Source organism: Silene latifolia, chromosome 8 (assembly GCF_048544455.1).
Source record: "Silene latifolia isolate original U9 population chromosome 8, ASM4854445v1, whole genome shotgun sequence".
Lineage (NCBI taxonomy): Eukaryota > Viridiplantae > Streptophyta > Magnoliopsida > Caryophyllales > Caryophyllaceae > Silene > Silene latifolia.
This window is the reverse complement of record NC_133533.1, coordinates 36,977,854-37,042,150: the sequence shown is the minus strand read 5'-3', so window position 1 is coordinate 37,042,150 and position 64,297 is coordinate 36,977,854. Positions and strand designations below refer to the sequence as shown.

General features: G+C 35.7%; 2 protein-coding genes across 2 annotated transcripts; one reads left to right on the top strand and one right to left on the bottom strand.

The window, feature by feature from the left end:
• Window positions 1-11,395: 11,395 nt before the first annotated feature.
• LOC141595037 (uncharacterized) lies at window positions 11,396-15,210 on the bottom strand. The gene is made up of 3 exons (XM_074415010.1): window positions 13,950-15,210; window positions 13,785-13,815; window positions 11,396-12,929 (listed from the first exon to the last, which is right to left on the bottom strand). The coding sequence occupies exons 1-3, from the start codon at window positions 15,208-15,210 to the stop codon at window positions 11,396-11,398; spliced, it is 2,826 nt and encodes a 941-aa protein (XP_074271111.1).
• An 11,393-nt stretch (window positions 15,211-26,603) lies between these two features.
• LOC141595036 (indole-3-acetic acid-amido synthetase GH3.3-like) lies at window positions 26,604-43,399 on the top strand. The gene is made up of 4 exons (XM_074415009.1): window positions 26,604-26,703; window positions 28,070-28,166; window positions 30,150-30,968; window positions 42,850-43,399. Exons 1-4 carry the CDS (start codon window positions 26,604-26,606, stop codon window positions 43,397-43,399), a joined length of 1,566 nt encoding a protein of 521 aa, XP_074271110.1.
• Window positions 43,400-64,297: the final 20,898 nt, after the last annotated feature.

The following is a 64,297-nucleotide window of genomic DNA, read 5'->3' as shown; positions in this document are numbered from 1 at the left end:
CGATCTCAATATGTTTCGTTCTATCATGGAACACCGGATTCTTTGCTATGTAGATAGCAGCTTGATTGTCACAATATAAGTCCATCTCCCTAGTATGAAACACGCCTAAGGAAGCTAGAAATGACCTGACCCATATTAATTCGCTCGTCGCAGCTGCCATGGCTCTATATTCCGCTTCTGCCGTTGATTTAGCTACTGTAACTTGCTTCTTTGCCCTCCATGATATGGGTGATTGTCCTAGCGAAACAAAGTAACCACTTATCGACCTTCTTGTCAATGGACAACTCGCGTAATCCGAGTCACAATACCCTCTAACTCGTAAATCTGACTCTTTCTTCATCGTTATACCCTTGCTCGGATTTCGCTTTATATACCTGACAACCCTTAAAGCAGCTTCCCAATGTTCTTTCCTCAGCTCATTGACAAATTGCGATAGTATATGTGTAACGCCCCGTAATTTCGGACCGTTAATATATTTCGAAAATAATGTAGTAATCAAATAAAATTTGATATTAATGTATTTAAAGTAAAAATAATTCAAAGAAATATAATTTTATTATATTTTGAGGTAAAGTATTTATTTTGATAGTTTCGAGATGTTTAAAAATAGTTTAAACCGTGTAAAATCTTTTATTTCGAAATAAGGGCATATCGGGGGGAAAATGACAATTCTTTTGAACATTGGGTAAACGAATTTGGAAATGGGTCGTATGAATACTCAATTTTCTTGTAATCTCGTGTTTAAGAACTATGGTCTTGTCGGAATTTGCATTTGACCTACGGTTTTAATTATTATCGAAACGAGCCAAAACCGACTCGTAAAATCCCGACTAAACCCGCACCTTTCCTCCTTTCCTCTCCCTTTCACGCGGCACCTCCCCCTTCCCCTTCATTTTTCTGATTTTCCTTATCTTCTTCAACCTTCTAACATTTCCCAAAACACCATTTTTCTACATTTCAAGCTAAAAATCACCATAACTTTCTCATTTCTTATCGGTTTTTCGCATAATTTATATTTCCGGAATCCTCTCGTCGAGATCTACAACCTGGTATAATTTAATTTCAGTTTTCTTGAAGTTGTTTTAAGACGAATTTTGGCAAAATTCGGTATTTATACTTATTTATTGTGTTTTTATTGTTTATTTAGGTGAAGAATTGGAAGACGAGTTTGGGGACTCGTATATTGTGGAAGATAGCGGCTAGTGTATATTAGGGTTTGGTATTCAAGGTGCTAATTGCTCAATTTCTAGCTTAAGGTAACATATTTCGAGTTACTCGACGAAAAATCGTCACAATCTTTGATTTTTGTATGTTTTTGTGATTTTTAATTAAGTAGTTAATTTCACATGTTAAAATGATTGCATGCATGTTTAATCTATGTATTTTTGTTAGTTTTAGTTAACATGTTAGTATTGGGAACGATTAATTATGGTTCAGACGGTCTTATACTGAACAAAAATGGAGAAATGGAGGTGTGGGGGTGGCGGCAGCAGGCACGGCTGGCCCACGGCTGGCCCGGGTCAGTCCGTTGCTTGTTTCGCGGATTTTCATGCATCACTTGTAGTTTCGGGTTATTAATGATATGTTTAGTAAAGGTAACATGTGGGTAGTCTTAGGAAACAAATAAAGTTAGTAGTAAAATAATTTTGATGATGAAGTATGCTTATTATGGTAGTAGACACATGATAGGATAAATTAAAATGAAATTGTAATGAATAGGCTCAAAATGAATTTTATAGCAATAATTGCAATGTTTTGATGATTGTCTTAAAACCGAGCCTTAATCCCTTTGATCGATTCGATGTCGACAATTGAGTAATTGGTCACCGCAATTTAACCCGCACTGCCGTAGGTGGGGTTCGGGTAAAAATTCGGTTGGATGAAATTTTATATGAATTGGATAATCGGCCTTTTTCTTGTTTTAGGCCATTTATTATATTTCTATTTCACATGTGTAGTTAGTTGATTTAAGTAGCTTCTTATATTGTAGAAACGGCCCTAGATTCCCTGAAGCCTTTAACATGGTTAATATTGTTAGAATTGGAAATTAGTATTGAGTACTTATTGAGGATATTGTTGGATTGTCTGCTGAATAGACATTTATATAGCCTTTCACATGATAGAATGTTAGCATTTATGTTGGTAAGTTGGACTCTCTGCCCTCTTATGGTTAAGTGGGTGTCTTACTTCTCTTGTGTGGTGTGGGCTAAAGTATTCAAGCTGGGACTAGGTCCTAGGTGAGTATTTCGGCCTTCATCATAGATAGGTCTTTATAGTCTTTGACGAGTATATGTTCACCGCTTGATAGCCTTTGTGTTTCGACTAGTGGATTTATATCCAAGTTGGGGCATGACCTCGTTACTTATTTTGATAGTAAGTGGTCAGCTTAAGTACTAGCCAACCCTTTGGTGGACTCCTTAGGGTACTCACTTTGTTTTAGAAAAATTGTGGGTCTTGGGTGCGGTGGTGTGTATCCGCATGTCTAGGGTCTGCAGATTTTAGGCTAGGGTTGTGTTGTGTCTTGGCCATGTTTTATTAATATTAACCGCCGAGCCAAGATACCGGTTCGATTACCTTCCCTACCTCGTGGTATAGACTCGAGTTACAGAGTGACTATTGACGGTGCTAAGAACCTATGCCTGTCTTTGATATATTGCCCTTTCTTGTATGGTAATTTTATGAATTGTAATAGGTGAGATGTAAGCCGGTTACAATTGATAAAGTTTGGATTACTGCTTGTTATATGTTTCACATGATAGTTTAGTTTGGTAAGTTAGGACTCATATGTTAGAATAATTGATAATTGAATTATTTATCATGTTGTTTACATGTTTCATTACATGTTACATTAAATATGACGTTTCGTGGCTGGGAGGACTCGAAGTTACTCCCCACTGAATTGTGGCTTTCGTGTTTGTATAAAATGCGATTGACAGGTACTTGATGCTTAGTTGGGGTTCACGGACGAGCTAGTGAGCAAGAGAACCTTGGACCTAGTTTGGCTATTCTTATAGTAAACCTTTTAACTTTTGGTTTTGTATATAATTTGAAGGGACATATGTCTCCCTTTTCTATTTTGGGTTTGTATCATTACATTTTCTTATCGTTAGCTATGGCATGTAAATTAGTTCGTTAGCATTGCAGGTTTTGGCACCCGTCTCTTGGGAATGTTGGAAATGTTTGTGATTGGTTTAGAAAAATTTTTGAAATTACAGATTTTGTCTAGTTGAACCAATTACAAACACATCCTGTCAGTTTTTCTGTAGAATTTACGCGTTTATTTATCGCTAATTTTTAAGGGTGTCACAGTTGGTATCAGAGCTTGTTGCTCCCGACGCACGTTTGTGCACCCCACTTAAAATCACTTGACCTTTAAATAATAAACTTGAGAGTTGGGTAGGATGGGTAGATTTAGGATTTTATGTGGTAGTCTGTTTGTGTTTGCTAATTGTTAGGTACTAATTAATTTTCTCTTTTTTAAGATGGCTCCGCCAAGAAGAGACATTGATGATGCTATCTTACTAGTTCTTACTCAAATTCTCCAAAACCAACAAAATCAGCAGAATCAACAAGCTCCTCCTCCTCCGCCTGCTGAGGGTACTCCAGGCACCTATACTTGGGTGGCTAACCAATTAACCCGAATCAACACTCCCACTTATGGTGGAGAGATTGATCCAGCTGCTCTTACAGGGTGGTTTCGGGAGTTGGAGAAAAGCTTTACACTGTATGATGTTAAGGAGGAACATAAAGTGAAGGTAGCCTCTCACTTCCTAGTACGAGAAGCAGATCGATGGTGGTCCATAACTGGGCCTACCGTTTCAGCTGAACCGGGATTTGACTGGGTACGTTTCAAGGAGTTAGTGGAGGCCCGTTTCTATCCGCAAGAACTGAAACAGCAGAAGTTGAAGGGATTCATGGAGTTGAAGCAAGGAAGCCTTCCAGTTCAGACCTTCACCGACAGATTCAATGAGTTGGCTCATTATGCCACTAGATTGGTGAAGGATGACAACGAAAAAGCCTTCTTTTATCTTGAAAAACTCTCTCCTAAGATCAAAAGTATGGTCCACCGAGACTCCACTAGCTTTGTTTCAATTTACAACGATGCTTTGTGGGCCGAGAATTCATTGAAAGAGATTGATAATGAAGCTCGTGCAACTAGTTCTAGTCTTGGCAAGAGGCCTTTATATCCCTCTTCCAGGCCCTTTACTCCTTCACCTAGGTTCATCTCATCTCCCTCTGACCCAACCAAGAGAAGATTTTTTTCTAATGTTCAAGTTAACCGGGGTGGTCAATCTTCAGCTTTTCATGACAATAAGGGTACTAAAGACCGAGTGTGCTATAACTGCAAGAAACCAGCACACCCTGGTAAGTGCTTTGTTGATCCTATCATATGCTTCTCTTGTAACAAACCGGGCCACAAGGCCAATGTTTGCCCGGAGAGGAAGGTGACGGCTCCTATTACTCCTGTCGCCCCAGTGAGGCCAGTGAGGCCGAAGGGTCGGATTTTTGTCATGAGCCGAGCAGAAGCTGAGGCACACCCTGATATCATTACTGGTACATTTTCTATTTTTGATGTTCCCTGTTTGATACTATTTGATACGGGTGCCTCTTTATCTTTTATTTCAATAAAACTCTCCAATAAATTATCACTTGAATCATCACAAGAAGAAAGCACATCTATATCCTTACCCTCTGGTGATGTCTTTTCCTGTTCTAAAATCTATCCGGAAGTCCCTATTTCTATTATGGGATCTATATTTCCAGCAAATCTTTTCCAATTTCCGCTTGAAGAATTTGATGTCATTTTGGGCATGGATTGGTTACATACTTATCATGCTCGATTTGAATGTCGAGACCAGAAAATAATTCTTACAAGCCCTTCAGGTCACCGTGTGTCTTATCAAATGGTTAAAAGACAAACCGGTACTAAATTAATTTCTGCTATGAAGTTTATCAATGCGATGAAAAAGGGTCATCAAGCCTTTTTGTGTATGGTGACTCCTTCTGATTCTTCCTCTCTGCCTCTTAAAGAGAACATTCCTGTAGTATGTGAATTTCCCGATGTTTTTCCTGATGAGCTACCGGGAATTCCTCCTGAAAGGGAGGTTGAATTTGCTATTGATCTTATTCCTGGTACCGGCCCTATTGCTAAAGCTCCTTATAGGTCGGGCACCGTCCGAATGAAAGAGTCAAGACTCATTTGGATGATTTGATTGCCAAAGGTTTTATTCAACCTAGCTCTTCACCTTGGGGTGCTCCTATTCTCTTTGTAAGGAAGAAGGATGGATCTATGCGATTATGCATATATTATCGTGAACTTAACCAAGTTACTATCAAGAATAAATATCCTCTTCCTAGAATTGATGATCTTTTCGATCAACTCCGTGGTGCTTCTACTTTTTCTAAAATTGATCTTCGTTCGGGCTATCATCAAATTCCAGTCCGAGAAGCGATATTCTTAAAACCGCTTTCAAAAGACGAGATATGGTCATTTCGAGTTTACGGTGATGCCATTCGGTTTGACCAATGCTCCAGCAGTATTCATGGATCAGATGAACCGTACTTTCAGAGAACACCTTGACAAATGCGTTGTGGTGTTCATTGATGACATCTTGATCTATTCTAAATCTGAAGAAGAACATGCCAAACACCTTCGTGCTATTTTAGAGATTTTGCGCCGTGAAAAATGGTATGCTAAATTCTCTAAATGTGAATTCTGGATACCTAAAGTGACCTTCCTTGGGCACGTCATTTCAAAAGAGGGTGTTATGGTAGATCCTGCCAAAATTGAAGCCGTTGTTGATTGGAAAAGTCCAACCAATGTTTCTGAAATCCGTAGTTTCCTTGGCTTGGCGGGTTACTATCGGCGATTTGTAAAGGATTTCTCAAAGATTGCTAGGCCGATGACTCGATTCTTTGAAAAAAGAGTCTAAGTTTGTGTGGTCCGAGGAGTGTGAAAATGCCTTCCAGAATTGAAAAAGAGGTTGACTACCGCTCCGGTGTTGACCTTACGAAGAAGGAGTGGACTTTGATGTATACCGTGATGCTTCTAAGCATGGTATAGGTTGTGTCTTGATGCAAAAAGGAAAAGTCATTGCGTATGCCTCTCGTGACTTAGAGTTCATGAAGTTAACTACCCGACTCATGATCTTGAATTAGCTGCGGTGGTGCATGCTTTAAAGATTTGGAGACACTACCTCATTGGAGTCCATTGCAACATCTACACCGACCACAAAAGCCTGAAATATCTCTTTACTCAAAAAGAGCTGAACATGAGACAAAGAAGATGGTTAGAATTGGTGAATGACTATGATGCCGATCTAATTTATCACGAAGGAAAAGCTAATGTGGTGGCTGATGCTCTTAGCAGAAAATCCTGTCATTCTTTGAATTCTTTTCGGGACTTGCCTCCTGAACTTGCTTTAGAACTTCAAAAGTTAGGAGTAAGCCTTGTAAAAAGGGGCTCTCATCATCTTGATGCCATGTCAGCTGAACCTGACTTCTACCGTGAGATCCGTGCTTGCCTTCCTGATGATCCTACTTTCAAATCCATTCGAGCCAAAATTCAACTTGGGCAAGCTAAGGATTGTAAGATTGATGATGATGGGTATCTTCGTTATCATGGTAGAATCTATGTTCCGAAAGTCAAATTACCGATTTGAGAAAGAGAATTCTTGATGAAGCACACCTCTCTCCTTACTCCGTTCATCCGGGAGGTACCAAAATGTACAAAGATTTGAGATTACAATTCTGGTGGCCTAGGATGAAGATTGAAGTTATGGAGTATGTCAGTAAATGCCTCACCTGCCAGAGAGTAAAGATAGAGTATCAAAAGCCCGGGGGTTTGCTTCAACCCTTGGATGTTCCCCTTTGGAAATGGGAGTCTATTTCCATGGATTTCGTGATGGCTTTACCCAGGACTTCCACTGGGAAGAATGCTGTTTGGGTGGTTGTGGACCGATTGACTAAGTGTGCTCGGTTTATTCCCATCAAAGAGACCTGGAGTTTAGAAGTTCTAGCTCGTGTCTATGTGGATGAAGTAGTGCGCTATCATGGGGTTCCTAAAGATATAGTTTCAGATCGAGACCCTCGATTTTGTTCTCGTTTCTGGACTGCATTACAAGAGGCCTTGGGTAGTAAACTATTGATGAGCACTGCTTTTCATGCCGCCACAGATGGTCAGACAGAGAGAACAATTCAAACTTTAGAGGATCTTCTTCGTACCTGTGCTTTAGATTTCCAAACTTCTTGGGAGAAATGTTTACCTCTGGTTGAGTTTTCTTACAATAACAGCTATCAAGCTTCCATTAAAATGGCACCATATGAAGCTCTGTATGGTAGAAAATGCCGTACTCCAGTCTGTTGGGATCAAACCCAAAATGTTCCAATGTTAGGACCTGATTTGGTGACCGAGTCCATTGAACAAGTTAAGATCATTCGGGAGCGGATGAAAGCCGCTCAGGACCGTCAAAAATCATATGCTGATGTCCGTCGTCGACCACTTTCCTTTGAGGTTGATGATCAAGTATTCCTTAAAGTGTCACCTATGAAAGGGGTGAAACGGTTTGGCGTTAAAGGGAAGCTGAGCCCTAAATATATTGGACCTTTTCAGGTGATTGAAAAGATTGGTCCTGCTGCTTACCGTTTAGAATTGCCCCCAAATCTGAGCAAGGTTCACAATGTCTTCCATGTTTCTCAATTGAGGAAGTACATTAGTGACCCTAGTCATATCATTCAAGAAGAGATTCTTGAATTGGAGCCTAACTTGGTGGTTGAAGAAAGGCCAATTCGGATTCTTGAAAAAGCCAACAAGCAACTTAGGAGCAAAGTTGTACCTCTAGTCCGTGTTCTTTGGCGTTGTGGAAATGTCGAAGAAGAGACTTGGGAAATTGAAGCTTCTATGTTAGCTAAATATCCTGAATTATTCTCGTAAGGTATTCCTTTTCTTACTCTTTTTCCGCGTTACTAAGCCGTATTTAATCATAATTAGTAAAGATATTATTCTTACTATAGAACTTTAAACTAAAAGTTTGAAAATGCTTTTATGATTTGCAATGGTTTTAACATTAGTGAATGTTAAATCTCGTTGTTGGCGACGTCCCAATAATGGGTTTTCTCATTTATTGGTGTAGAAATATTTTTATATCTTGATATGAATGTGGATGTTCTTGCCTGATCAACGAGAGTATCACCGTTTCATTGAAAAGATACCTATATTTTCTTATAATTATAATTTCTCCTTCTAAGTTTCGAGGGCGAAACTTTTTAAAAGGAGGGGTGATTGTAACGCCCCGTAATTTCGGACCGTTAATATATTTCGAAAATAATTTAGTAATCAAATAAAATTTGATATTAATGTATTTAAAGTAAAAATAATTCAAAGAAATATAATTTTATTATATTTTGAGGTAAAGTATTTATTTTGATAGTTTCGAGATGTTTAAAAATAGTTTAAACCGTGTAAAATCTTTTATTTCGAAATAAGGGCATATCGGGGGGAAAATGACAATTCTTTTGAACATTGGGTAAACGAATTTGGAAATGGGTCGTATGAATACTCAATTTTCTTGTAATCTCGTGTTTAAGAACTTTGGTCTTGTCGGAATTTGCATTTGACCTACGGTTTTAATTATTATCGAAAGGAGCCAAAACCGACTCGTAAAATCCCGACTAAACCCGCACCTTTCCTCCTTTCCTCTCCCTTTCACGCGGCACCTCCCCCTTCCCCTTCATTTTTCTGATTTTCCTTATCTTCTTCAACCTTCTAACATTTCCCAAAACACCATTTTTCTACATTTCAAGCTAAAAATCACCATAACTTTCTCATTTCTTATCGGTTTTTCGCATAATTTATATTTCCGGAATCCTCTCGTCGAGATCTACAACCTGGTATAATTTAATTTCAGTTTTCTTGAAGTTGTTTTAAGACGAATTTTGGCAAAATTCGGTATTTATACTTATTTATTGTGTTTTTATTGTTTATTTAGGTGAAGAATTGGAAGACGAGTTTGGGGACTCGTATATTGTGGAAGATAGCGGCTAGTGTATATTAGGGTTTGGTATTCAAGGTGTTAATTGCTCAATTTCTAGCTTAAGGTAACATATTTCGAGTTACTCGACGAAAAATCGTCACAATCTTTGATTTTTGTATGTTTTTGTGATTTTTAATTAAGTAGTTAATTTCACATGTTAAAATGATTGCATGCATGTTTAATCCATGTATTTTTGTTAGTTTTAGTTAACATGTTAGTATTGGGAACGATTAATTATGGTTCAGACGGTCTTATACTGAACAAAAATGGAGAAATGGAGGTGTGGGGGTGGCGGCAGCAGGCACGGCTGGCCCACGGCTGGCCCGGGTCAGTCCGTTGCTTGTTTCGCGGATTGTCATGCATCACTTGTAGTTTCGGGTTATTAATGATATGTTTAGTAAAGGTAACATGTGGGTAGTCTTAGGAAACAAATAAAGTTAGTAGTAAAATAATTTTGATGATGAAGTATGCTTATTATGGTAGTAGACACATGATAGGATAAATTAAAATGAAATTGTAATGAATAGGCTCAAAACGAATTTTATAGCAATAATTGCAATGTTTTGATGATTGTGCCGAAAACTGAGCCTTAATCCCTTTGACTGATTCGATGTCAGTCAATTGAGTAATTGGTCAGCCGCAATTTAACCCGTACCTGTCGCAGGGCTGGGGTTGCGGGTAAAAATTCGGTTGGATGAAATTTTATATGAATTGGATAATCGGCCTTTTTCTTGTTTTAGGCCATTTATTATATTTCTATTTCACATGTGTAGTTAGTTGATTTAAGTAGCTTCTTATATTGTAGAAACGGCCCTAGATTCCCTGAAGCCTTTAACATGGTTAATATTGTTAGAATTGGAAATTAGTATTGAGTACTTATTGAGGATATTGTTGGATTGTCTGCTGAATAGACATTTATATAGCCTTTCACATGATAGAATGTTAGCATTTATGTTGGTAAGTTGGACTCTCTGCCCTCTTATGGTTAAGTGGGTGTCTTACTTGTCTTGTGTGGTGTGGGCTAAAGTATTCAAGCTGGGACTAGCTGGGACTAGGTCCTAGGTGAGTATTTCGGCCTTCATCATAGATAGGTCTTTATAGTCTTTGACGAGTATATGTTCACTGCTTGATAGCCTTTGTGTTCCTGACTAGTGGATTTATATCCAAGTTGGGGCATGACCTCGTTACTTATTTTGATAGTAAGTGGTCAGCTTAAGTACTAGCCAACCCTTTGGTGGACTCCTTAGGGTACTCACTTTGTTTTAGAAAAATTGTGGGTCTTGGGTGCGGTGGTGTGTATCCGCATGTCTAGGTCTCTTGAGATTTTAGGCTAGGGTTGTGTTGTGTCTTGGCCATGTTTTATTAATATTAACCGCTGAGCCAAGATACCGGTTCGATTACCTTCCCTACCTCGTGGTATAGACTCGAGTTACAGAGTGACTATTGACGGTGCTAAGAACCTATGCCTGTCTTTGATATATTGCCCTTTCTTGTATGGTAATTTTATGAATTGTAATAGGTGAGATGTAAGCCGGTTACAATTGATAAAGTTTGGATTACTGCTTGTTATATGTTTCACATGATAGTTTAGTTTGGTAAGTTAGGACTTATATGTTAGAATAATTGATAATTGAATTATTTATCATGTTGTTTACATGTTTCATTACATGTTACATTAAATATGACGTTTCGTGGCTGGGAGGACTCGAAGTTACTCCCCACTGAATTGTGGCTTTCGTGTTTGTATAAAATGCGATTAACAGGTACTTGATGCTTAGTTGGGGTTCACGGACGAGCTAGTGAGCAAGAGAACCTTGGACCTAGTTTGGCTATTCTTATAGTAAACCTTTTAACTTTTGGTTTTGTATACTTCCTCCCATCCAGACCAAAGGTTACAGTTCCTTTTTGGCACTATTTATGGTCGTAGGGAATCTTTGATATTATTCTTAATCTATAAGACAAAATATAGTCATGTGAGATCTTGTTTGATTTATCGTCATGAATGCTATAAGAATATCAAATTTTTATAATTTTTAATAATGTGTAACTAAAGATATGCACGTTACAAAACGTGCCTCGACAAGTGTGATAAAGCAACTGTAACCTTTGGTCTGGATGGGAGGAAGTATAATTTGAAGGGACATATGTCTCCCTTTTCTATTTTGGGTTTGTATCATTACATTTTCTTATCGTTAGCTATGGCATGTAAATTAGTTCGTTAGCATTGCAGGTTTTGGCACCCGCCTCTTGGGAATGTTGGAAATGTTTGTGATTGGTTTAGAAAAATTTTTGAAATTACAGATTTTGTCTAGTTGAACCAATTACAAACACATCCTGTCAGTTTTTCTGTAGAATTTACGCGTTTATTTATCGCTAATTTTTAAGGGTGTCACAATATGGACTGTGTAGACTAGGTCTGGCCGTGTGATGGTCAAGTTTACTAATCTACCAACTAGTCGTCGGTACTTCATAATGTCCTTCAAAACATATCCCTTGGCTAAGGACAAATTGTGCCTCTGTCTAATTGGCGTGTACACGGTCTTTGCCCCCGTCATTCCCATCTCTTCTATAATATTTAATGCATACTTCCTTTGGTTAAAAAACAAACCATCTTTGCCATGAGCCACCTCTATTCCCAGAAAATATTTCAACCTTCCCAAATCTTTGATTCCAAAACTTTTATCTAAGAAACCTTTGAATTTATCACATGCCTCTTTATTGTTACTCACAACAATCATATCATCCACATAAATAAGTACTCCAATGAAAACTCCATCTCGATTCAAAGTGAACAAGGAATAATCTGCCATCGATTGAATAAACCCGTAATTCTTAAGTGAAAGAGTTAATTTTGCAAACCAATTACGTGAGGCTTGTTTTAAACCGTAAATGGATTTAAGTAATTTGCATACCTTATTCTCTTCACCCTTTTCGAATCCTTGTGGAATTTTCATGTATACTTCTTCTTCGAGATCTCCATGTAGAAACGCATTATTCACATCAAGCTGTTCGATATTCCATCCCTTCGACACAGCTACCGCCAACATGCATCTCACGCTCGTCATTTTTGCCACCGGCGCATATGTTTCATGGAAATAAACCCCTTCAACTTGTGTGAATCCCTGCGCTACTAATCGAGCTTTGTAACGTTCCACCGTACCGTCCGCCTTGTATTTGATTTTGTACACCCATTTGCATCCTATGGGTTTCTTTCCATTTGGTAATGTCACAACCTTCCAAGTCTTGTTTTTCTCCAATGCTTCAATTTCTTTACTCATGGCTTCTCTCCACTTACCATCCTTGGCTGCTTCATGATAATAAGTTGGCTCTCGCCCTTTGTCAATTGTGGCTAGAAAAGCTTTGTGAGTGTTTGAGAAACAGTTGGTTATAACATAATTATCTAGAGGATAACGGGTACCTGACCGAGAAGACTTTGGTTGGCCGAGATGAGCTTTCGAATTCGGGGCAATTACTCTTGTGGATGTACAGTGATTGTCCTTCTTCCATGCGGGTTCAAATTTTTCTCGCGCTCCTCGACCCATCACCTTCTCCTCGGTTTGCGTGCCTGTCGCACCTGACATAGCAGCTCCCTGTACTCCCTCATTCTCTTCTCTGTTAATGTCATCATTTCCTGTACCCGTTTCTGTTTCCTGTCCCTCTTCCTTGCCTGTCTCGTTAATTTCCGATTCATCACTCCCCCTTACAACGTGATCTAGGTCGAGGTCACTGTTGTAATTGGTATTTAATTGATTGGTTTTTGTATTTGTGTTGAGTTCAAGTTGTGATGAAGGTTCAGTCGTGGAAACAGAATAGGGATATAAATTTTCATAAAATATGACATCTCGTGAAACAAATACCCGTCTTTCTCGCAAATCATAAACTTTCCACCCTTTTTTGCTATGAGGATACCCAATAAAAATACACAGTGTACCTCTTTCACTAAATTTATCTCGGGTTCGATCTTTATTATGAGCATAACACAAGCATCCTAAAACTCTTAAATTATCGAGTTTGGGTTGCTTGTGGTATAACAACTCATATGGGGTTTTTCCATTAAACAAAGGTGTGGGTGTTCGGTTTATTAAATAAGCAGCAGTCATTATGCATTCTCCCCAAAATTGTAAAGGCAAATTTCCTTGGAAACGTAGTGCCCTTGCTTTCTCAAGTATGTGTCGATGTTTTCGCTCGACCCTACCATTTTGTTGGGGTGTCCCTACATTACTTGTCCGAAACAATATTCCATTTTCTTCGTAATAAGCTAGCATCGGTCCGGACAACAATTCCGACCCATTGTCACTTTGTATTATTTTGACACCTTTTTCGAATTGATTCTTAACCATTTGACAAAAAACTTTCAAGTAGTCTCCTGCCTCACTTTTATCTTTCATCAAATACACCCATACTCCCTGACTATGGTCATCGACTATGGTGAGAAAATAATGTGCACGGGTCAAGCTAGGTACTTTGTACGGTCCCCAAAGATCACAGTGTATAAGGCCAAATAAAACATCACACTTACTATCATTGGATTTAAAAGGAGTCCGGGATTGTTTTGCCCGACAACAAGAATCACACAAATTATCCGAATTCCAAACCAAATTTCGTCCAAGCAAATTTGAAAAACGAGAAAAAACATTCTTTGAAGGATGTCCTACCCTTCTGTGACACAGCCTGCTCTCCTTATCAACCATCATTTGCCTTACGATTTCATCCTTTTAAATTTGAAAGTAATATACCCTCTTCTATGCTCACCTCGTCCAATCATCATCTTCGTAGTCCGGTCCTGCATTTCACAATGATCCAGATAAAAGGTTATTAAACAATTGTTCTCATGAATTAGTTGTTGGACAGAAATAAGGTTACATGTAAGGGAGGGTACAAATAACACGTCTTTCAAGACAAAATTTTTGTTCAGACGAACTTCTCTATGGGTAGTGGCTTCAACCCGTCTACCATCAGGTAGACTAACTGTAGAAAATTCCTCCTCCCATACGTTTTCCAAGCATTCTCGCTTTCCCGTCACGTGATGTGATGCTCCGCTGTCAATTAACCACTCAAGATTTACAGATAATTGCATACCTTGAATTTTATGGTTTCCATCAGGACTGGTATTCAACAGTATCTTCAATCTGTCTATTTCTTCAGACGTGAATGGGATATTCATCTTCCCTTGATCCTCTGTTTTGCCGGTCCCTGTTATTGCATTTGCCTGATGGTGTCCACGGCCCCTTCCTCGGCCACGGTTTCCGCCTCCTCGACCTCTTCGACCACGGCCGCGCTCTCGTGCTTTCACCTCTTCATACCCATGTTTGGCATAACAATTTTCTTCCGTATGGTAATATTTCAAACAATGAGTACATCGTGGTGGTGGTGGTCGATCGGACTCTTCTTCATCGTCTCTTGGATATTTTCCTCGATCTTTTCCATTAATTTTAACAGTCATCGCAGCATCATTGCGCTCTTCCTTCACTTGGGTGAGGGAGTTATGGCGCTCTTCCCTGAGTACCAATGCATAAACCCGATTCAATGGAGCAATCGGATCTTCCATGAGCAAATTGGCTCTGATTTGACCATATAATTTCGCATCTAGCCCCATTAGAAATTGGTGCACTTTTTCTTCTTCTTTCTCCTTTGCTATGGAAACGGCTGCCCCGCAAGTACAGTCTTTTATCTTACTGTATTTTGCTAATTCATCCCAAATAATTTTAAGCCTGGTATAGTACTCGACTATAGTCTCCTTCCCTTGCTTGCATTCATTTAACTCGCTCTTGAGTTGATGGACTCTCGGAGCGTTTCCAGCCGAATATCGTCCTTGTAACTCCTCCCAGATTTCTTCTATTGACTGAGTAAACGTGATACTCGGATGTAATTTCGGGTCTATTACGTTCCGAAGCCATGCTCGTAACATCGCGTTGCATTGACGCCATGCTACCAACTCAAGATCATCGTCATCTCCACTGCTCGTTGGTTTCTTTACCGTCTCCTCAATAAAACCTAGTTTATTCTTTGCATCCAATCCATTTTTTACTGCATCTGCCCACATATCATAGTTTGTGCCGTCAAAAATTATTTGTGTGACGTTCAAACTAGGGCTATCGGATGGATGAAGATACAATGGGGACGACATGGGAATTGTCTTTGGACCGCTCCCTCCTCCTTTCAATTTATCACCACTCATGATTTTGTTTGATTTTTGTGAAAAAATAATTTGGATCTTTTAGGCTCGAGATACCATGTTAAATTCAACAACGGGTCTGGGCCGCACCCAAACGGAGGAGAAAGAGTCCACATACAACAGGCCCAAGAGGGTTCCACTCTAAAACCAATTGGCGATAGAGGGAGTAGCCCCTTGCCTTATAAAGTGGTAATTCTTCTCCTCTTTTATCAATGTGGGACAACTCTCACATGTGGAACTTTGGGTTTCTTCACACTCCCTCTTACACGTGAGGCCCACTTTTCACACAGACTGGACAAATTCATTCAACTGAGCAACTTTGCTCGTCCAGCTGGAAACATGGCCCAGTATTAACTCAGATCGGACAAATTCAACTGAGCAACTTTGCTCGTCCGTCTCTGCAAACTTTGGCCCATGAAACCCAGGTCTTTTAGCCATGGGCTCTGATACCATGTGAAAACCTATAAGATGAAGAAAGGTGATATTTCTCATTAATAATAAACGTAATACAAGCCAATGCATATATACAACTGCATAAGGATCTCCTACTTATCTTCATTCCTAATTCTACTCCTATTTGTTAGCAACTAATCTTTTCTATCCATAACATAAGGATTACATATCACACAAAATATACACATGCTAATAATATTAAGGAATATCCTTAATATTATTCTTTACAGCTGTCACCGAGGGACAAAAAGCTACCAGCTTCCTTAGGGTTTGAGTATATCGATCCCCCATGGTAAAGTTCATCTTCTCCTGAAAAATTGTCAGGTAAACTCGGTAAATAAATTGACTTGATTTATCCGTCTTTCAGCGGGAATTCGAAGAATATACACAAAATGTCAACGACCCAAATTGTTTTAACAAAATCACCTTGTAAGTTGTAACATGGAAATAATGTTAGTAATCCCTTTAGTTAGTCAATCTATAAAACCAAATCACCCATATACAATATGGTGGTACGTACTACAATCAACAAACCCATGAACTAAAAGCATCCAATTAAAAAAGGGCTACTCTAATTGATCATTCAGTAACAGAAATTAAGCAAGTTAATTACCAGAATCAAACCATAACAACTATCATCATATAGTAACGTATAAACATAACATAGTGTATAAAAAACAACAAAATAAATAACATACCAAACTACTCGTTGAAGCAAAGATCGGAGACATGCTGCAAAGTAAAGAAAAACCTCAAAGAGGTAAAAAAGTTGGAAACTTGTTGAGTGAAAAGCCAACATACCTTTTATTTTGTGTGTATGCTAGTCTCCGTTGTAAGCTAACGCCTTAAAACCCCACTATAGAAATATGGTTGTACTAACGCGGACTCCTATATATCAATTTCTGATTGAATCAACAAATCAGTGTCGGCTTCAATTTCCACTAATCTTCAATAAATAAATCAAGTAATCGATTACAAATTTAAAAAGTTCAAGAAGTTTTCTTACCAACACTCCTATGAGAAGAACATGCCATAATTTTGATTGGGGGAATCATCAGATGCCAATAGATAGAAACGTCGTTTTATTGGATTGTTGTCCAATACATATAATGAATTGGTAATGAAAATGTAATAATGGGGTAATTAATTCAGGCTTTTAATTATGAGCTTCAGTTATTTTTGTGTGGAAGCTCTACGGTGAGTCAGTAAGGAAGACGAATGAGTGTAGAAATTATGTGTGTCTTTTTTAAGGGAGTTAGAGCATCTACATTGAAGAGGATTGACCATCCTCTTAGATGAGAGAGAGTATTAAGAGGATGTCCTCTTCAATGTGGAACCAATATTGAGCATCCTCTTTGAAGGAGGAAGAGGAAGACTTCCTCTATTTTTAGAGGAAGTTCAACCCTTGGCCCTTGTGCCAACTTTCAATACTAACCTATAAAAATATTGTATGTGGGCATTATTTTATTTGATTTTAAATAGAAAAGTTAATTAAAATATAAAAGAGGAAATGGAGAGGATCCTCTTTGATGTGGGAGAAAAAATAGAAGAAGAGAAGGAGGAGGATGTAGATAGTGGAAAATGAGTTGGATGAAAGAGAAGGTGATGTGTCAAAAAGATAGAAGGAGATAGAAAAAATAAGAGGATGATAACATACTCTTCAATGTGCATGCTCTTAATGTTACTGTAAGTTGTAACAGATAAGTCGGCAGCAAATGATACTTTTTTTAATTAATTAATAGGCGATAGGTGGCAGGTATTTTAGGGGTGACACGTGACATCTCAATGGAGGCTTAAGAAGCCTTTTTATGTTATTATATAGATAGAAGGGTGAAAATATGCCATGTATGAATGTTAAGTGGACAAAATTTTATAAATACTTTAAATGTTTAATTATGAGATAAAACCATTCACTGTCATTATAAATTATAAAAGTTTGTTTTTTCTAAATTTGTCATTGTAAATATTTTTGTTCTGTTATTGCCACTCAAGAACATATATCATTATACTAATTCTCATTTCTCAACCTTTTAACCTGTTATTCCATGTCATTTCTGTTTTCATTCGTTTTTAAAGAAAATAAAATAAAAGACAAATTAATGAAGAATATTTAGTACTTGTATTTTTTTTTCATATCGCTTAAATGTTAACTCGAATATAGTTTCAAACAAGAGAAGAATGAAGTTGATTAATCGTTGAAATGAATAAAAATTGATCACTTTTTAATGGAGTAATTTAGGATAAAATGAATTTGTTTATCATTTAAACTATTACATTTTATCCGGTATGTCATACGATTGTCACACACAAGACTACTAATAATAATTCCAAAATAAAAATTATCACTATTTTGAAGTAAACTCAAGCAAGTTCTACTTTAAACATAAAAACAAGAAAGTTAATAATTCCAAAATTGAAGAAACCAAAGCAAGTTCTACTTTAAACATAAAAAAAAGACTAATAAGAAAATGTTGTTGTTGTTAATTATAAACCTATACAACACATTAAAATAAGTGTTGCTTTTGTGTTAAACAATAATAACATTTGGAGAAAAATATTGTTTATTTTAATTAAAAATTGCAATGCATTTGAAACAATGCTGGTTTTGAATGCTCACAAGTCACAAAGCAAAAAATTTAAAGAATTTTGCATGGAAAGTTTTGTAATAGACCAAATTCGTAGTAGTGGGATCAATTGAAAATTAAAAATTGTACCAAGCCGTTATTTTTTGTCAAGAAAAAAAGAAAGACACAAATAAATCAAAATATAGTCATGCAATAACATATATAAAACAAAATGAAATAATATTTTTAATTTCCAATTTTCTTTGTTTTGAAAAAAAAAATATATGTTTACTTGATATATATAGCAGGTTAATAGTATAAGGGATGACAATAAATAGATATATGTTTTTATTTCCTTTAATTATTTTCAAAATTTCATCTATTCTTATAAGTTATAACTAGCATAAGAATTTTTATTATTATTATTAGTTAATATCGGATATAAACATTGTAGATAAAGTAGCCATCTATTCCATTCGTCCCGGTCATTTGTTTGTCTTTGGTTTGGCACAAAAACCATAGAAAAAAAGGAGGGGGGGGGGGGATGTTAATTATTAGATGACAAGTGGACCAAATTGAGTGCCGTCGAAAATTCAATTGCCCATCAAAAACATTCCTAAAATAAAAAGGCAAATAAATGAATCAGACATCTCATATGCAAACAAATGACAGAGGCAGAGGGCCTCAGTGCAGATTAGAATATTAATTATACATATTTATATCTATATCTATATATATATAGTAGAAGAACCACCATATATTAATTTGTACATGTGTCAACTTCGAAATAAAAAAATTCCCGCTCACCAATCAACTCAACACAAAAAAAGGAAATAAATAAACAATCAAATACACAAACAAAATATATACTTAACCAAAAAAAATTAATAAATATGTTTATTTATAGAACCATATCACTGAATGTTCATTTGGAAAAGATATTAAGCAATCCATACAAAGATGCTTCTCATTGACTACACTTTAGGTCATTACAATCTTTTCATTTGAAAAATATTTTGAGAGAGTAAGAAATACTTCTGTATATCATATACGAGCAAGTTGATTTTCTCGAAACGAAAAAAATTAAAATAATTCATTTATATCGTTAACAGGCCACAATTCATAACCTAATATTTATATAGGTGAACGATTTTATACATAAAATTATCAAGGTAAAAAAATATTCCCACTAAACAATGGTTGAATCCTCAAATCATGATATGTCAACTTTTACAATTTCATTGTGGTTGTTCTAAAGTTTATATATTAAAACAGTCTCACATAAGATTTATTTTTTTTGACGTAAAAGATAGTAATATTAAGAAGGTAAATAAGCAGAGTCCACGTCAACGAGAGAAACTATTTGCTCGAGAATTGCCACTACCCAAAACCATGTCGAGTAATCAACCGGCATAAGATGAGTCATATGAAGGGTTCTGTAACGATTTTCAACAGATTTGAATTACAGGAATTTCCAAGACCTCATACATGTTAAGTATTAAGATTAAACAAAAGGGTGATTAGCAAACTTACTTGGATGCGGAAGAACTCCAATAAGATGCTAATAATAAGAAGTATATAAACCCAAATTGCAGCTGCTTGAATAATAGTATAATCTATGAGACCGTTTCACAATAACGCCCCAAGTGTTGTGCCTCTACCGGTATCCACACAATACGAGTATGTATGCTAGTACAAATTTAAAGGCAACTTTGTTTCTTCTTTCTCCCTTGAGGTTTTTTTTTTTCTTTCAGAAAAATTAATCTCTAAACATCTCCCCTTATATCTCTATATATAGAGAATTCAAGAAGAATTCTAGACTATCTAGGATATGGAAAGTCTAATTGAATAATCTTTTATTATTCTTATTACCTTTATAATAATTAATCTATATTAATTATAATTGCCCAAAACTCATCTAGTGTGTGACCCTGTAGGACAATTAATACTACCCGAATCCTAATTCATTTAGGACTCAGACTACAAGCGGCTCCTAGCAGAACATTGTAGCCACATAGAATTAATCGGTTATACGATATTCTGGACATATGGGCACACTACCTCTTTCAGTCCCCCACTTGCACTTAAGTCCTATAAGGCACCATAATCTCTTTGCTTCTATCTCTTCAGATGAGAATAGGGTAGGAGAAGTGTCATCCCTATAAATCTCTATCTCTTTTATCGAATATCTGAGTTGAATTGTTACAACAAACGACTGACTTTCACCTCGTCTGGGCATGGTCATGCACTTATACAATTCCCACTCTTCGAGAGTCGGAAGATGATAAACTTCTTTCTCAAAGGAGGAGCAAATCTCATTTTGTCTAACCACATTCTGTCACACATTCCATGACAAGTTCAACCATCACCTTTATAGCCACCAGTCACGGTTGATGTTTGATGATGTCAAAATTAGCACTTCACATGTACGGAATAGTCAAAGACTCAGGTCTAAAGACTACCAAACGGTGAAAGAAACTTTGTAAACACTAAGTGAAACCTTAACAAAGTTCTTTGACAGGTCAGTCTAATACACATTCCAAACATGTATCCATGTGCCTGGTTTGATATCTCAATATCATGACTTACGGAACGTAGTCATCAACCAACTCACAACTAATCATTATGAGGCATAAGTGTCTCTTTCACTATGCCTTGATTAGAGATTTATATAAATATATTATCTTACAAAATAAAGTTCCATAACCAAGTCACGCACTTGGTGATCTGTTTAAACAATGTATATTGTTTTAGGACAAACATTCAATTATACGGTAATTAAATGCAAAATCAACCTTTTATCATATAAAAGAACATGTCATACAAACGTATCAATCATATCGAACATAACCTCCCACTAAAATAAAGATCTCTTGGTAGTATCAAGACCACTTGCTAATGCGTCTTATGCAAATCGCAGTGCTATGAATTTTCATTTTATAATTGCGAAAGAGGTTTTCTACGGGACATGCAGCCATTGCATCAATTACTATCTTACATATGTTTAATTTACCTTATCTGAATAAAGTAAAATCAATAGCGCACGTTCGATTCTTAAATCAAATGTACTCTTTGTTTCTTCATAAGCAACAAAGTATATATTTGTGTATATGTTTGATTTCCAAACCACACACTGTATTCGATGCTTCATAAGCAACAAAGTACTCATTTTAGTTGTAAAATTAGTCATAGTGTCGTACTTGAAACCATTTCAGCACATAATTACTTTTATCTAAACAAAATGTGTCCAGATTACAATCAGAAACTATACTTGTCTATTTGAAATTGATATCAATGTAACCAACTTACAATGATTATTCTCATGTTGTCCATAATAGTCATCAAGACTAGATTGGTATTCACTCGTCATACGAGTACATAAACAACATCTTTGCAAGTCTCATTGAGACAACAAAATGTCGTTTCCTTAATATGTATGTCATTAACATACCAAACCATAAAAGCGAATTATACTCCCATAACTTTCGTGTACATATAAAATTATCCTTATCTCAAATAATTCAAAACACTTCTGAATCATTTTATTGAGATCGAAAATTCCAACCTCTGGATACTCGTTTCAAAAACGTTCTCACTTGCCTAACACACTCTGATAACGTGAATCTCAAGGTGTGTCTGACACAAATTATTGCATATTTACATTAAGGAAAACTACATTATTCACGTATACCTGTTAAATCTCATTTCATGTATGTTGACATGTGCTAGGAGAATCCAAACTCTATATGGTTACAGCACCATCGCGGTATCATTACAAAGTTTGGTATCAAACTAAGTCCAAAACTTTGTAATGATACATGAAATCATTTTGGATTCATGGCCTCTAGCCATTTTACACCTTTTGAGTTGGAGCTCTTTATTGCTTCCTTTAAAGTCAAACTTATGCGGGCTTATTCATAAATGGTACATCCATGACTCTTCATGGATCTTAGCCATCTCCATCAACATTTGATGAGAATTACTATGAATCTTGATGTTTTCAAGAATACTCTACTCCCACTATTTTTTTAGAAACATTCCCATTGAGAATCATTTCAAGTAACAAACTCTTTGTACTTGAATGAGACGTAGAATTAATATCCTACCTTAGGATAATCCCACAAAAACATGTCAAATTTGAGTCTAAATTTCAGAAAATTATTATTTTTATTTTAAAAAGTTTTAAAGACCTCAAATATGAAGAAAATACTATATAGGAACAATTCCCTTACATATCTTATATGCAATGTATATCATTGACTTAGATGGAAACAAATTTTAAATTATGTACCTAGATAATTTCTAGCGTATAAAATAGTGAGATCTGCATGACTCATCATAGACAGAACCATATCAAAATAGAGCTCTTCTTATCTTATAAGACATAACATTCCACAATCATTTAGAAAAAGACCACCATCAAAATAAAATTAGTGTGATATTTCCCATTTGGGAAGAACCTGCATAGTTATATCTTTGTGACATTCCCAAAATACCACATACCAATTTTAGTTAGTGATGTCCATTAAGAAAAAATAATTTTTCTCTAATATTCTTACTATGAAACTTAGATTGTCTTCTTAAGACTAGTAGTGAAATAATTTCATTACTATTATGATGATCATAAACATTTGGTTCAAGTTTCCCCATCTCAATCAAATCGAGCGATACTGATTGACTTCCTAAGTTGACCTTTACTTCAGTCCGAGTGTATTTCAAGTAAACCTTTTAAAAGGCAGACTAATGTTCATCGTATGAACATATGTATAATTACTGAAAATAGTAATTATGATGAAGTATGAGAATCTCATTCCTTAACAAAATCACTTAATTAATCCACACATATCTGAATATGTGTGACCAAACTAGTCGGTTGCCATCTTAACAAGTTAGAGGCACGTTAGAGTTTTTCCACCATTTAAACAAAATCCACTTGCCGTAGTTGATCCGAATTAACAAGGCTTAGATTTCCATCATCATGGAACTTCTTTGAATGTTTCTTGTTTCTTGGCTCATAAAACAATGTTGTAAGCGCGTGAAACTCGAGTCATAAGACTTGAACCGTTTTGTATTTCATGTCATAGATGAGATTGAACAAAACTAAAATTGTCTTAACAAGAAAGAAAACAACAATTGTTCTTTATAAAATATTAATTCAATTTATGTCCAAACATGAAAGAATTAACATTTTTCTAACAACAAATGTAAGAATAACTATTATTCAAATAAATCTAGTTTTGAACAATACAACATTCAAATAAATAACTTCTACGCATAATGCATTTCCTCATAAATATGTAGATCTATTTCATTCTTTACCATTATCCTACTCCACATGGCATTACATTCATAATGTAAATACCATCTTTGGTATCTTATACCTTATAGTAGAATATTCGTAGTAACTTTTACTTCTATAACATACATACTTCATTTAGAAGTCATACTTTAATAGTTTTCGCAGATCTTCAAGACATTTCTAAAAGCTATTTTTCCAATGCTATCTGTCGTTACAATAATGACGTTAATCACTAAATGATTTCCATACATATTTAGACATAGATCTTCAGGTTGGACTTGACAACAATTGTCCATTTCACCATTACCAGTGTCTAAACTCATATCTCAAAGTCTCTTTACCGATGAACTCAAAAAACATTAGTTTTTGATTCTTCTTGATATGAACTCAATTGTCACTAAGTGAGAAATTCGCTTAAGTTACATGCATCATTCACAATGAATTGAATATAACTTAAGGTAGAACTAAACAATTTCAATCATCAACCTTTGATGAGAAGGATATCCAATTAATCCAAATTATCAATATAATTATGTCATAACAATGACAAGTGGACTAAGTGTATCATTCCACATATTTTTCTCACTAAGCGGGAACAATTCCATTATTTTAAACAATTGACACATATGGCACGAATAGTGATCCTTATGACTTTCGGTATATAGTCTAAACTATACATTAGCAATAAGTATGGTTTGATAAAAAATTCTTTTGAAGACAAACTTCACTTTGCCTAATTGAGAACAATTCTCAAAGAAACCAATCTATGAATTTGAACGATTCAAACTCACTTGAAAAACATGACAACAATGATAAATTACAACTATCAACATATGCAAAACTAAATCGATATATTAATACACTGTTATTATCTTAACCAATTTAAGACACACAATTTGTACGACATTCTTAAACAATTTTAAGATTTATTACACACATAACCCTCATATGTGCATAGTATCCTAGAATCAATCATATATAACTTGAGTGAGCTTTGTCTCATCGCCCAAATTACACATATCAAGGTAAACATCATATGTCAATCGCATCAAATGCGACTCCTAGTTGTCAGGTAACATTTTATGTGACTTGACTATTTGCTCCAAAGTCCAAAACTGTTTTGATGACCTTGTTAAGTGAACCAAATCTCACGTGCATCTGTTCAACTTATATAGAAGGAGTACTCTACTTTGGTAGACAATACTTCCAACGATATAAGTATTTTACAGTCATTAATTTGGAAGGGCATTACTTAATATTTTAATTGAGGGAGTATTGAGTCACACATGACACGGATCCTAAAGATGACACTAATTCTCTTAGAAAAAGGGTATAAGGGAACCTAGCCGTTCTAATCAACACATCAGGCTTCGAATAATATTTAAACATCATATGTAAAAAGTAATATACAAACATTTGTAAATTAGAACAAGTCAAGTTAAGAACCCAAAAACGATTCATAATCGTTTACAATTCATAATTGTTTGTTTTTAAACATCTTATGCAAAAACATAATAACATGGGTAGTTGATAAGTATCATTGAGGGTATATATACATTAAATAAAGATATAAACATAAATCAATACAACATTGTAACAATCAATCAATCAAATTGATTAAAACCCAAAACCAAATTATGAAAAATCAAAATCATAATTTTTTAATCAAAAACGACCTGAAAGTCTATAAAGACCTCAGAATTTGGCTAAAAAACGCCGACCCTGTAATGCAGTCTTGTTTAGAATGCCGTTTACACTCGAAAAACACTACTGTAACATCAAAATCCGCATCAACCCCCATGCTAATCCGCATGGTCCATGTGGTGGTGCGGGAATGCATGGGCCCGGGGGGGACTCAACCCCCTCGTCATCAAAAAAAAAAAAAAACATCAAAATCCGACACTCTGAACCGATGAACAGTAACATTCCGCAAAAAGTAGCCGTGAACAGTACCCGCACGTGAATAGTGGTTCGTGAACAGTATTTTTTTTAATCAAAATTAAAAACTGATTAAACAATTTAATCACCTAATCAAATTAGGTTTTATTACATATCTAATCTAATTAGATCCAAATTGTAGATTTTAAAACACTCTTAAAATAGGCATCTAACAACGAATTAGGGCTTTGTTAAAATCTTTTATATTAGGATTCTTTTAATCGAATTAAAGGAATACATCGTAATATCAAATATTACGATACAAGTCAACATCTATTATGATACAATCCTAAATTTAATGTTTAACAACATACAACAATTACATTAATTGAACTAATTCAATTTAAAAGCCCTAATCTTGTACTCTAGAACAAAAACATAGATACAACAATTATATCTAAAGGCGCAACCTTTTAATCTCATAATACTTAACAATACATGTTCGCTCTGATACCATTGAAGGGTTCCGTAACGATTTTCAACAGATTTGAATTACAGAATTTCCAAGACCTCATGCATGTTAAGTATTAAGATTAAACAAAAGGGTGATTAACAAACTTACTTGGATGCGGAAGAACTCCAATAAGATGCTAATGATAAGAAGTATATAAACCCAAATTGCAGCTGCTTGAATAATAGTATAATCTATGAGACCGTCTCACAATAACGCCCCAAGTGTTGCGCCTCTACCGGTATCCACACAATACGAGTATGTATGCTAGTACAAATTTATGGGCAACTTTCTTTCTTCTTTCTCCCTTGAGTTTTTTTTTCTTTCAGAAAAACTAATCTTTAAACATCTCCCCTTATATCTCTATATATAGGGAATTCAAGGAGAATTCTAGACTATCTAGGATATGGAAAGTCTAATTGAATAATCTTTTATTATTCTTATTACCTTTATAATAATTAATCTATATTAATTATAATTGACCAAAACTCATCTAGTGTGTGACCTTGTAGGACCGATTAAAACTACCCGAATCCTAATTCATTTAGAACTCAGACTACAAGCGGCTCCTAGCAGAATATTGTAGCCACATAGAATCAATCGGTTATACAATATTCCGGACATATGGGCACACTAACTCTTTCACCATACCATGAGCCATACTATTACCATCCCTACGAACAAAACTAAAATGAATACAAGGAAAGGAATTGGCTATCACGAGAATAACATTTCCGATCCTGCTAAAGTAGTTAGCCGGGACACTCTTCGACTTCAACATATTGATCAAGGTTGATGAGACTTATTGTTTCAATTTCATTCTATAGTTTATATATTAAAATATTTTTAATTATTTTGTATACAGAACGTCAATCTATAACAATAACAAAACAATGACACTATTTAAATAATACCAAAAAACTCCTTGCCTAATACACATTACTAATTATGGTGGTTTATGAAATTTGAATACTAAATTAGATAGGAGACACATATACGTATGCATGGTACTCCCTCCCATTTACTATTTTTTTCCCATTTGGTTTTATGCGGTCTCCAGCGCGCTACTTTGACCGGGTTTTTCGTGGTGTATACGTTGTTTGTTTTTGTCGAAAATTATATTTTGTGAATAATACTTTCATAAAAAATATAAATATTTTCATTTTATGTGCTAAAATTATCTATTATTTTTTAACTTATTTCTGGTCAAAGTTTTTTTAACTTCGACCCAAAAAAGTGAAATGAGAAGAGAAATAAGAATGAGAGAGAGTATCTGATAAAGGTGCAAGCATGTGTTTCAAGATTAAGGGTGGTGTATAAAAAATTGATAAAAAAATTGGCAGATATATAGATTACAATGGTGATTCGAGAGAATCATTTGTTCAAGATGATTGAATGATGCATCGTATATCACTATTGTAGTTTTGCGTTTGCAAATGTTCATTACAATTCATTTATGTTGATTTTTGAGTACTACCTTCTAATATAATAATATGAATAATTTATATAAAATTTGTGCATTAAAACTAATAAAATATTGTAACTATAAAATTTTTCAAGCTAATCATATATTTTATCTATCTATATCCGTGCATTTTTGAAACTAGCTATTATCTATGATAAGTTTAAATCATTTGTTTTTTTATCTTTTGTCAAATAAAGAAATCAATAATTTTCTAGAATATATACGTAGCATTTACAAACTTACCGTGCGAAGCACGAAATTCTCCCTAGTATCTAATACGAGTATTCTCTAATAATTTAGATTTTACTTTTTTTTGAAATTACTTACTTTTAGATTTTTTTCTTAAAATTAGTCATTTAGCTAAAATTGCTTCAAAACTCGAAATTAAATACTCCCTTTGTCCCGGTCATTTGTCCTATTCCATTTTGGGTGTCTCAGTCAATTGGTGTCCTTTATATTTTAGGAATCAACTTGATGAACAATTTGATCATTCACACTGAATATGTTCCACTTGTCGTTTAGTAATTAACGCCCTCCACTCTACTTGGTCTTTGTACCAAAATCAAAGAACTACAATTAACTGAAACTGAAGAAATAATCTATTTCGTCTGTTTTTAAACTCCCCTAAATATGTCTACATTTTCAAAGTAGTATTTCTTACAAGTAATTTTTATGATCTAATTACAGCTTAGGAACGACTGATGGCATACAAAGGTTGTTCCCGGTAACTGAGGACGAGAAAGAGAGGCGCGATGCGTTGCACTTTTCTGTTATGCCGTACATCAAACGGTGAGTTTCTTAATTTATTACTTCGTACGACTCTAACTACGCAAAATTCATGTGATACCCTTGTCATTTTATACGTGATAGCCAAGTTTTTATGTTTGTGCACCTGATATCCATGAAATCTGATTTGCAAGAACAATGTGTCCTTTTTTATCGTTCTTAAAATTTTCAATTGAACATAAATCATAAACCATAAAATCGAGTTGACTAATATTTTTTTCAAATTGATTAACTTTTCAAGATCTATAAATTAATAAAACGGTCATTCGGAAATTTAAAATCGAAGATATGGTGGATTTGAGATTTTTGTTAAAATAAACCCTATAAAATGTTAATCGACAAATTTTTTTCTCAAATTGTAGATTATGACGAGATAATCATTTTTGAAGAAAAAATTGGCCAATTTTAGATTTCTGTCTAGGAATTATTCTCAATTGAGTTCTTTTATAGCGACAAAAAGAGCATGTTGTGCATGAAAATCAAACATGGAGAGTATCATGTACACAAACTTAAAATGATAGGTACCGTACCCAAGGTGGTAAAGTTTAAGGGTAACACGTGAATTATCCGCTAATATTATGTTAGGAGGAAATAAATATTGCTAAGAATTATAATTTGAGAACGAACCATTATAGAAACAAGGTTCCTGAAATTATTCAGGTGTTCTTTAACGTTGTACAAAATCTCAAGTTAAAAAGACTCATTGACTAGTTAGTAGAGTGTTTGTTATCTTCCCATATCCTTTTTCTTTGGCAAATAATTCTTATTTCAGACGATTAATTATGTTGAAATAAATAAAACGGGATTTTGTGATTATTTTATGATCAAATATAACTATAATGATTTAGCTAATGTTATAGCTTATGATATTTTATTTTCAAAAAATGGTTACATTTAAATGTAAAATGGTCTTAAAATCTCGTCTTCTTGATTCAGACAAACTCTTTGTCTTTAGATAGAGTCATCTAATTATTTTGTTTTCATAATCATCAATTGTGTTTATTGATGATAAATTACAGATTAAACTCTATAATCAATGGTGTAGCTAGAAGCCTAGAACCATTTAAGTGAAGGGTCAATTTTACTATAATTTTTATACATTTCTATTATTATGGGGCTGTAAAGGCATAAAATATTCAAACCAGAAAAATATTTATGATAATAAACAACAATTGTCAGATAGATATGGGGGTCTCAACTCTCAACTCAAGATCCCACTAACTTGTACGTGGCTACGCCATTGTGACTATAAAAGCCACATAACATGTTGGTGATTTAAGAGTAATTACCGGTTCATTTGGTGTAATTAAGGTTAGTTCGTAGATGAGTAATTTCTAAATAATATAATGTGAATTCGGGAAGTACGGAGTGTACATCTGCATAATTATTTACGGGATTACGGTATAGTTTTAGTTCGAATAACTATGACGAGAGTCTTGCTACCCGGTCAACAATTCTGGGTCCAGGGGCGAAGCACCCTGGTATAGGGGTTCTCGCTATTAATTTATGCGGGTTTTTAATTAATTCGAAGAGGAATTTTTGAAGAGTAACAACTCTTCAGAAATACAATTCCCATGTTTCCATGTTTCTCAAATCATTTTCTATATAAATGGATAAAGGATAAGAAGAACAAGTTACATAAAAAAAACAAAATCTTTTACTCCATCAAAAGAACATTATAACATTCTACAAAAAATATTTCTATATTACATCTCTGATTTTTGTGCCAAAAATCGAGGCAAATCTTATCTCGATAGGAAATTTGGTTTCACCCAGGCATTAATAAGGGTTAATTATTCTATTAGGAAAGCGGAGTCGATTCGGCGTGGTTAACTATTGTCAATTCGTTTCGTGCAATTCAATTTCCTAACATAACAAAATCATAAATTAACGCATAGATTACTGATTATTATCAAGTATTTGAATAGAACTCAGAATGAAACGATCTTATAATACAATTGATGCTAACCATTTTCTTTGTTGTAGATGCATTGAAGGGGAAAATGCATATGGAGGAAAGGCCCTGAGCTTGCTAATAACTAGAGAAGAAAGAGTAACACCAAGTGGATTAAAAATATTAGCTGGTACAACAAGCTGTTTGAAGAACTTTAAGTTTTTTAGAGACAAGCCGTATCCTTTGAATGATAACACAAGTCTTAAGGAGGCCATACTTTGCTCGGATCACTTTCAGTCCATTTACACTCAGTTACTATGCGGGTTTTACCAACGTCATGATGTCACTCATGTGAAATCCGTCTTTGCTTCCAGCCTTGTATCAGTTATTCACTTTCTTAAGCGCCATTATTCTGAGCTTTGCAGCGATATATCCTCGGGTAGCTTAAGCCCCAAAATTACCGATCCATCTCTAAGAGGACGTATGATTGAGACTTTTATGCAAAACCCAGATCCAGAATTGGCCAAATTTATTCAAGTTACATGTTCTGATGAAAATTGGGAAGGAATTTATAGAAAAATTTGGCCCAATATTAAGTACTTGGATGCTATATCGACAGGTTCCATGGCCCAATATATACTCTTGTTGAAATATTACACAGGAGGCTTGCCTTTATTAAGTACCAAGTATTCTGCCTCTGAATGTGATTTGGGTTTCAATCTAAACCCAATGTGTGATCCTTATGATGTATCTTACACTATTATGCCAAACATGTCATACTACGAGTTCTTGCCTCTTGACTCCTCGCATTTTACGTCTTCTGATCCAAAACCTCTAACCGTTGAAATGGCAGATGTAGAGGTGGGTAAGGAGTATGAAGTTGTCGTCACCAACTTTTGTGGATTATATAGGTATGTACCTCATTTGTTTACTCATACTTTGCCTTACATGACAATTTATTTCAATGTTCGGTTGTCCGACGTGTACCCTAAGGGCATGTGTTAATAATTTGGATATGGAAAGATTCAAAAGATTTCTTCATTATTTATGATAAAAGTGAGTTAATAACTAGATTTCTTATGAGAGTATCTTATAAATAAATAAACTAGGTCTGTGACCCGTGAAATTCACGGGTTTATTTGTTTTAGTTTTGATATTTTTATTGTATTGTTAATATTTGTTCGAGTAATTAGTTGTTGATCCATTTAAAAATATACAGTCTTGAAATACATAGAAATTAGTTAGTTAATACCTTATTTCATTGACAACTTTAGTTTATTTTTGTAAATCGAATCCGACAATTGACAATGTAGTAGGTACTAATTTTGAGAAACTTGACAACGGATCAATGACAAAGACGACTCATTATATATACGTGTGTTTTACTCCGCAATATAATAAAGTGAGTTTTTTAAATATTAAAAGTTGAAACCATCCGTATATAATAAATTCCGTATGGAAAAATCTTCAATAACGCCTTATAAGGTTGTAAACTCAATACCTCAGTATAGTGATATACGATTAATTTACTTCTAATTCCCTCTTTCTTTTATGCATACCGACTCATATCGAGTCGGTTTCGGGTGTTTTTCCTTGCGTTTTGTGCCCAATGCCCGTACTTGTCACTTTGTGCATCCTTTTGTAGGAAACGGCCCAAGTATGGAGGAATTGGGGCAAGAAAGGCACCCCATTGCCTTTACATGAAGAAGAGGTGAAGAAATGAAGAAGAGTGTGTTTTTTAACCGAGCCGTGCCTGGCCTAGCCACCGGCAAAACACATCCCAAGGAATTACTCAAGAATTTGAAGAAAAGCTGAAGAAAGTGTTTTTGCCCTAAGAGCCGGCAAGTGCCCACTAGGTAAAACACAAGAAGTGGAATTAATTGAAGAATTTGGTGAAAAACAAGCTTGACTCCGCTAGTAGAGGAGCACCGGCAGAATGGTCAACCGGCATTACGCACCATAAAGAAGAAGAAGAAGTCCTGAAGAAGGTGTTTCACGGCAAGAGAAGCCAGCAACCTAAGAAAACACAAATGCCGGATATTTTAATTTCTTGCGGTTTTGCCGGTAGAGGAGCACGGGTGGCGGCGGTGTGCACCGGCATTACGCGACAGACGCGAATTTGGGCTTTTCTTTCTTTTCTTCCTCTTTTCTTCCTAATCTTGCACAAGCCTATAAATACCCTCTCTTAAGCCCTTTTGTAGACACAACCCTAGATCCAGAATATTTACCCTTTCAAGCTTAAAACTTTGTTAATCTCTTTGTTAATCTTTCCTTAATTAGAGAAGTTCTTCAATCAATTAGTGATTGAATTTGGGTTTGTAAGAAGCTTGAAGGGTTTCCTTCTTTATTATTTCTATCCAAATTCCTCTTTCACTATTGTATTGGTATTAATTCTCTCCCTATTTTCATTTGTTTACATTTTGTTCTCCTTTCATGTTTGTTTGATTGTTTATGTTAAAATTGTTGTTGTTGTTTGTTTGTTGTTCTTATTTTCATCATTGTTCATCTTTTCATTGTTCATCTTTCCTTTGTTTCTCTTTAATTTGTTCATCCTTGCTAGTTGTCCTCAAAGACTTAATCTTTGAGTTGATTAAGTTAAAGGTTGTGTCTTTTTATTTGTTCATCCTTGTTATTAGATTGAAACCATCTTTCTTTATAATTATTGTTGGATTGTTGCATGCTTAAAAGTAGAATTCTTTCTATCACCATGTTTATGCTTAAAGACTCTATCTTTGTTGTTTATTTTGCTTATAGAAACATGATTAGTGAGTAGCCTCCTTCTAGGACTCGGTTTGACCCGATATGGGTAATTTCACTAACTAATTGTCACATAGGCTAATTTGTGGGGAAAATTGGTGAGGGTAGTCTAGGGGAATTTGCATGTTTAAGGTTTGGGTTTTGGGTAGTGTCGATTTGTGACCCTTGTCCACCAACGGAAGTTGGTTAGGTTGTAAGTTGGGTACCCGATATTTGACCTTGTCGCCGACTAAGGTTGAGACCGGAAGGGAGAACCGAGGGAGGGTGCCTCTAGGCTAGCGTTTGAAATCGACCTCCGGAAGGGGGAGTGGGATGACCCGGAATATGATGAGTGCTTAATGACCTTGACCATTTACTTGACCTCCTTGGGAAAATGCATGTTCTTGGGGTTGTCGGGTTTTGAGTTAAGGAGGCCGGCTTTCGAACCCGGGAGGGGGGTTAGTCGGAGTAGCTAGTGTCCTAGTGCGAGACCGGACGGGAGGTTTTAGGCGAATTAGAGCCATCTCCCCCTTACCTTTCTACCCCTTTTGATTAGCCGAGACGATTAGTATGTGGAATTACTCATATTCATGGTCGGACCGAGTTCTAGTCTTTCTTTTTATTTGATCATTCCTTCATCTTTAGCTTGTTTTTACCGTATCTTGTTGTTTGTCTTTAAATTTGTTAGTTTAGCGTTAGTTTGTTACTACCCTCTTTGTTATCTTTCGACTTAGCTAAGCTCAAGAATATAGACAATTAGTAATCACCCCTACTCCTTGTGGATCGACCCTCTAGAGTGTACAACGATAAAATCGTGCACTTGCGAGGTTTAACTTGAGACCATCATATAGTCATCTCCAAATTATTTCGAGACCTCTTCATCAACCCTCCCATAGAAATATCTTTGAAATCTTATCACCACGTGCATGCTTCAAATATTATTTACATCCTAAAAACATTTATTATATCGATAGAAAAATATTAGATACGATTCAATGGTATGGTCGGTATCTACTCCATGTATTACGAATTAAATTTTCATTTCAATAGCTCAATAATCTAAAAAACTATATTCCATAAATCCGAATTCCAAAAGGTTCATAAATTTTTTTAAGTTCCTTATTACTATTTCAAGAATTTGATCCATCTCTTGTTATACTTATGTCCACGATCCTATATAAAAATAAAAATTGTATTAAAGATTATACAATAATCTATTCCGGTTTTGAAAAAAAAAAAAACACATAAACTTAAAAATATACAAATTAGAATTTAGAAACCATACTATTTAATATTTATCTGAAGGTTCACTTTCGCTTCCTTTTAGTACGCTTTCTTTTAGTACATGCCTTGATAATAGTTCATATGAAATGAAAAAGAAAAATATATGTTAGAGATGATTATACTCATGAATACAAAAATACAAATTCAAATAGGTTGATCGGGAAAGCATAATAGTAAAATTACACAACAATATACGCTTAACAACAAATTTAAAGAAATATTATAAGATCTCCATTTTGAGATCAACGATCATCTTATAATGGTTAAAAAAGCATAAACCACTTAAAAAAAGTAAATTAAATTTTATAAAAAAACAATCAAAAGGTGGGAGTTGGAGAAAGCTTAAATTGGAAGAGGAAATGACATAATTAAAATGATTAATTAGTCATGATGGTTCAAAAAGTAAATTGTGAAATTTTAAAAAAAAATCATTCAATTATTTGTACTTATTTATTTACCATTAATTATGAGAGTATGTTTTTTTTTCTAGGAAATTATGAAAGTAAGTTTTATGTATTATTCCTGTTTTGACAAAAAAAACACATAAACTTAAAAACATACGAAGTATAATTTAGAAATCATACCATTTAATATCTACCCGAAGGTTCACTTTCGCTTCCTTTTATTACATGCCTTGATAATAGTTCATATAAAATGAAAAAGAAAAATATATGTTAGAGATGGTTATACTCGTCAATACAAAAATACAAATTCAAATAGGTTGATCGGGAAAGTATAATAGTAAAATTACACCACAATATATGTTTAATAACAAATTTTAAAAAAATATTATAAGACTTCTATTTTGAGATCAACAATCATCCATTACTTATTAGTTTCTTCCTTATATTTTTTTACCTTTAATTTTACCTCAGTTTCGTGCCTTTTGTATTTCTTCTCTCTTCAGATTACCCACGTGATGGTTTGCCTTATCTGCATTCACATATGTTTCATGGTACTTTAAAGTTATATAAAAAATATATTGACCAAAAGATAAAACATAAACCTGGCAAAAACTTGACAAACAAATCAAAACATTGTAACATGTAAGTCACTTAAATTAAACCAACTGGAAAACATGAATTCAAATATAAAGCAAACGATTCATAAAACCAACAACATAACAAATTAAAATATACTTTATTGGATACAACAACAACAACAACAACAACAACAACAACAACAACAACAACAACAACAACAACAACAACAACAACAACAACAACAACAACAACAACAACAACAACAATACTCGACAATAATACTCAATATAATCAAATAAATAAATTAAACCATCAAATACAATTCACAACTTAGAAACTCATGACAAATGGACATATTTTAAATAAATAAAGTGAATAGAAACTATTATAGGTATTATAGGTTTTATAGTCATTACACAACTATAAATTCCCATATTTAATTTATTTTGTGGTATTATTAAATTAGATAATTGATTGCCGAACACCTCAAGAGATGAATTAAATAGGACAAAATGTTAATGAAAATTATGCGTGTTGAGTAATATAAGGAGTTTTAATAAAATTATTAACATATTATATTACAAAAATTAATTAAATAGGAAAAACTTTTAATTAATTTGGTGTGTGTTAAGTATTATGAAGAGTTTTAATCAATTTATTACCATGTTTAATTAAAAAAAAAAAAAAAATAGAAAAATGTTAATAATGGTGGGTGTTCAGTAATATGAAGAGGTTTAATTAATTTATTAACAGGTTTTATTACAAAAATTTTAAAAATAATGAATTAAATAGGAAAATGTTAATAATTGTGAGTGTTTAGTAATATGAAGAGGTTTAATTAATTCTTTAATATATTTTATTACAAAAAATTTAATTAAAATTTCAATTTTATTTATAAATTATGAAATTTATTAACGTGTTTTATTACAAAAATTTCAATTAAAATGTCAATATTAATTATAAATTATGAAATTTGATGGAAATTTGTAAGGATTATATAAATTTTGGAAGACAATATATTTAATATACAAAATTAATTTAAGAATAATGATAATACTCCCTCCATTCAACTCCACTTTGCAACTTTCTATTTTGCGCACTATTCACAAGCGGAAATTCAACTTCAATTTTCTCTCGATATATAAGTGAAAATATATTCATGTGAGATCTTTTTTTTTTTTGGTTAAATGTGAGCTTGTTTCATTACTTAAACTTTTCAATCATGATTACATAGTTCCATTCACTCCAATGATCAGACTACTTTCAATACTACTTATACAATAATATCTAATTTTTTCAACCAATCTTTATCCTGCATTCTAACTCCCCCTGCAAACTTCAATCTTATGCGAGCATAAATCAATCTTTTAATTTCCTGCACCAACCTCTCAGGACATTTAAGACATTGATCCACCCTGCAGGAATTCCTTTCAATCCAAACGCAATACCAGAAAGCTGCCAAAACCATCCTGCACACTCTCTTCTGTAACAAAGATAATCCCATACACTGAGGAGCAAGTTGAATCTGTAACCAATATTCCAGCTGTTTCTTAATCTGCTCACCATATTTGCACCTACCAAAGAGGTGCTCATGTGTTTCAATCCCATTTTCACACAACACACATTGATTGCTGTCACTAATCTGCAGTCTGAACAACTTCTCACGTGTGTTAATGTGAGATCTTATTTGATTAATATTTAAGAGTACATTAAAAATATCTAACTTTTATAATTTTTGCAAATACGCAGCTAATGATATTTATCGTGTAAAAGCTGCGTTGGCAAACGTGATAAAAGAAACTTGTAAAGTGGAGTTGAATGGAGGGAGTATCCTTTAATATTAGAGATATAAGTGAATTAAATTAATTTATAGATAAATGATTTAAATTAATGTCATGTAATAACAAATTGATAATCCATGTCACATTAATTTGCCATGTCACATTAAAAATATGCAAAACCACATTTAAATATGCCACGTCACATTAAATTTTAATCTAGGTAGCTTTTTGGATCCTACGTGGCTTTGTCTAGATGGCGTTTATTGTCATTTTAGTGTAGCCTTTTAATTATATTTTATAGATAAATCCTTCTAGATTAGGCTTATTAATGTGTGTTCTTAGAACACACGTTAGAAAAACCAATATTTTTATATATATATATATATATATATATATATATATATATATATATATATATATATATATATATATATATATATATATATATATATATATATATATATATATATATATATATATAGAGGCAAGATCCGGTGAGTCCACCTATATTTTTGAGTCCCGTGAGTCCACTTATGTATCACACACTATACACAAAAATATCACGAATTGAATAACAATATAGTAGTGTTCATAAACAAGAATCGAACTAAGCTTTGAGTCTTCATCTATGTTTCTATGGTTTCGTGATATGTCTTTTATGTCTGTAATTGATTTATACTTGATACTTCATAAACAAGGGACTCAAAATGTTTGACAAAAAGCAATCGGACGAACACGATTGTTTATGCAAACAAGTTTTTTCGACAGTTGGGATTTGGGTAATTCATTCCTAAGGGATTTTAATAGTATTTAATTAAGGTTGTGGATAAAGAGAGAAAAAGGAGTGGCAAAAAGGGTGCAGGTGTTTAAGTTGGGACAAGAAATGAGTGGCACTCATAGTGTAACATACTTAAGCACGTGTGGTGTACTCATTAGTTGCTAATTTGTTCATAAACAAGAACGGAATTAAGGTTTGAGTCTTCATCTATGTTTCTATGGTTTTGTGATAATCCTCTTGTCTTCTTATCTCTCTCTATTCTCTAATGGGGTTGAGCTATGTAACAGAGGAGACACAAATAATGGCGGATTACAATGGTGGACAAGATGGCTGACAATGAAGATGGTGAAAGGCGGAGTTAGGTTCAGTGCTGTGATATTGTATAGTATAACCCATGATATTGTTTAGTATAACCAGTGATATTGTTTATTGTAAGGTGTGATATTGTTTTGTATAACTTGTGATACTCTTTTACTGGGTAATCCCGTAAGCAAAAACATAACCTTGCAGCTCCCTTTAAACCGACTAAAATACGTCACACATCAACTAGCCAACTAGATATCCCACTGTGAAAACAATTCTCCAAATTTTCTTTAACCAGCTATCAGACCAAATGACCGAACTTCCCAACAGCACTAACCCAATTGAACTAATCAATATCTTGCTTTATATAAGGATACACATCCAGGGGGTAAGGGAAGAAACGTGCAGGGTGAATTAGACTTTTAATAATTTTTTTTTTTTTTGGTTCATAGAAAAAAATTGTGATATTTTTGCGTAGAGCGGGTGATACATAAGTGGACTCACGGGACTCAAAAAGATAGGGTGGACTCATGTGATCCTAATTCTATATATATATATATATATATATATATATATATATATATATATATATATATATATATATATATATATATATATATATATATATATATATAGTGTCTGGATCATCTAAGTCCACCTCTTACATTTGAGTCCATAAGTTCCCTTTAGAGCCATTGGATGAGGAAGATGGAGGGTTGAGATTGAAAGCAAAAAAAGGAGGATTAATGCCTAATAAAACACTCCCCCTCTCTACTTTACTAATCCACACTAATCAAATATTAATCCACTATATAACCTTTATTTTTCCACCAACTTCTCTCTCATTCACACAATTCACTTCTCTACTCCCTCTCTAAAACCCAAATTAATTCAAAAACCCAAATAATTCAAAATCTAAAAAATAAAAAAAATTCCCTCCATATTACTCTCCCACCCACCTCCACCGGCCCCACTACCGACCACCAACGTCACCCTCCATCCCAACACCACCCATCCTCACCTCCTCACGGCCACATCCACAACCTCGACACCCACAACCCGCCACCACCCTCACGCCACCACCACACACACCAGATCCGCCGCCCACCACAACTCCACCACAAAGCCGACACCCCCAGATCTGCCGCCCTCGCACCTCCCCCATGCTAATTCACCAACCACCACCACCACCGACCTACCCATCACGAGCCCACCTACCCGCCTGCTGCCACCGACCACCCTTCCTTCCGCCTCCCTTCCTGCCTTGCCTACCGCCATCCACACCACCACTACTTCCTCCTTCCGCAAAAGACACACCACTACCACCCTAACCATGGCCTTTGCTCTCCTCTTTCTTCTCCTCCTTTTTCGACTGTCAAGTTTTTTTCCTTTTTTTTTTTTTTTTTTAAATAAAAAATTAGTGTGCTGAGATGTTCTTTGTTGTGGTTTTGTTTTTTTTTTTTTTCTCCTTTCTCCTCTTTCTTCTCCTTTTTCGACTGTCAAGTTACTTTCTTTTTTTTTTTTTTTTTTTTTTTAAAAAAAAAAGACGTGGGCTAGGGGATGTTATTGTTGTGGTTATTTTTTTTTTTTCCTTTTGTTTTTCTTCTTCCTCTTTCTCCTTCTTTTTTTCCTTTTATTCTTCCTTCTTTTTTTCCTTACCCAGATCTGTTTTTTTTTTTAATTATTGTTATATTAGATCGTTTTATTTTAGTCTTAGATCTAATAAATAGATCTAAGGTTATTTGTTGATTTTCATCTTAGATGTGCATTTTTTTCTCCTAGAATTACTCTTTTTTCTGCTAGAATTACTCTTTTTTTGGTTGAAATTACACTTTTTTTCTACTAGAATTACAATAACTTTTTTATTTGCTACAATTACTCTTTTTTCTGCTAGAATTACTCTTTTTTTGGTTGGAATTACACTTTTTTCATCTTAAAATTACACTTTTTTTCTACTAGAATTACAATTACACTTTTTTTTTTGCTATAATTACACTTTTTGGCTAGAATTACATTTTTTCCTGCTATAATAACACTTTTTTTTACTAAAATTACACTTTTTCTGCTAAAATTACACTTTTTTTTGTTGTTCGAATTACACCTTTTTCTGTTAAAATCACACTTTCCTCCATTAAAATTACACTTTTTTCTGTTAAAATTATACTTTTTTTTGTTAGAATAACACTTTTTTCGGCTAAAATTACACTTTCAGTTGTTAGAATTACACTTTTTTCGGCTAAAATTACACTTTTTGTTGTTAGAATTACACTTTTTTCTGTTAAAATTATACTCCCTCCTATTCTTCTTTTTCTTCCTCTTTGGTTGGGGCACAAATATTAAGGAGGATAATAAAATATGAATTGTGAGTTGGGTGGGGTTTGATGATAGGAGAGAAGAATGAATAAAATAAGGAATTGTGAGTTGGGTGGGGTTTGGTGATAGGAGAGAGAAATGAATAATTAGAAATTAAATAAAGAATTGTGAGTTGGGTGGGGTTTGGTGATAGGAGAGAGGAATGAATAAAATAAGATTAAAAAGTTTCCAAAAAAGGAAAGGGGAAGAAAACCTAAATAATCCGTTTTAGGAAATAGGGAAGAAAATAGAGAATAGGAGGGAGTACTTTTTTTTTTGCTAGAATAACACTTTTTTCTGCTAAAATTACACTTTTTGTTGTTAGAATTACACTTTTTGTTGTTAGAATTACACTATTTTCTGTTAGAATTACACTTAGCTCTATTGGACTAATGTTATACTCTCAATGGACTTGGTCATATTCTCATTGGACTAATGTTACATTCTCAATGGACTAAAATTACATTCTCGATTAATTTGAAATTATACTTTTCTGGACTAAAATTACACTTTTGTGGACTAAAATTACATTCTCCTTGACTAAAAATAACAATCTCATTGGACTGAAATTACACTTACCTGGACTAAAATAACACTTTTTGTCATTAAAATAACACTCATAAAATGCTAAATTACAATAACTTGTGATAAAATGACAAAAATTCAAAATATTATTCGTTAAAATCACTCTTAAAAGATTGAAGTTAAACTTGTAAAACGCTAAATTCTCGAAAATATTTCTTAAAATTACACTTTTTGCCGTTAGAATTACACTCGTAAAATCCTAAAACGTCGAAAACTTGTCTCGAAAAAAAAAACGAAAAAAACGAAACAGTCGAAAACTTGTCTCGAAAAAAAAAAAAAAAAACGAGAAAAACTGAAACAGGAAAAATGTTAACAAAATTTTCATAAACTTTGAAGTATAAGACAAAATATGGTGTTAATTGTGTATGATAATGAATTAGTGAATGTATTATTAAAACTAGAGAGAGAAGTGAATTCATTAGTGTTAAGTGTGTTTTTTGCTTTCAATCTCAACCTTCCACCATGCATGATCCAAGGGTTGTGGGAGGGACTTATGGACTCAAAAAAAAAGGGACTTAGAAGAACTTTGCTCTATATATATATATATATATATATATATATATATATATATATATATATATATATATATATATATATATATATATATATATATATATATATATGTGTGTGTGTGTGTGTGTGTATATATATGTATATATATAACTGGGTTGAAGCGATGTGGATGCACCACGTGTCAACCTAGCTTAATAAATAAATAAATCCTTCTAAATATAATAAATGTTTTTAAATCTCAGCAAAATACTAATTATAGTTTAATAAATTTTATTATAAAATTACATTAAATAATTACGGTGATTTGATTCTAAATTTATTAAAAAACTATTTTGATAGAAATTCTAAAATGTAAATAATTACGTTCATTGCGAAAAATGCTTCGAATTGAGTAAAAATTTCATTGTATTTATTGAAATATTTTTTATTTGTAGAGATGATTAAAGTGAGTGTCTCATAATGTTTTATGTTTATGTAAAAAGATATTTTGAGAAAATTATAAACCTTAGACCATTAAATCCTAAGAAAAATATATTTGGAAGAGTCGTATTTCATAAAAACATAACTTAAAGAAAACTACTAAGAGATAAGTTTTTATATTGGAATGAAAAAAAATATTGCGATAACGAGTATGTGTACGAGTATGTATGTACACAGTATTTGCGAGTGCATTTGAATAATCAAAACAAAAGTAATGATTATTAAATAATATATATATATAATACTATAAACGACATGAAAAAATAGAAAAAAAATGTTACATTTTTCGTTAATATCTTCAATTAAAATATATATACGTCAAGTATAAATATTGATTATGACTAGCTAAATATTACTTTTAGTTAAATATTTTATATGTTATCTTTTAAATACTTTGAAGTTAAAACCCTAAAAAATATTATTTGAGAAAGTTTAACCTATTTTATTTACAGGTAAACTCTTAAACATCATTTATATATAGTTGTTTTAAAATACAAATGATGAAATTCTTAAAGATATGTTTGACACATAATACATGCAAGACACAATCAAAACATTTGAATAAGTTGAGTTTGAATTCTATATGTTTGATACATAAATATCACACGTTATACATAACGAATCGTGAAATGATATAATTTGAGAACTTAATGTTGATTGTTGCATTATTTGAATAAATTTTATTTTAATTAATATGATATTTGATCAGTCAGAAAATAATTTATAAAACATTGATCATGCATAATTAATTATCACTTATTAGTTTTAATTAAAATTGTATGTATTTTATTTTAAAACATTGAAGTTAAACTTTAAAAAATTAAATTTGAGAAAAATTAATTTATTATTATTTATAAGTAAAAATATTAAAGGTCATATATAAATTATGTTATTTTTCTTCAATTATAATAATAAAATTTTAAAAAAGGTCCCATAAAGCGCGGGATACTACCTAATATTATCTATATTTGGGTAATGTTTTTATGGTCCCTTTTAGGTACCGAATTGGGGATGTGCTTTCTCCTACAAGATTTTTCAATTCGACCCCGCAATTTAAGTTCATAAGGAGGAAAAATGTGGTACTTACTATAGACATTTGCAAACTTACGGAAATGGAGTTGCAAAAGGGAATTGACAGTGTTTCATCTTTGCTTGGGCAATTGGATATCATAGTCGTTGAGTATACCAGCTACGCAAATGTGAAGGACGGTCCTGGGCATTGTGTCATTTATATGGAACTTATGGTTATGTCTCAAGCAAATTGGCCCAAACCAGAGGTTTTGGAGCAATGCTGCCAAGCAATGGAGGGTTCCCTAGGCCAACTTTATTTCAGCACTCGGGTGAGTGGCTTCATCGGTCCACTTGAGATTCGACTAGTAGAGAACGGTACCTTTGAAAAATTGAGGGATTATGCAATATCAAAGGGGGTATCTTTTACGCAGTATAAGGTGCCTAGGTGTGTCAAAGCATTGGATTTGTTGGAGTTGCTCAACTCTGGAGTGGTCTCTATTCACTTTAGCTCTTCATTTCCTACTTCGGGTCCATAATCGTCTTGAACCGAGTTTGACAGCATAGTTCGTATTTGCTAATTCCTTAAAATAAGTTTAATATCGAATGGCAGTTGAGTATTCCCGGCTTCCCGCAAACTTTTTATCTTTGATTGTGTTACAACTTACAAACTAGTTTTATACCGTGCAAAAAAAATTCACGGGTTTAGAACTTGAGATATACTCCCTCTATTTTGGTCATTTGTTGTCCTAGTCCATTTTGAGTGTCTCAGTGAATTGTTGTCATTTCTATTTTAGGATTGCATTTGATAAGCAGTTTGATCATTCACACTTAATTTTGTCAACTTGTCATCTTATAATTTGTCCCCCTTCTCTTTTCTTCGTCTTTGTGCCAAAACAAAAGGACAACAATTGACTGGGACGGAGAGAGTATTAACTGATAGTTTGATACGACACTGTAATAGTGGAACTTAGATGTGTTGTAGCATGTCGTAAAAAACTAAGAATATTAGCAATATAAACATAAAAAAGCGATGACAATTGCCTTTTTGTTGACTCGTTTCAATTAAAATATAAAATATAATTAATTTCTCCATTCACTTGTATTTTATACATTTTATTAAAATATATCTCATATATATTAAACAAACGCATGGAATTCAAATGATTAGAGAAAATATTAATTTATATGACATGAAATTAATATCAGCAATGTAAATTTTTAATGTGTGTCAATTCATACATATAATATGCATTCGAATTTCATATTAGTTAGTTTCAGAGGTTATGGACGGTGTCCAGTTACCATATTAGCTACAGGTACCACAGTCCACACTAATGGGTGTTAGCAATTGCATGTTCATATGGGTTAATTGGCCAGTCTTAATTCTCATGAAATTTCATTTCGGTGGGCTAAATTTACTTGCCCTTTATGCTTTGCCTCCGTCAAACTCATTTTTGGGAATGAGATAATTTAATCCACAAATACAAATTAAATCCATTTTTTAATAAAAAAAACCGTACCCTATTTAACCCTTTCCCTCAACACTTTCACTTGCTCCTTTTCTCACCCTCTCACAAATAGACATAGTCGTGTACATAAAAAAACAAACATAATTTTGCCGTTTGACCCTGACCCTCACCATTAAAAATCCAAACCCATTTCATTTTCAAGATATTTATTTTATTTGAGAACATTGCTTTATTCATCTTTTCCCTAAAATCATGTTCCTCACTTGATCTTCACCATGTTCATTACATAATAGTCATTAAGTATTTTTAAGGTTTGTTCTATCTTCGTTAATCCAAAAGTCAATTTTTTTCATGTTTTTTTTTTTATTTTTATCGGATGTATTTTGGTTTATTTTAAAAATTATAATAATTTTTTTATATTTATTGAATTAATATACCTATTTTATATATGCGCTTTCATTCATTAGATGTATGTATTCCTTCAATTAAGTGATTTCTGTAACCCTTTTACTATAAAAATCTGATGTTTTACTTGAAATATATTTTGTACTTTTGTATGGGTATATTTTTTATATTTTATTAATTTTATTTCTTCAAAGCTATGTTTTTTTTTTTTTTTAAGTTTGAACTGACTTTGTGTAAAGAAAGGGGAACTTGATGGATTTTTTTCACCTATTTATTAGAAAAATATAGTCTATCTATAAGTCTATTGTGTGTTTGTATATAGTTGATACAATTGATACAATTATAGAGAAAGAAATTTAAGTAAAACTTTTTAAATTCAAGTGTAAGGTAATAAAGTAGGAGAGTATTAATTAATGGGAGGAGAGTAGGTAATTAAATATGTACACAAAGGTGGGGGGTCCCATATAAATTAAAGATTTGTTAATTCCAAAAAAATCAAGGACTAATAAGAGCATTCTAAATGCTTTAACTTTTATTGTTAGGGGAAAAGTTTATTTTATTTTATTTTCTATATATTTGATGTTTGACTTCCAACAATCGTTTTTAAATCGTTACTTTATTAATGATTCATCCTACGCTGTTACGGAGTACTTCGTCTCCGTATGTGAATAATGTTGTTTAAATGGATATTAACCATTCACCAATTACTTACTCTCATAAGTCCTATTATTCCATTATATTGTTGTTTCACACAAGTTATTTGTTGTGGTCTTATGGTATAATATTGACATGTTGTACACTTGTAGCGACTTTTAGGCCAACGATGACATGTTTGAACTTTGAACTATGTGAAGTTGTGAACCGTTGTTTAAATGTTCGATATAGTTACCTATGACAAAATTGTCAGCACCTATCTCACGAGTCAGCACCCTATCCTGGTTTTATCCATTGTATCCCCATCGCATCTCATGAAATGTCCCATTAATGAAGACATTTTCTCTAGAGATGATTTGCCTCAAAACTTAAGGACTAGGCCACGTAATCTAATCCAGATAGGGACTCTTTATACCTTTTCCTTAGGCAGGCTTCCATTTTCACTACAAGATTTGACAACAAGTGAACAAGGTGTTTATTGCCAAACATTAAAAAATCTTGTTGTAGTAATAGGGATTGACACTCTAGGGTTGGGAAACGTACTAAGAAAACACCATTTGGTAAAAATGATATCTTATCATACATATAATTTCCACACATTCGACTAACAAAGCCAGTAATCAATTCCCATGGAGCGTTTCCTCCTAAAACATAGAAGACAACAGCCGTTTTCCAATACTCAATTTCAGGTTGCACATCCTCACTAGTAATTTGTAACATAGGAGTCGTAGAGGATCCAGATAGGGACAAAGACGGAGACTTAGGATGATTCTTACCTCTAACCTCTGTCCATCCTTCATTATCCACAACTTATGGTTCTGAATTCGTCACCGCAGTCTCAACAATGGCATCCATGTTCAAAGCCCGGATCCCAATTATCTCCCCCATAGTCTTCATGGTTTTGGCATTCTCAGATTGTGGGATTCCTTCAACCAAACCTTCGTCGATGATTCTTGCACATCCATGTCAAGATTAAGATCCGAGAAATTAGTAAACGAAAGACGAACTTTAGCTTTAGATTTAGTTCTGTGTTTATTTTGGGATTCTTTTGAGACGATTTTCCTTGCCATATTGCAATTACAATCCAAGAAACCCTGGAGAGAAGTAGGAACTTCCTCTCTCTAAAATCCCCATTTTCCTTTTTTAGCATCTTGTATGTACTCTTTTATCTCTTGCGCTTACTATTGATTGGTGTCTTCGTTAGTTCGACATCAGCAATGCCTTTCTTCAAGGCGCGTTATCCAAAGAAATTTGTGGTCTTAAACAAGTTCTCGGGCTTGATATACCACACTCAATTTTTTTTTTCTGTCGTCGGGTTTTCAAGGTTCAAAATTCTTGCTTAGATACTTGGGCACTTTATCCTATTTTTTAGGCATAGAAGTTAGACCAATTTGTCCGGTTTGTTACTTACCCAGTCAAATACATTTACAACTGTCCGGTTTGTTACTTACCCAGTCAAAATACGACATTCTTGACAAATTCAAAATGCTTGATGCCAAGCTTATCCCACTCCCATGGTTTTGTCCCCCTCTTTGACTCGTAATGGCGGCTCCACGAGCTATTCTTTCTAGCGTTCAGTACTTGTCATTTACTCGACCTGACATCATTTTCAGCGTCAATAAATTATCACAGTTTATGCAAGATATCACGGATCTTCATTGGGCCGCCCTCAAATGTTTATTAGGTACCTTAATGGTACATGTAATGTTGGTTTACAACTGTTTCAGTGCTCTCTTCATCAACTTAATATCGATTAGGCGGGAAACAATGACTAATTTGTCTCTACATCTGGATATATAACCTATCTTGGTTGGAATCCTTTTTCATGGGCGTCCAAGAAACAACGAGGTCCTTCTCCTTCCATGGGATCCTTCTGTCATCCCCCTATAGTAAAAGAATAAGAAAACTAAAAATATTCCGCCCGAAATACTTTTAGCTAAAAATTGGCCCTAACTTTATCTAGATATGTATTGGACCTGATATTCGTCCTTTATGTGTCACAATATCTTATCAAACACCGCAGCTTTTATAATTGGGCTAAAAATGTATTGTATTCATTATTATCTCATTAGTCCAATATATGTTTCTTAAATGTCGTAAATATTATATTTAAAAAATATGCAGATTTTACTCATTTTATTAAAATCAGTGTTTTCTTTTCACTTTGTTATTCCTTAAATTTGTTACTCCGTTTTAATTTTCACTCCATAAATCGTAACAAAAATTACAAAAATAGTAATATGTTTTATCTGAGGCTTTAAATGCATAAAAGTAGGCATACTTTTTGAAATTAAACTAACAATTTTTCTTTTATCATAAACTTATCTAATAAAAAATGGTTTCAGTTACATGGTCAATTTTATTCAGAGTCAATAAAATTCGTTCTATCTCAATTTTTAGTATTATACATTAACAATTGTAGATAATTAAAAATAAAATTCAAATTTCACTATATGTTATTATTAACTCTAATTGTTGAGTTCTTTATACATGACAATCTAAAATATTGTGCATTCGCTCGGGATCAACACTAGTTTAATGTAACAACTTGAGTGGCAATGAGTGCGAGTGTGCGATACATTATTCCGCTAATCTTGTTTTTCACTCCAGAATGAAGCAGTTTGCTTTAGACTTTCTTTTTGTTTGTGAGCAAGTACAACAAGGCACCCTTCGGGTGCAACATATCTATGGCGATAACTAGTTAGCCGATGCTCTTACTAAACCTTTGTTGCGTTTCTGTCATCGTTTTCTGCTCTCCGATATTGGTCTCGCCTTTAGCTCGCCCATCTTGCAGGAGCCTATTAATGATATTTCCTAATACTTACGTGTTTCCTTATTTCCACTATTTCCATCTTTTATATATAGTTTATTCTATGTCACATGTATCTTTATAATTACCTTATTCTTGTAATTTTCTAATTTCTTAATATTGTGTCTAGGTTAGCTTTAACTCCATTACTTCTTGCATAAATACCAAGTTATTGTATCGATTTTATATATGAATGAAAATCCTCAATATTCAATCACTTACGAAAATAATTTGACGATTTTGATGTTGAAACAAACTTAACATTTAACGTACTCCTAATCCCCTATCTATTAAAAGAATAGGCATTCTGAAAAATTTCCACGTCAAAGTCCACCGACACAAATATGGAAATAAATGTTTCTTACATTAAACAAATCCTCTCCTTAAAATAATAGTCTTTTTTATCAAATTATAATAGTTTCAATCAATTTTAAATTATATTCCTTCAATTAAATTAAAATAAAATAGGTATCGAATTATAAACTACAAATGGCTAAATCTTTCATTTCTCTATGAACAGAAAATTATTTGAGGCATACTTTATATAAACGGTTATTACTAACTTTGTGACAAAAAAAAGAATTCATTGTAATAATTCGATAAAATCGATAAAATGAAATCATTGACTTTGAGGTATAAAAAATATTTTTATTAAAATACATTGAGGTGAAATATGAAAATTAATGAACTGTCAATTTAAATTTTAAAAGTAATACATTAAAATTTAAAACTTTTATATGTACCACGCTTTATTGCGTGGGATCTAGACTAATGATAAGTAATTAAACTTGACTTAAAATTATTAAATTGGTGAATGTATAAGCAGTAAGTTTAGTTTGTAGATGTGGTATTAGTATAAACAAGCTCGTGAGCAATCAGTTACACACAGACTTGGCAAACAGATCAGATCGTATTGGATTTGTGTTCGTATCACATTTAAACGGGTCACAAACCCTCCAACTCAAACCCGACCCAATTAATCTCGTGTCATTTTCATGTTGACCCACTTACATAAATGGGTCAATAAGCCTCAACCCTAACCCGTTAGTTTCGTGTCGGGTTCGTATCGTGTTTTCGTGTCATGTCCATATTTGGAAAGTTTACCTATATTTATGTGATTGAGGATTAAGAAAATTAGGATTAATTTAGTAAACATGTCATTCGTGTCGCCTTCGTATTTAGAGAACTCAACCCAAACCCAATCCAATTAAATATCAGGTCATATTCGTGTTGACTCACTTGTATAAATGGGTCATTAAACATCAACCTAATCCCGTTAATTTCGTGTCGTGTTTTCGCGTCGTTTCACTATTTGCCGGCTCTAGTTACACGTGTAATTACAGTGGACCAATTTCATCCTAATTCCTAATTAATAAGGAAGGCTGTAGGTCCCCGACACCGATTATAATTGATGTGAATATGGTACAAAAAGTCATAAAATGAATACGTATAACATAAAATAGTGATACTAATATAAAGAACTATTGTCAACGTTAAAATGTTTTTTTTTTATAATTGGTACCAAATGAAAGAGTTATTTTAATGGGAAAATGTATATAGTGCCCTTGAGATTTGCTATTTTGCACGATATACCCAAAATTTTAATCCGAAAATTTTTAAGAGGTCATAACTCGTGTTTAAGGTCGGAATGTGATGGTTTTTTTTCAAATCGATCGTCTTTTCGAGAACTACGATTTGAAACAAAAAATTCGAGTTTGGAATTCGTTACCAATCAAGAGATAAAGTTACTCAAAGTTTGTTCGATAAAAAAACTTTAACATACAAAAACTCCTAGCCACGGGATCCAAATATGACAATTTGTTTTTCCAAATTTTAGTTCTCGAAAAGATGATCGATTTGAAAAAAAAATCATAAACACGAGTTATGTAATACCCGTCCTTTTAGGGACCCGTTGACTGCCGTTGACCGACCTTAGGGGCATGTTGTAGTCTTCGGGAATTCGTACAAGAGATGTTTTATGTCAGGATAGGCTTTGAGTGAGTGGTACTCGATCTAGTCGAGGCTACTCGATCGAGTAGCTTGAGTACTCGATCGAGTAGGGGTCACTCGATCGCGTAAGTTGGTTACTCGATCGAGTAGCGTCTTTTCAGCGAGGGTTTATAATCGTGTTTTGATAGAATCGCAAATCATTTCCGCCTCCTTCCTCCAAACCTAGATATCGCCTTTTCCTTTCCCTTCACCATGATTCCTTCCATTGGAGCCTTTGAGGATGCCTATGCCTTGGGGATAGGTTGCTTGAGTCGGGTAGCGGTCTTGATGCCGAATAGTTGTGCGTAGGTATGTTATCGTCATAATTGTTGTCGTTGTTTTTTCAGTTAGGGTTATGGTGGTTGTGACAGATGTTTGTACTATGTGTATAGGTGTCTTGCATGGTTGATTGCTAGCATGTAGTCGGATGTGGACTCGCTGCGGTGCACTCGAGGTAGGTTCGCCTACTCAGTTCTGTTGGTTGCCTAATGTGTCTTTTTTTTTTATTTGATTGCTATGTCGGTGTGGTTGGTTGATGGTGGTTTTGGCTAGTGTTGTTTTATGGTGGTTGTGGTTGTGGTACAGCTGTTTGTGAGTTATTGTATCAGGTTTTTGGGGCGCGTCCCTGGCTGAATGGAGACACTTGCGGGAGTGGCTTTACGCCCTAGTTTCGCCCTCCGTGGAACCCGCCATGGGAGGGGATGTTCACATTAATGGGACATGGTTTATCGCTCGTTTGATGAGTGTGGATTTGGTGGGTACGGCTGCGGTCCCCCACTGGCAGGGCTGGTCCAGTGGACAGTCGGTGTAATACTACGGTTTTATGAGTCTCTGGATACTCTATCGAGTGGGCCTTACTCTGTCAAGTAAGGGTGTTTTGCAGTTTAAAACAGTTTCTGACATGTAGGGTACTCGATCGAGTAGCCTTGGTACTCGATCGAGTAGGCGCCACTCGATCGAGTACATCTGTTACTCGATCGAGTAGCCCGGTTTATGGGTGATGTTTTGTCGGGTTTTGTTAATAATGCGAATTAGTATTTAAATCTTTCCGTCCCTTTCATAATACACTTTTTACAAACTTAATTACTTTGAAAAGAGATTGCAACCTACGTACTTCACATCCTTCGCATTATTGACAAATCCCGGAGCTTGGGAGGTCGGAATTCATCATTCTTTACATTCTTGTGATCCTTGCGTCGAGGGTAAGATTTACGTACTGATTTTATGGTATTTTGTTAAGGTTGTTTAAACCCTAATTTGGGGGTTTTGGGGTTTTGTTGTCTTTTATGATTGTTAGTAATTGTATGATCATATGTTAGGAGGAGAATTCGTAGAGGAGGCCTTTTGATAACAGCTGTTGAGACCGTCTGATTGTATTGCATTCCAGGTAGGGTTTGCCTACTCAGTATTAGTCACATGATGTGTTGGTTGTGTTTTGTGATTGTTGAATATTATCATACGAGTATTGTGACGGTTGTTGGTTTTGATTGTTGATAGTAGTTGTGGTTGATTGTATCTGTCTTTGTTCTTCGGGGTGCGTCCTTGGCTGAGTGGAGTCACTTGCGGGAGAGGTTTCACGCCCATTATTCGCCTTCTGTGGAACCCGCCACAGAAGGGATGTGCACATTAATGGATTTGGGTTTATCGCTCGATGGAGATGAGCGGGGCTTAGGTGGGAACGGCTGCGGTCCCCATCGGCGGCGAGGAGTAACCGATTGCGATGGGTACTGGGCTACACACTTTAGTGTGTAGTCAGTATTGTGGAGTTGGTGATGGAGTTCGGAGTGTATCTGTGACGATTGAGCTGTGTTGTGTGTTGTTTGTTGAATTATATAAATTGTGTGATTAGTACTGACCCCGTTTAATTGTTTTAAAAACTGTGGTGATCCATTCGGGGATGGTGAGAAGTTGTTGAGCAGGTATGAGTCGAGATTTATGGGATAGCTGGGATGTGTCACCATCAGATGATAGAGTCTTCCGCTGTAGCTTGAGTAGTTTGTCAGACATTTCTGTTAGTTTATTAGACAGTTGTTTTGAGAATATGTAACCCGTATTTTGGGCATTTGGTTTTGGATTGTATTTATTCACTAAACTTATACTGTTTAAATGTTGTTTCGTTATTGTCTTATGATTATCATTGCCTCGGGATACCGAGATGGTGACATCTTTATACCTGAGTGGTCCTGGTAAGGCACTTGGAATATGGGGGTGTCACAAAGTGGTATCAGAGCGACAATCCTGAAACCTGTAACTAATGAATGTAATGAACATATGGAGTCAAATAAAATGAACCCGGGGTAAAGGTTGTAGGAGCTAATGCAAAGGCTTGGGAGACGTCCTAAAGTCGCGAACTCGCCTTACAATTTTGAACCGGTCACATGGGGGGGGGGGGGGTGTATGTCAAGGTCGTATGCGGTGTCTGTTAGTTTATATGTGAAAGTAACGGTATATGTTGTGAGTTGTTGGATGTTGGGAGTGGACGATTGAAATTGTGATTGAAGAGTTGGAAATTGGTGGGGTGTGTTTATATGTTGGTTTGCATAAAGAAGCATGATGGTTGTTTTTTACTTGGCATTTAATAACATGAAGTAGATTCTTTTGTTGATTGTAAGAGGAATTGTGTATAATTGCATGCGTAATTATATTATAATGTTGAGATTATGAAGTTGCATAGTATGTTGGGTTATGTGAGATAGCATGCGGGTAGTATGTACAAGTCAGCATGACTCGATCGAGTGGGGGGGGGGGGGGGACTTGATCGAGTAGGTGAGGTACTCGATCGAGTGGGTCTGACTCGATCGAGTGGGTATTTTGACGTTTTCATGATCAGAACCGTGTTTTTGGGTACTCGATCGAGTACATAGGGGCACTCGATTGAGTAGGGGGTCACTCGATCGAGTGGCTAGTCTGCTCGGTCGAGTATGTTAGAGATCAAAAGGCATGTTTTGGGTCTGGAGTCGGAGCACTCAATCGAGTACGTTGGGCACTCGATCGAGTAGCCGCTACTTGATCGAGTAGGTTTAGGCACTCGATCGAGTGGGTTTTGGGCAGGCTGTTTTCGTGTTTTGGGTTATGGTATGTATGTTTATATCTACCTTTTCTTATATAGTTTCAAGATGCCGCCAAAGAAAACCGCTTTGTATGCGAGAGCTGAGAGCATGAATATTGACGATATAGTTAAGGTGTTGGAGCATCAAGATGCTCTTACGGAGACCCTAAAGAGAGTGGGGAAGGATAAGGAGGTTGATCACTCTAAGATCAGTCTTTATATAGCGAGGTTTAACCCAAAAGAGTATAAGGGGACCGGGGAGCCAATTCTTCTTGACAATTGGCATCGTGAGATGGAGAACATTCTGGATCTGGTACATTGTCCTGATGAGATGAAAGTAGAACAAGCTGCGTTCTACTTGAGGGAAGCGGCTGGTGAGTGGTGGGACAAGGTGAAAGCGAGTGCTAGAGAGATGTATGCGAAGCAGGGTCTGCCTGCTATACCTTGGGAAGAGTTCCGGAAGGCTATGAGGAGAGAGTTTGTACCTGAGCATGTGAGGAGTAAGTCGAGGGAGGAGTTTGATGGGTTTAGGATGACATCTGATATGTCGGTAGCTGAGTACTACAAGCAATTTAATGAGAAGTCTAGATATGCTGAGGACATGGGTTTGAGTGAGGAGAACCTAGTGCTGAGATTTGAGAGCGGGTTGACCCCCAGGATTATGGACAAGTTACCCGTGGGAGTCCTTACTGATGTTAAGAAAGCTTATGAGAGGGCTGGGAGTGCTGAGAGGTTGGTGGAGATGGCCCGGGAGAGAGGAGGTGAGAAAAGAAAGGCTGAGAGCGAGGGTGGTGGCCAATCTAACTACAAGAAAGGCAACCAGAATCAGGCTAGAGCGTTTTCTTCTGGCTCGGGGTTTAGTGCTGGGGCTTCCTTTGGGCGTGGCCGTGGGAGCGGTAGTAGTAGTTGGGGAATGACTTACTTTGGCTGTGGCAGTGTAGGCCACAAGAGACATGAGTGCACGAGTGTACCAGGAGCTTTTCAGAGATCGGCTCAGGGGAGCTATTCTCAGGGGCCGGCACAGAGTTATGCGAGCAACAGACCGGCTGGGTCATGGTCCAACCGGGGAGGTCAGAGCAACCAAGGTGGAGGTAACCGCAACGGCGGTAATTCTTATCAGAAACCAGCTGCGAACAACAACAACAATCAGGGGTCGGGTGCTAAGCCACCACTTCACCAAGATCTTGTCCGGGGAGGTGGATGAAGACCGATGGAAAGTGTATATGATGGACAAGAAAGCAGCTGAGGACGCCGCACATGTTATCACTGGTATATTTCTTGTTAACGGTATTCATACCTTTGTTTTGTTTGATTCGGGGGCGTCTCAGTCGTTTGTATCTTCGAGTCATGCTAAACGGTTGGGTATGAGGGTATATGAGTCTATAAGTGAGAAAGTTTTTATACCTTCGGGTAAGTCTGTATCATGCGGGAGGTTGTATAGGGATGTATCTATGATAGTTGGGCAAGTTGATCTACCTGTAGACTTGCTAGAGTTTCCTTTAGACGGTTTTGAGATGATAGTCGGGATGGATTGGTTGGGAAAGTACAAAGCTAAGATAGACTGTCATCAAAAGAAAGTGTCTTTAAGAGGTCCTAAGGGCGTTAGCGTGTCTTATCGTGGGTTTGTGGTCAAACCCAAAGTTAAGTTGATTGCAGCTGTGACCTTGAAGTCCTATCTGAGGAAGGGATGCCCTTTGATCTTGTGCCATGTGAGATATGACCGGATAGAGAGTCCGACAGTTGATCAGATACCAGTGGTGGGTGAGTTTGCAAATGTCTTTCCAGAGGAGATTCTGGGGTTGCCACCGAAGAGGGAGATAGATTTCACGGTTGAGTTGAAACCGGGGACGGGGCCAATCTCTAAGGCACCGTACCGGATGGGTCCTAAAGAGTTGGAGGATCTCATAAAGCAGTTAGATGATCTGATAGAGAAGGGATACATTAGACCTAGTGTATCACCGTGGGGAGCATCAGTTCTTTTTATGAAGAAGAAAGATGGGAGCTTGAGGTTGTGTATAGATTACAGGGAGCTGAACCGAGTGACGGTGAAGAACAAGTATCCTTTGCCAAGGATAGATGACCTGTTTGATCAGTTGAGTGGTGCATCAGTCTTTTCCAACATTGATTTGAGGTCGGGGTACCATCAGGTGAAGATTAGAGAGGTGGACATACCAAAGACAGCTTTCACGTCGAGGTATGGCCATTATGAGTATGTGGTGATGCCTTTTGGGTTATCTAATGCACCGGCTGTGTTTATGGATTTGATGAACAGAATCTTCAGTCAGTTTTTGGACAAGTTTGTGGTGGTGTTTATCGATGACATCTTAGTCTATTCCAAGACTAAGGAGGAGCATGAGGAGCATCTGGGGATTGTGTTGCAGACCTTGAGGGAGCATGAGTTGTATGCTAAGCTGTCCAAGTGTGAGTTATGGTTAGAGAGAGTTGCTTTTCTGGGGCATGTGATCTCTAAGGATGAGGTAGCTGTGGATCCGGCAAAGATTGAGGCAGTGACCAAGTGGGAAGCACCAAAGAATGTAGCTAAAATTCGGAGTTTCTTGGGTTTAGCTGGATATTACAGACGGTTCGTGAAGGATTTCTCCAAGATTGCTAGACCTATGACAACTTTTATGAGGAAAGAGAACAAGTTTCGGTGGGATGAGAGTTGTGAGACGGCGTTTCAAACATTAAAGGAGCGTTTGACCACAGCTCCTATCTTAGCATTGCCTGAAGGGAGTGAGAACTTTGAGGTTTATACAGATGCCTCAAAGAATGGGTTGGGATGTGTGTTGATGCAGAACGGTAAAGTGATTGCCTATGCTTCTAGGCAATTGAAGCCTTATGAGGAGAATTATCCTACACACGATCTAGAGTTGGGTGCAGTGGTGTTTGCTCTCAAGATTTGGAGACATTACCTTTATGGGGCGACCTTTAAGGTATTTTCTGATCACTAGAGTCTCAAGTACATCTTCACTCAAAAGGAGTTGAACATGAGACAGAGGAGGTGGATGGAGCTGATTGGCGATTATGACATGGATATCATCTACCATGAAGGGAAAGCCAATGTTGTTGCAGATGCTTTGAGCAGGAAGAGTGTACATTCTTTATGTACAGCTATATCTTTGATGAGGTTGAGAGATGAGGTGGGGAAGTTTGGGATACATATGATACAGAGAGGGGATGCCATAGGAGATTTTTCAGTGCAGCCCGATCTTTATGATGATATTCGAGGTAAACAGGCGTTGGATCCTAAGATGGTAGAGTGGAGAGCTGGAGTACAGAAAAGGGACAGTGTCTAGATTATCTATTCATACAGACGGTAGTTTGAGGTTCGATGGGAGGTGGTGTGTCCCTAATGATGAGGAGCTGAAAAAGACAATCATGACAGAGGCACATTGTACACCATATTCAGTACATCCAGGTGGTGACAAGTTATACAAGGATTTAAAGAACACGTTTTGGTGGCTTGGGATGAAGAAAGAGACAGCTGAGTTTGTGGCCCGTTGTTTGATGATACGTGCCTAATGTACGGTCTTTTTGGCCTATTTCAGCACGTATTTCCATGCATTTATATACTGTTTTCATAGTATTTTGCCCCGAATTGGCTACTTTGGTGTATTTTGTCCTTTTTGTAGGGATAATCGCGAAAGAAGCGAAACCATGCTCCATTTCGTCCTTTTTGCATGCATTTAGAGGAGACGGATTGTCCCAGTGAGATCTGCACTGAAGTGTCGTGGGCACGCATTACGACGGCGTATGGGTGGAGACGTGAGTGAATTGAAGACCCAAGTGGTCTATCGAGTTGATTGGTGCTCTATCGAGCTGTTTGGAGGACGATCGAATGGTCCCTGAAGCTCCCTGAGCTCGATCGAGAGGTTCCTTCCTCGATCGAGTAACCAGCCTTTGATCAAGCCCTCGATCGAGAACCCTGCTGTTCGATCGAGGAGTTCCTGTTGAGACATTGGTCGATCGAGTGGTCTAATCCACTCGATCGAGAGGATTTTGTCTGTGGGCTTTAATTAGTCCGTGTTTTATTAATTACGCATAAACACTTAGGCTTTTCGGCTATATAACCTATGTTTAACTAGGTTATTAGTGATCTTTGACTATCTTTCATACTCTTATCACTGTTTACTCTCTTTGATCTTTATTCATTCACATTAGCCTACTGTTACTTTTCTACGTTGGATTGCCTTGATCGGATTTCGTTCTCTACGCCGGATTCGCTCGGATTGTAATTCTCTTTTCTTCCTTAATAATAATTAGTCTTTTATTGCTTTCAATTATTGTTGTTATTGTTATTTTTCTTCTGCCCTAATTTTTATCATCGCTTTTTATTATTATTTCGCCATGTTATCTGCTGGAAATCTATATGCTGCTAGATTAATTATTAGTATGAGTAGCTAATCTCCCCTCATGTTGGGATTAGGGGATCTGCGTTAGAATAATGACGACGTAGTAAATGAATTAGACGAATTGGTTAAAGAGACTCTGTCACTATAGCAATATAACTGTAATTCTCGACCTAGTTGAGTGCACGCTTCTATGTCACCCATTAATCTGGCTACAATTAGTCCTGGATCGAAAGATTGGATTAAATAGGCCTGCTATAAACAGTAGACTGCCCTAATGAGGACGAAAGTTAAGTTAGTGGTATTTTAGGGTGGGAAGTGGACCGAAAGGACCTTCTAATATCCGTCTCGCATTAGTTCGTCTGAGTCATTTACTGCTAAGTTGTTGATCTACCGTAGTGAACCGAGTTCCCGACATGTCCCCCTCTTATTGATAGTTAATTCATCTTTCTGCTTTACTGCTCTTGCTTTATTTCTCTTCTTTCAACTCCGTAGTTTAGAACCAAAAATTTAATCAACCCCATTGTTACCATAGGATTAGAATTAGACAGCTATAGTTGCATTACCTCCCTGAGGATTCGATACCCGACTGCCTCTACTACATATTTAGTTGAGACCGTTAGGTTTTATTTTTGACAGGTACACGACAGGCGTGTCATTTGACATGCCAGAGAGTTAAAAGGGAACAGCGACGACCACAAGGTAAGATTCAGTCTTTAGAGGTACCTGAGTGGAAGTGGGAATCCATTTCTATGGATTTTATCGCGGGTTTGCCGAAGAGTCAACAGGGTAACAACATGATATGGGTTATAGTAGATCGACTGACCAAGTCAGCTCATTTTGTGCCAATGAAAGATACATGGACTAAGGGACAATTAGCTATGGCTTATCGGAAGAATGTGCTAAAGTTACATGGGGTCCCTAAGGACATAGTATCTGATAGAGATGCGAGGTTTATCTCAAAGTTTTGGAAAGAGTTGCAGGAATCTTTGGGAACGACATTGAAGATGAGTACAGCATTTCATCCTGCGACATACGGTCAAACTGAGAGAACGATCAAGACTCTTGAGGATATGTTACGAGCTTGTGTGCTGGACTTTGGTGGTAGCTGGGAACAGAGGTTGGATTTGATAGAGTTTTCTTACAACAACAGCTATCACACTAGTATTGGCATGGCGCCGTTTGAGGCCTTATATGGGAGGAGATGTAGGAGTCCGATTTGTTGGGACGACAGTGCTGAGGCAGTGGTTCTAGGACCAGATATGGTACATGAGATGGTTAAGCAGATTAAGATGATCAGGGAAAGCATGAGAGCGGCTCAAGATAGGCAAAAGAGTTATGCAGATCTACATCGCCGGGATATTGAGTTTCAGGTTGGAGACAAGGTTCTTCTGAAAGTGTCTCCTATACGTGGGGTTATGAGATTTGGGAAGAAAGGCAAGTTGAGTCAGAAGTTCATCGGACCTTACGAGATCTTAGATCGGGTTGGAGAGGTTGCTTATCGTTTGGCTTTACCAGCTGCGTTGGAGAGAGTGCATAATGTGTTTCATGTATCTCAGTTGCTCAAGTATGTGAGTGATCCGTCACATGTGTTAGAGGCAGAGAGCATAGAGCTAGATGAGTCTTTGTCTTATCTTGAGGTGCCTAAGCAGATTCTTGACCGGAAGGTTAGGAAGACTAGAAGTGGTGAGACAGTTTTGCTTAAGATCCTTTGGTCTAATCATGAGGTCGAGGAAGCTACGTGGGAGGCAGAGGAGGCCATGAGAGACCGTTACCCTTTCCTTTTTGATCAAGTATGTATGGTTACGGGGACGTAATCTTGTTTCTTTTAGGGGGGTAGGAGATGATCGCAAAGAGTTTTTACACCCTTTTTGTGTTGTGTCGGTGTGTTTTGTAGTGGTCTGAGTCGGGTTGAGTTTGGTTAGTAGCATGTTTTTATATTGAGTTTTATGTTGGTTGTTGTGTCGGGAGTGTGGTAGTGTGTTTTGTTTTGTTGTGGTTTGAACTTCGCGGACGAAGTTCTTTTTAAGGAGGGAAGACTGTAATACTACGGTTTTATGAGTCTCTGGGTACTCTATCGAGTGGGCCTTACTCTGTCGAGTAAGGGTGTTTTGGAGTTTAAAACAGTTTCTGACATGTAGGGTACTCGATCGAGTAGCCTTGGTACTCGATCGAGTAGGCGGCACTCGATCGAGTACGTCTGTTACTCGATCGAGTAGCCCGGTTTATGGGTGATGTTTTGTCGGGTTTTGTTAATAATGCGAATTAGTATTTAAAACTTTCCGTCACTTTCATAATACACTTTTTACAAACTTAATTACTTTGAAAAGAGATTGCAACCTACGTACTTCACATCCTTCACATTATTGACAAATCCCGGAGCTTGGTAGGTCGGAATTCATCATTCTTTACATTCTTGTGATCCTTGCGTCGAGGGTAAGATCTACGTACTGATTTTATGGTATTTTGTTAAGGTTGTTTAAACCCTAATTTGGGGGTTTGGGGGTTTTGTCGTCTTTTATGATTGTTAGTAATTGTATGATCATATGTTAGGAGGAGGATTCGTAGAGGAGGCCTTTTGATAACTGCTGTTGAGACCGTCTGATTGTATTGCATTCCAGGTAGGGTTTCCCTACTCAGTATTAGTCACATGATGTGTTGGTTGTGTTTTGTGATTGTTGAATATTATCATACGAGTATTGTGACGGTTGTTAGTTTTGATTGTTGATAGTAGTTGTGGTTGATTGTATCTGTCTGTGTTCTTCGGGGTGCGTCCCTGGCTGAGTGGAGTCACTTGCGGGAGTGGTTTCACGCCCATTATTCGCCTTCTGTGGAACCCGCCACAGAAGGGATGTGCACATTAATGGATTTGGGTTTATCGCTCGATGAAGATTAGCGGGGCTTAGGTGGGAACGGCTGCGGTCCCCCCACTGGCGGCGAGGAGTAACCTGTTGCGATGGGTACTCTGGCAGGGCTACACACTTTAGTGTGTAGTCAGTATTGTGGAGTTGGTGATGGAGTTCGGAGTGTATCTGTGACGATTGAGCTGTGTTGTGTGTTGTTTGTTGAATTATATAAATTGTGTGATTAGTACTGACCCCGTTTAATTGTTTTAAAAACTGTGGTGATCCATTCGGGGATGGTGAGCAGTTGTTGAGCAGGTATAAGTCGAGATTCATGGGATAGCTGGGATGTGTCACCATCAGATGATTGAGTCTTCCGCTGTAGCTTGAGTAGTTTGTCAGACATTTCAGTTAGTTGATTAGACAGTTGTTTTGAGAATATGTAACCCGTATTTTGGGCATTTGGTTTTAGATTGTATTTATTCACTAAACTTATACTATTTAAATGTTGTTTCGTTATTGTCTTATGATTATCATTGCCTCGGGAAACCGAGATGGTGACATCTTTATACCTGAGTGGTCCTGGTAAGGCACTAGGAGTATGGGGGTGTCACAGTCGGTGACGGTGTTGGATTGGAGATGTGGTGCATGTGCGTGTTGTGTACTTGTGTAGTGTCTGTGGTTGTTGTTGTGTTGCCTCAGTTGCTGACCTTGTGTGGTTTCGTCTCTTGTTTGATTTTGTTGTGTCTGCCGTGATCCCTTATGGTGAGCAGTCGGTCTTGCAGGTGATGCCTTGGAGGTTAGCTGGAGTATTGGCAGGGATGGGTCTTTCACAAGTTACGTCAAAGATAGTTCACATAAGGATGTTGAGTTGTATCTTTTGTATCAGTAGTTTTGGTTTAATCACTCGTAATACATTATAAATGTTCTTTTATCGACTTTTGATGATTACTTTCCTCGGGCAACCGGGATGGTAACGCCTTTATATGCTAGGGAAGGTCTTGTTAAGGCTCCTTGGTATATGAGGGTGTTACAAAGTGATATCAGAGCGACGATTTTGGAACTTGTAACAAATGAGCCTAATGAACGTAGTGAGTCTAATAAAATGAACCTGGTGTATGTATCTTGGGAGCCCTTGCTGATGCTAGATTTTGGGAGAGTAGGCGCCCTCATTTCAAAATCATGGCCCCATTATGCTTAAGCCAGTCACTAGTTAAGGGGTATTGAGTCGGGAATTATGTGCCTAGTGTGTATAATAGTGATGTAGATATGTTTGTAGCGGAGACTTTGTGGATTTCAAGTATGTATGGTTGTGGTTAGAACTGTGAAAGCTTATAGTTGAGTAGTAACGGAAGTGGCGACGTGTTTGCAATATGAGATAGTGTGCATGGTGTGGTGTTGATAATGCTTGTTCCAAATGATTGATATTAGTAATTGGTGTAAAAGCTTATGAGCCTTGTATGTGGTAGTAATAGTGATGATTAGTAAGTTACAAAGTTGTTTTGATGTCATCTAGATAGTAGTGGAGTATATGTAGTAGATGAATGCTTGAATGTTTCCGCGTGTAGTATAATTCAGTTGAGTAATCGAACTAGTGTGTAGTAAGTGTTAAATGTATGGTTAAAGCAATATGATTAGAAGTTACTTTGTTGAAATCACAATTGTATGCTTATGAGTAAAGAAAAAAAACACGTTAAGAGTGTGCATGAGAAAATTGAAAGTTTGGTCACTTGGCTGTGTAACTAAGGTTATAGAATGAAAATGAAAAGTTGAATGGGGTAATGTAGTTGTGAGTTGATACGTTGTATTTGTGTAGCAGTAATACGATGCGAATGAGTATGTTAATCTATGCCGATGTCCGAATTCGCTTTTGGAATCGACACGCGTTGCTGTTTTGCAGGGATCTTTAGTTAATCTTGTATTTCCGACCGTGTATCTAGCCTTACTTGACCGAGTACGAGTGCCTACTAGACCAAGTAGACCTCATTCGATCTAGTTAGGAAGCTATTACGTCGAGAAAGTTGAAATTTACTGCGAAAACTCGACCGAGTAGCTCCAACTCGATCGAGTGGAGGCCACTCGATCGAGTAATATACGTACTCGATCGAGTAAGCTGCTACAGTGTCGCTGACACACGTGTTGATAAACCCTTTTCTAAATTCTTTCTTCCCATTCTCTCTTCTTTTTCGCAAACCCTAATCTCTAATCTCTCTCAAAACTCTTTGATTCTTGTTGATTGTGGTGCTTGAACTTGGTGATTTCTTTGCTTAATTCGTTCCTTTTACTTGCTAATCAATCAAGGTATGAATGCTTATCCTATTTTGATGTTTTTAATTAGTTAGAAACATGTAAGAGGTTGGAGATTGTTGTAAATCGATTTATATGAAGTAAATCTTGCCTCTAATTGTTGCAATATGATTTAGATGCTTCCCTTTTATGATTATTGTTGTTGGCTATGCAAAAATCGACTTAAATTGGGGGTTTATATGACTCGGATTTTCTAAGGTTTGGGAATTTGAATTGATTTTTGGTTGTCTATTGTATATAAAAGGATGAAAATTGAGTAATATATGTTATATATATCATGTTTAGGGTTCATTTTTGTGATTTTCACTCAAAAGTTTGTCTTAAAACTCCGTCTTAAAAGTGCCCCAAATTGAAATTCGTCTCATGTTGTTGTGAAATTGGTTTGTATGTGAAGATGTTTTGAAGGTTTGAGTCCTAAAAGTAGTAGTGGTTAAGTTAATTCATGCTAAATATGTCAAAATTTTTACAGCTGTAGAGACCGCCTGATAACTGGAATTGGGAATTTTACTTGTAATTTGGGATTGTTGGTGATAGTGTGTACCTAGTCGATTCTTTTTATGAACTAACATGAATGCTATGTATGTTTTCGTGTATATGTGGTGGTGTATTTATATTGTATTTCAAAGCAGAGATGCCGAGACCGACAAACGGCGGGGAACCCGACAGAGCAAGGGGGTAGGGCTTCGAGCCCGAAAGTGGGGGCGAGTGGATGGTAGTCCTACTGTCTGCAGGAATATCCGTCTGTAGTTTTCATGTATTTCACACAGAGGAAGAGGTTTGTGGCTGTAATACTATGGTTTTATGAGTCTATGGGTACTCTATCGAGTGGGCCTTACTATGTCGAGTAAGTAGTTTTTGACGCAAAACAATAGACTGCCTGTAGGGTACTCGATCGAGTAAGTTGGGGACTCGATCGAGTAAGGGGCACTCGATCGAGTAAGTGCCTTACTCGATCGAGTAAGTGAGTCTTACGGGTTATTTTAGCCGGGTTTTGTTAATAACGCGTGATTAATATAAAAGGATTTCCGCCTCCTTTCTTAATCAGTTTTCACTTTTCTAAAACAGTCCAAGAGAGAAAAAGAGTTACGTTGTTCTCCTTCTTCGCGTTGTTAACAAATCCCAAGGGCTAGGATCGTCGGATCGTCTTGTTCTTTACACCGTTGAGTTCGTCGCGTTAAGGGTAAGATTCTTGTATAATTTTTATAGTGATTCGCTGAGTTTGTTCAAAACCCTAATTGGGTAATTTGGGGGTTTTGGGTGTTTGATTGGCTTAGTAGTAATTGCATGATTGTATATGTGATGTGATTATAGGAGGAGATTTTGTAGAAGAGCATTTTGATTAGCTGCTTGTGACGGTCTTGTGATGGCTTATTTCAGGTAGGGTTTCTCTACTCGGTATTAATTACATGATGTGTATGGTGGTTGTATTGTTATTGTTGATTTATCATACTGCTGGTGTTTGTGACGGTTGTTGATTAATATCGTTGATTGTTGTTGTATCTGTCTGTGATCTTCGGGATGCGTCCCTGGCTGAGTGGAGTCACTTGCGGGAGTGGCTTC

Excerpts from the sequence above, each read along its gene's own strand:
- LOC141595037 (XM_074415010.1), bottom strand. The coding sequence starts at position 15,210 with ATGAGTGGTGATAAATTGAAAGGAGGAGGGAGCGGTCCAAAGACAATT. Across the intron at positions 13,816-13,949 it reads CACTACCCATAGAGAAGTTC|GACCGGACTACGAAGATGAT; the intron begins GTCTGAACAAAA and ends TGTGAAATGCAG. Across the intron at positions 12,930-13,784 it reads GAAGATGATGATTGGACGAG|CAAAAAAGGGTGGAAAGTTT; the intron begins GTGAGCATAGAA and ends GTATCCTCATAG.
- LOC141595036 (XM_074415009.1), top strand. The coding sequence starts at position 26,604 with ATGAATACAAGGAAAGGAATTGGCTATCACGAGAATAACATTTCCGAT. Across the intron at positions 26,704-28,069 it reads ACTTCAACATATTGATCAAG|GAACGACTGATGGCATACAA; the intron begins GTTGATGAGACT and ends ATTACAGCTTAG. Across the intron at positions 28,167-30,149 it reads GTTATGCCGTACATCAAACG|ATGCATTGAAGGGGAAAATG; the intron begins GTGAGTTTCTTA and ends TCTTTGTTGTAG.